The sequence below is a fragment of the Erythrolamprus reginae genome, chromosome 9 (genome assembly GCF_031021105.1).
Source record: "Erythrolamprus reginae isolate rEryReg1 chromosome 9, rEryReg1.hap1, whole genome shotgun sequence".
Lineage (NCBI taxonomy): Eukaryota > Metazoa > Chordata > Lepidosauria > Squamata > Dipsadidae > Erythrolamprus > Erythrolamprus reginae.
Window position 1 is genome coordinate 13,207,888 of NC_091958.1, and position 71,361 is coordinate 13,279,248.

A 71,361-nucleotide genomic window follows, 5' to 3' on the forward strand; every position below is an offset into this window, starting at 1 on the left:
AAAATATAATTTAAACCAGAATTATCCTTATTATATATGGAAAATATAATAAAGGGATAATCTATTTAATGATACATGTTATAACAGCAGCAAGAATTGTCTTTGCCCAAAACTGGAAAAATGAGTAAATCCCACCTGAAGAAGAAGTGATTAAGAAAGTTTTGACATGTGCGTAGATGGATAAATTGACTTTGGAATTGAAAAAGAAGGGAGAAACAGAATATTAGAAGGTATGGAACAAATCTTATCACCCAACTGGTGATGAAATATGAAATCCTGCATATTGATCTCGTTTGCTGTGTTGTATTGTTAATAATGATAATGATGATGATGATGATGATGATGATGATGATGATAATAATAATAATAATGGTGATGATGATGATGATAATAATAATAATAATGGTGATAATAATAATAACAACAACAACAATAATAATAATAATAACCATGCTACACTGCTACCACTTAGGAGACAAACAAATTTCCATTAAATAATAATAATAATAATAATAATAATAATGGTGGTGGTGATAATAATAATAACAACAACAACAATAATAATAACCATGCCACACTGCTACCACTTAGGAGACAAACAAATTTCCATTAAATAATAATAATAATAATAATAATAATAATAATATAATAATAATAATAATAATAATAATAATAATAATAATAACCATGCCGCACTGCTACCACTTAGGAGACAAACAAATTTCCATTAAAGAAAATAATCTTTGTTCTTCCCATCTAGAACTCAAGGGATCGTGGGTCTCACCTGGGCACCAGATCCAGCTGGATCCCGGCAAGTGGCAAAGATCCATTTGGGTGGGCTGTTCTTTCTTGCCAGATGCTGGATCAGCTCCAAGCCAAGTCCACGATTGGAGCCGGTCACCAGAACGCTGCGTGGATTCAGTTGTTCCATCTCTCTCTTGACACCCAAGGCTAAAAGAGAGAGAGAGAGAGAAACTTTTGTGCACTTGCTTTCAGCGTGATCCCAGAATCCTCCAACCAATTATGTAAATGCTCGGCTCCAGTGTGGGAAAGGAAATAGAACTTCTGAAGAGAATATGAAAGAAGAGATTTGGCAACGCATACAATATTTTCTTATTGTTTTTTGCTGGAGGGATTTTACTTTCTAAGCAGCTGCTTCTCTCTTCCTGCTGTTTTTGACGTGAATGTTTTGTTATTTACAGAATATCTCCTGTTGGATCTTTGCAGAAAAATAGACGGAAACATTTAGAATGGTTTATTGATTCAGAGCAATAATGCAACAGCTACTAGAACAGAGTTAACAACAACCTGGGCATTCCTGGCAACTATTTATATACCTGCTGCCAGGCTGGGCCAACCAATCTGGTATGTGTATTTTCCCGCCCAAGGAATAAGGGCCAGGTAACTAAACCAAACTGTCTACTGGACACAACACCCCTCCCCACCTGGTTTGCGCACACAAAATCCTGTAAATATGAGGGAAGCTTGTGAGGTCTTGTAGAACGGCTGACACCTTGGCCTGAGTGGGGAGGATGCCGGCAGCGTCAATGGTATATCCCAGGAAATCAATACAGGGAACCCCTATGGGGCACTTGCTACGTTTTAGTCGAAGGCCTGCCTGTCGAAAGCAGGAAAGAACGCCCCTTACTTGTGTGAGTAGCTGTTACTCAGAGGCTGCAGATACAAAAATGTCATCAAAATAGGGCGTTACACCTGGGAGCCCGTAGAGCAGGCACTCAATGATATTCTGGAAGAGGCCAGGGGCCACGCTTACGCCAAACTGGGTGACAAGAGTTTGGGCTTCCGTGGTGGTGTCGTCCACTGGCAATTGCTGTTATGCCTGCGCCATGTCCAGTTTGGCAAATTTGACCCCTAGCCGAGGGAATGTAACAAGTGCTGCACGACAGGCACCGGGTAAGGGTTTGAGCTGAGGGCGTGATTCAGTGTTGCCTTATAATCTCCACATATGTGGAGAGACCCATCGGGTTTAACGGTGTTTCCCATTTGGAATAGTCAATAGCCTTCAGGACCCCTTGTTCAATGAGCTTGTCCAGCTCTGTGTCTACCTTCTTTCTTAGTGCGAAAGGGACTCGTCTTGGTTTTAATCTAATAGGGGCCACTTTAGGGTCTAGGCTTACAGATATCGGGGTTCCCACATAACAACCCAAGCTATTGCTGAACACATCCGCAAATTCATCGAACAGACATGAGTATACATCAGGGGTCACCAAATGAATTCCCAATACTGACGATCCCAGGTTGGTAAACCAATCCTGCCCCAGAAGGGATGGTAAGGGGTTAGTCACAACTATTAAGGGAAGGATACCAGAAAATGTCCCCTTCTGCACATGAAATTGTCCCTCCCCCTTTGTGAAATTAGGTTTCCCTGGTAGTCCCTTAGTTTTACGCTTGTATGGCGCAATTTGATTTTGGACGGGTCCGATAAGAGTTGCAAAAGCCATTAAGAAAGATAATTACATATAACAACCTGGGCTGCTACAAGGCTGGGCCAACCAATCTGGTATGTGTATTTTCCCGCCCAAAGAATAAGGGGTGGGTAACTAAACCTAACTTTCTACTGGACACAACATCTCCCTTGTCTTCAGCCCTAAATAAAAGCTTCCAAACTGTTTAGCAAATCCAGCCAACCCAAGACAGGTCTAGCCTGAAAATCTCAAAAGTCAATGCTAAGGGAATGTATTATTTATAGAATCTCCTTGGATGGCAACAGGATCAGGTGGTATCTAACGGCTGCATTAAGGTACAGGATGAACCGTACAAACAAAGAAGGAATCAACTCTGTTGCTTTCATGAATGTGAAAATTTTGCAACTCCTGTCCCACCCTAACTGATTAATGATTGTTTTGGAAACTTAATTGATTCACTGCCTACAACTTAAGATAAGAAAATGTAGTCTGTTGAGCTGGTTGCCTTCCATCGTTTCATTCCTTCCAAACTGCAAGAGGCAGTTGGTTGATGTTTCTTCAGATTCCAGACCATTTTAGAGGCAAGTCTTTGGCAGTGTTGTGTTCCTCCAGGAATAGAATAGAATAGAATAATTTATTGGACAAGTGTGACTGGATACACAAGGAATTTGTCTTTGGTGCAGATGCTCTCAGTGTACAGTACATAAAAGGAAAAGAGACATTTGTCAAGAATCATGAAGTACAACACTTAATGACTGTTATGGGGGGTCAAATAAGCAATGAGGAAACAATATTAATAAAAATCTTAAGGATACAAGCAACAAGTTACAGTCAGACAGTCATAAGTGGGAGGAGATGGAGGATAAGAAAGATGGGGGGAAATCTAGTAGAAACAGTAGTGCAGATTTAGTAAATAGTTTGACAGTGTTGAGGGAATTACAGTATTTGTTTAGTAGAGTGATGGCGTTCGGTGAAAAACTGTTCTTGTGTCTAGTTGTCTTAGTGTGCAGTGCTCTGTAGTGACGTTTTGAGGTAGGAGTTGAAACAGTTTATGTCCAGGATGCGAGGGGTCAGTAAATATTTTCACTGCCCTCCTTTCGACTTGTGCAGTATACAGGTCCTCAATGGAAGGCAGGTTGGCAGCAATTGTTTTTTCTGCAGTTCTGATTCTCCTCTGAAGTCTGTGTCAGGCTTGTTGGGTTGTAGAACCAAACCAGACAGTTATAGAAGTGTAGATGATAGACTCAACTATTCTTTTGTAGAACTGGATCAGCAGCTCCTTGGGCAATTTGAGCGGCCTAAGTTAGCGCAAGGTTATCAAACACAAAATTGGGGGTTGGGGGGAGGCGTCATGAGATTACTGAAAGAGTAGTAGATCCTTGGAACAAACTTCCAGCAGACGTGGTAGATAAATCCACAGTAACTGAAGTTAAACATGCCTGGGATAAACATATATTCATCCTAAGATAAAATACAAAAAATAGTATAAGGGCAGACTAGATGGATCATGAGATCGTTTTCTGCCGTCAGTCTTCTATGTTTCTATGTTTCCCAACAGAACATCTTTCTTCAAATAAGGAATCGGTTAAGTAATAAGGTTTTGAATAGATTTTTTAAAAAAAATTGTGCTACGTACATAATATCTAGATAGCAGATACAGGGGATGGATAAAAAATGGAAACACCTTGAAAATCCAGATTTGGAATCTAGATTTGTGAAGCTCCCTTCGAACAGTTTTTGTGGAAACTGGGTTCTGTACGTGTCTATTGAGCTCTGCGGTGATTTTAGGAGCTGTGGTCTTGCAATCCACTCTAACAATTCGCTTTAGAGTCCGACGGTCTCTCTCAGACAACTTCGACTTTCGACCAGACCTGTGCTTGGCTGAGGACGTTTTCCCTTCTCTTTCAAAAGCAGTCATTACTTTTGAGACATTACCTCTTGAAACGCCAAACATTTGGGCACTTTCTGTTACACTAGCGCCTGCCATTCGAGCATCAACAATTTGGCCTCTTTGAAAATCTGAGAGGTCTGCCATTTCTAGAAGTTTATAACCAATTTCCTTAAATTTCTGTAAAAAAAAAAAAGTAATTTAAAAAAATATATCAAATAACAGAATTTAAAAAAAATCATTAAAATATGTCAAGTTTTGATTGATTTGAACATGTTCAAACATTATAATGCCAAAAAGTCAAGTGTTTCCATTTTTCTCTCTACCCACTGTACTTACTGCTTGGTATACTTTATGTATGTAATCACACGTACATGTGTATTTGTTATTCATTGACATATATTCAGATACGATGAAATACTATGTAGTTGCACATTTAGTTTTTTTCTTCTTCTTTCATAAAAAAAAGTATCAGACACAGTAAAGAGCAAGATAAATGATGTAACCTTAGGCAATGCTCATTATGTCAGCCATGCCCTTCCAAATCTGAATACATAATCGGTTTGACATTGTTGGATCTATGCCTGCTCTTAACGCCTAGATATGACCTAGAAGCCGTTTTTTTAAATTTCACTTAATTTACATACAGGTATATGAAGTTGAGCGCACGTATTCACCTCTTGACTAGTAACTTACAGAACATTGAATGCGTTGCTTCCTATGGCCATCTTCAGATCGTGCAGAATGCGGCCGCGAGAGCAATCATGGGCTTTCCCAGATATGCCCATGTCTCGTCAACACTCCACGGCCTGCACTGGTTGATGATCAGTTTCCGGTCACAATTCAAAGTGTTGGTTATGACCTATAAAGCCCTAAATGGCATCAGACCAGAATACCTCCAGGACCGCCTTCTGCCGCACGAATCCCAGCAACCGATTAGGTCCCACAGAGTTGGCCTTCTCCGGGTCCCGTCGACTAAACAATGTCATCTGGCAGGCCCCAGGAGAAGAGCCTTTTCTGTGGCGGCCCCGGCCCTCTGGAATCAACTCCCCCCAGAGATCAGAACTGCCCCCCACCCACCTTGTTTTTCGTAAATTGCTTAAGACCCACCTATACCTCCAGGCATAGGGGAATTGAGACATTTCGCCCAGGCTTATATAGTTTTATGTATGGTATGCTTGTGTTGTATGTTTTTATATAATGGGTTTTTAGATATTTCTTCTTTTAAATATTAGATTTGTTTACTGTACACTGTTTATTATTGCTGTGAGCCGCCCCGAGTCTGCCAAGAGGAGCGGCATACAAATCTAATAAATAATAATAATAATAATTATTATTATTATTATTATTATTATTATTATTATTATTATTATACTCCGGACTGAGTATTGGGGACCCCTATTGTAGATTACCCCAAACTTTAAGGCCCCCACTTGCTGCTTTCTTGTTTGGATCCAAATGAATTGACATACCATTAACAAAAGGGACAGTTTTAATCAATTCTCTTTTATTTCATGCAGTATAATCTTATTTTTTAAAAAAATAGAAGAACATATTGGAAGTGTTAGTACTAGAGCGACAAGAGTGGCAAAAAACACCGTAAAATGAAGCAAAATTCACTTAACAGGTAACAATTAACAACATAAATGTTGGGGTCAATTGTGGTCGTACGTTGAGGACTACCTGTATCTAAAGAGAACATTGGGTCCTCCAACCTGATGAGCAAGATTTTATGGGCACCATATACAGGAGTTGGACAAATAAATGGAAACACCTTGGAAATCCAGATTTGGAATCCAGTTTTTGTGGAAACTGGGTTCTGTACGTGTCTATTGAGCTCTGCAGTGATTTTAGGAGCTGTGGTCTTGCGATCCACTCTAACAATTCGCTTTAGAGTCCGACGGTCTCTCTCAGACAACTTCAACTTTCGACCAGACCTGCGCTTGGCTGATGACGTTTTCCCTTCTCTTTCAAAAGCAGTCATTACTTTTGAGACATGACCTCTTGAAACGCCAAACATTCGTGCACTTTCTGTTACAATAGCGCCTGCCATTCGAGCACCAACAATTTGGCCTGTTTGAAAGTCTGAGAGGTCTACCATTTCTAGAAGGTTACCGTATATAACCAATTTCCTTAAATTTCTGTTTTAAAAAAAGTAATTTTAAAAAACATATCAAATAACAGAATTTAAAAAAACATTAAAATATGTCAAGTTTTGATTGATTTGAACATGTTCAAACATTATGATGCCAAAAAGTCAAGTGTTTCCATTTTTTTGTCCACTGCCTGTAGATCAGCTGAAGCAAGCAAGATTTGGAGCCCCTGCAGAAGAACGCCATGTAGTAAGCATCAATAGAAGATAGGAAGTTGTGTTGCCTTCAATGAGAACATCATCCTACAACACAATGGAGTGGATTCTTGGTTGTCTCACCAGGGAACAGGATCCCCTTCCCAGTTAACAAATGTGCCAGTGTTTTCCTCGGAGAGACGGCCAAGGGTCTCCAGAATGGCTTGCAAACTCTGCTCCATTGTCAGGGGGCCTTTTCCCTGGGGGAGGGGAAAACAGGAAAAGGATGAAGGAAATTCATCGTGGAAAAACAGATTAAAAGTAAGGTAAAGAAAAATACACCAAAATAGATATTAAGGATATATGGAGAAAATTGAAGCCCTTTGGCCTCATTAATTAGAGGTGATTAAGATTAGGAACAGCCTAAAAAGTGTATTAGCTAACAGTTTTTTTAATGTCATATAAGAAATTTGAGTAATTATTTTTTGTCCAGATATTAAATGTTAAGGAGGCAGCACTAGATGGATTATGAATACCGAAATTTAAAAAATGTAATGTAATTCAAGAATGATGGTATTTGATTTTGTATTTGTGATCGGAATGAAAAATAAAAAAAATCTTTGCCGTAAAAAAGAAAGAAAAAGAAAAATAGATTAAAAGGCTAAGTAACATCAACTGAGAATGAGTTTCATAACAACCAGAAACATCAAAACTGGAAAATTTATTCCAATCTCCAGAAGGTGATGGAAATCTGGGATGGATCCGGGAAAATTGAAGCCAATATTATTATTATTATTATTATTATTATTATTATTATTATTATTATTATTAATTAGATTTATATGCCGCCCCTCTCCGTAGACTCGGGGCAGCTTACAGCAATGATAAAAACAATATATAATGACAAATCTAATAGTTAGAATCTAAAATAACAATAATACATTTAAAAAGTCTAAAAAACAAGAAACCCCAATATATAAAAACATACATACAGTAATATCATACACAGAAATAGCAATAGCAACAAGCACTTAGACTTATATAGCACTTCACAGTGCTTTACAGCCCTCTCTAAGTGGTTTACAGAGTCAGTCCATTGCCGCCAACAATTTGGCTCCTCATTTTACCCACCTTGGAAGAATGGGAGGCTGAGTCAACCTTGACCCTGGTGAGATTTGAACTGCCAAATTGCGGGCAGCTGGCAGTCATCGAAGTAGCCTGCAGGACTGCAATCTTAACTGTTGCACTACTGTTGTTCAATAGTTTAGTATGGCATGTGTATGTATGTGCATTTGTGTCAGAGGTGGGTTCCTCTGGGTTCATACTGGTTTGCCTGAACTGGTAGCAAACCGCTTGTGACCAGTCACTGAACTGGTTCCCTCAGTGCAGATCCGTGGACGTCGCCATCTTTTTTAAAAAAATTGTTTGCATTCCCCCCACCAAATTTTTGGGTCTTTTTCTTCTGCACATGCATAGAGGACAAGTTTCTGGCACTGCGCATGTGTCGCCATTTTGTTTTTGTGGTGGTGGTGGATTTCTATTATTTTTTTGGCATGGCGCGTGTTGTGGTTGGCTCTGGGCCAGCTCCTGCCCCAACGACTGTGGGGGTAGATGTGGGTGAATCCTCCCATTGTCAGAGGCCAGTTTTACTGCCGACTGCTTCTGACAGCGAAGCATCTGAAGCAGAGAGTGAATGTGAAATGGGATCCTCAGAGGGGGTCATGGCAGACAGCCCACTAGGGAGTAATTCATCATCATTATCCTCGCTGGATTCGGATGAAGAGACATTCATTGACGTACGCAGCCGCAGTGCAATGACTAGGAAAGAGCAGCTGCGTAAATACTACAGGAGATGAGGGAGTTCACCTGTGGTTGGGTGTGGTTCGACTAATTGGGGCTACTGTTAAATTGGCAGCATTCTGGCCTCTGAGTGTGGGAGTTTATCCATTCGGTGAAAGAGGAAGTGGCTTTCGTCTCAGGATTCTCCAAGGACTCTCTTTGCATTGATTCCAGGACTCTGAAACTAAACCATAGTCAAGTGTGTGAGTTGAAAACGTTTGAAGGAGAGTGGCTGTGACGTCTTCACAGCTGCTTGTTGATTGCTTTGTGTTTGTTTATTTTTCACCACATTCAAGTCTGTTGCTTTGAAGGTGAGCCCTTTGACTACCAAAAGGGTGTTTTGCTTCTGTTTTACTTTCAATTAAAAATGTGTTCTTGACTTTTCAAGTGCGTGGGTCTGAATTCCAATCTTTGCACTTAATTGGGGGCTTGTGTTGTGAAGCCCGGCACAACAGCATAGGAGGAAACGAACCAGCAGTGAGGTAAGTTAGACTCCACCCCGATGTGTCACAAATCTGGTTCTGTCTCTCAGTCCGTGTGTGCCCCCATCTCTTTTTTGGGGAATTTTTTAATTGTTGTTTATATGGCTTTTCATTGTCTTCCTGCTGCCCCCGGGCTAATACCAACCTCTATTTTTTCATCCAAAGCACAACTTTGTTTCAGCCTGAAACCACCTTCTGAGCATGCATGGAAGTGAAATGGAATGAAGGGACTTGTGTGAAAGTCACGATGCGCATCAGTACCGAAGGTAAGCGGAACCCACCCCTGCTGAAATTCACTTACCATTTTATTTCCCATGTCGGTCTGAACCCATCCTGGATGCAACGCAATGCACAAGATCTCATCTTTGGCAAGATGCAAGGACTGGCATTTAGAGAGCATATTCAGAGCAGACTGCGAGGAAGAGAGGGAAGGAGAAGATGGAAGGAATGGTTCACCTGAAGGCTCTAAGATGCCACCTAATTTCAAGGTAGTTTCTCTAGATGAAAAGCTACGTTAGGCAATTTGTTGAACCTCCACTAGGCCTGTGGAAGACCACAAAATCCATGTGTTGTCTTTATTTTTATTTATTTGTTTTGTCAGGTACATATTGGTGGTATACAAAGATATAACAATGTTTATATACATGATACTAGTAAAAGAGAAACATTAGGACAGGGGATGGAAGGCACGCTGGTGCATTGGTCCTTTACTGCCCTCTTAGAAATCAGGAGAGGTCGACAGTGGAGAGTCTAAGGGTAAAGTTTTAGGGGTTATGTGATGATACTACAGAGTCTGGAAGTGAGTTCCATGCATTGACCACTCGGTTACTAAAGTCGTATTTCTTTCAGTTGAGTTTTTTTTCCTCGGGTGCCAAAAGAGTGTGGGCGCAAACTATTGTGAATATGTGAGTGCCCACACCCATAATTCAATGCCTGGGGAGGGCAAAAACAGCTCCCCTTGCCCCCAGAGGCCCTCTGGAGGCTGGAAATACCTTGTTTCCCAATTTATGGTGGGCCCAGTAGGCTCGTGTTTTTCCCTCCCCAGGCTCCAGGGAGAGGGTAAAAATACTCTTCTCATCTCCTCATAAGCACTCTGGAAGCCAAAAATGCCCTCCCAGAGCCTCTGTGTGAGCCTAAAATTGACTGGCCAGCATACACATGCATGTTGGAGCTGAGCTAGGGCAACAGCTCATGTGCCAGCAGATATAGCTCCGTGTGCCACCTGTGGCACCCATGCCATAGGTTTAGACTTTGGCCCTCTCTGCCTGATGATGAACTAAATCAGCAGGTATCCAGAGGCTTGGTTTTTGATAGTTTTTTTCATGGACCTAGTTGGCACTTTAAGGCAGGGCTTTACCAAGTTTAAAATATACTTTACAGTATAGAGTTCAATTCCCACAAATTCCTTCAATTATGGGAGTTGAAGCCCACACATCTTCAAGTTGCCAAGGTTGAGAAACATTGCTCTAAGGGAAAACTCAAAGGGCATGGCATTCAAATTGTTGCATCACTCTAAAACAGAAATCCAGCTGGTTTCCAATGGCTGATGCTAACCATATTCAGCATCAATTAATCAACGGATTAATTCTCGGTAGACGTTTCTCATGAACATAAGAAGAGCCATGCTGAATCAGGCCAAAGCCCATTGAGTCCAGCGTTCTGTGTCACACAGTGACCCACCAATTGTCCATGGGGATCTTGAGCAGAAAGAGAAGGCAAAACCCTCCCTTTCCCTTAATCCCCAACAAATGGGACTCAAGGGAATCCTGCCTGCCTCAACCAACATAGAGACGGCACATGGACATCCATTTCAATAACCACTGATACACTTGGCATCCATGAATCTGTCTAATCCTGCCTTGAAGCTATCCAGGCTGACAGCTGTCATGACCTCTTCTGGAAGTGAATTCCATCAACCAACGACCCTCTGGGTGAAGAAATATCTCCCTTTATTTGTCCTATGAGCATTAGGGAGGGCCTCCTCATCCTAGTATTGTGTGATAGAGAAAATAATTTTTCTCTATCCACCTTTTCTATCCCATGCATGATTTTATACACTTCGGTCAAGTCACCCCTTAAACACCGTCTTTCAAGGCTGAAGAGACCAAGGTGTTGCAACCTGGTTTCATAAGGGAGATGCTCCATTTCCTTGATCATACTTGTTGTCCTTTTTTTGCACCTTTTCCAGTTCCATTATATCCTTTTGATGAAACAACACTGACCAGTTATGGTGTCAATCCAATGAACAAACAAACAAACAAATCTGTACCTTGCTACAACGATAAGCAATGATGTGGGACAGGTGCCATAAAAGGACATTTGTGATGGAACCTGCTTCACTGGAAATGTTGATGATGGCAGCTTTGCTGCAGCTCATGCCTTTCATGGGACTTTCTTGAGCTGCTTTCCTCAGCAAAGGAAGGAAGGCCTAGAGGAGGAAAAAGAACAGATTATTATTAATTTAGCTTCTAGAGTTGTTAACCTGAATTCTAAAGGCTTCTAGAGTTGTTAACCTGATCCTACGCAGCTTCTGCTCCAGCAATCTCACACTACTCACCAGAGCCTACAAAACTTTTGCCAGACCAATCCTTGAATACAGTTCATCTGTCTGGAACCCATACCACATCTCGGACATCAACACCCTAGAAAATGTCCAAAGATACTTCACCAGAAGAGCCCTTAACTCCTCCACTCGAAACAGAATGCCCTACGAAAGTAGACTATCAATCCTTGGTCTAGAAAGCTTAGAACTACGACACCTAAAACACGATCTAAGTATTGCCCACAAAATCATAAGCTGCAACGTCCTGCCTGTCAATGACTACTTCAGCTTCAACCGCAACAACACAAGAGCACGCAACAGATTCAAACTTAATATTAACCGCTCCAAGCTTGACTGTAAAAAATATGACTTTAGCAATCGAGTTGTCGAAGCGTGGAACTCATTACCGGACTCAGTAGTGTCAACCTCTAACCCCCAACATTTCTCCCTTAGACTATCCACGATTGACCTCTCCAGGTTCCTAAGAGGTCAGTAAGGGGCGTACATAAGTGCACTAGTGTCCCTTTCGTCCCCTGTCCAATTGTCTTTCCTTTATCTCATATATCATATATATTTTCTTCCTTTCATATATCTTCTCCTCTACTTTTATATCTTTTCTTTATATATAATACTTCATGTCTATCCTCTTCAATATGTATTGTGTATTGGACAAAATAAATAAATAAAAATAAATAAAATTATTATTATTATTATTTATTAGATTTGTATGCCGCCCCTCTCCGTAGACTCGGGGCGGCTTACAGCAATGATAAAAACAATATATAATGACAAATCTATTAGTTAGTATCTAAAATAACAACAATACATTTAAAAAGTCTAAAAAACAAGAAACCCCAATATATGAAAACATACATACAGTCATATCATACACAAAAAACTACATAGGCAGGGGGAGATGTCAAGCCTTTTTTTTGTAAGGAAGGTTGGAACTTTCCATCCCCAATAAAAAGGCCTTAAGATAAAGAGTTACCAATGGTTCACCAGGAAATGTCAGAATTGTGCTGAAGTCTAATCAGATGGAACCCACTTAACGCATCCCTATTCAAATCAGCATATATTGATAGTCTATCCATAGTCTTCTCATAGTATGTGTGGCTAGCGGGGCAAACTTTTTATTCCGGTCTTCATATCATAGAAACATAGAAGATTGATGGCAGAAAAAGACCTCATGGTCCATCTAGTCTGCCCTTATACTATTTCCTGTATTTTATCTTAGGATGGATCTATGTTTATCCCAGGCATGTTTCAATTCAGTGACTGTGGATTTACCAACCACGTCTGCTGGAAGTTTGTTCCAAGTATCTACTACTTTTTCAGTCAAATAATATCCCAGGAAATGTCAGAATTGTGCTGTAGTCTAATCAGATGGAACCCACTTAGCACATCTCTGTTCAAATCAGCACAATTGTGATCCATAATATATTGATAGTCATAATCATCATAGTCTGTGTGGCTAGCAGGGCAAATTTTTTATTCTGGTCTTGATATCCCACTCTGAAAGAGTTCATGGAGCTTAGGATTCATTCTTAAAACAACAAACATGCGAGGGGATTACTGTGTTTTTGGAGTATAAGACGCACCTTAGTTTGTGGGGAGGAAATACCAGAAAATAAATGCAAAACCAGAAAATAAATGCAAACAAGTCAAAACTTATTGCATGGGATGCTGCCTCTAAACATTCTTTCAACTCAAAGAGGAAAGGACCACAATGTTCCCTTACCTGAGCAACTACCATAGACCCAATCACATTGGTCCTGTAGGTTTCAGCCATGTTCTCTGGTGTTTCAGTCTCTAAGCTGCTCACATTGGCAATCCCAGCGTTATTAACCAAGAGGTTCAATCCAGCCCCTTTTAAGCACTCTGCGACTTTGGCTGTGGCAGCCGTGACGCTGGATGGATCCGCCGTGTCTATGGCAGGAAATAAATGTATGTTATTGCATATCTAGCTTTGCATACCGAACTCTAGTCAAATACATTTACAGTAATCCCTCGCTACTTCGCGGTTCATCTTTTGCGGATTCGCTACTTCACGGGTTTTCAAAGGGGGCTTAAATCCATTGAAAAATGGAGAGGGGCGGCATGCAAATCTAATAAATAATAATAATAATAATAATAATAATAATAATATTTTTATTAATAATAATAATAATAATAATAATAATAATAATAATAATAAATCCATTAAACATTCATAAAAGAAGAGAAGGCTCTTCCCCTGGGTCCCACCAGAAGGCGGTCCCATAAGTATTCTGGTCCAAAGTATGTAGGGCTTGTTTTAGGGCCTGCCCTGGGGCCAGGCGGGTTCCACTTACCGGCCGCTGTCAGTATGCTCTCCAGGATTGTTGCATGCACCCATTGATGTGAAATTTGCAAACCAATCTCTTAGCTCAATTGTTTAATTAAAGTACGGATGGTGGGATAAAGCATTGTGTGAAGCCATGGTGAATTTAAGCTGTATTTGTTCATTTTGGTAAGCGCCTGCTGTTGGCGTTCTTCTGACACAGAATGCTACATATTATACAGCATATATGGCATATTATACTTCCAAAGCATCAGCCAAGCAGATTGTTTCTTTGCCTGGTGTTGGAATTCAAGAACCAAAGAGATTTTCAGGACACATACCCAATGCAATGATGACAATTTGCGGGTGTTCAGCAGCCAAATTCTTCAGGTCCTGAAAGGAGAAAAAGAAAATCCCACAAACTTAGTGCCTTTCACTTTATAGCTAACTGCATCAAATGTGTTTTATATTTTATTTTATTATTTTATTTTATTTTGTTTTGTTTTGTTTTGTTTTGTTTTATTTTATTTTATTTTATTTTATTTTATTTTATTTATTTTATTTTATTTTATTTTATTTTATTTTATTTTATTTTATTTTATTTTATTTTATTTTATTTTATTTTATTTTATTTTATTTTATTTTATTTTATTTTATTTTATTTTATTTTATTTTATTTTATTTTATTTTATTTTATTTTATTTTATTTTATTTTATTTTATTTTATTTTATTTTATTTTATTTTATTTTATTTTATTTTATTTTATTTTATTTTATTTTATTTTATTTTATTTTATTTTATTTTATTTTATTTTATTTTATTTTATTTTATTTTATTTTATTTTATTTTATTTTATTTTATTTTATTTTATTTTATTTTATTTTATTTTATTTTATTTTATTTTATTTTATTTTATTTTATTTTATTTTATTTTATTTTATTTTATTTTATTTTATTTTATTTTATTTTATTTTATTTTATTCATTGGTCAAACATGTATAGGATAATAGTTGGTATAAACATAACATAAGCAAAAAGTAATGATAAAAAGAAGGACAATAGGACAGTAGGATAGGGGTGGTAGGCACGATGGTGCGCTTATGCACGCCCCTTACAGACATCTTAAAAATGGGGAGAGGTCAACTATAGAGAGTCTGAAGTTAAAGTTTTTGGGGTTTGGGGGAAGAAACCACAGAGTCTGGTAGTGCATTCCAGGTACTGATCACTCTGTTGGTGAAGTCTTATTTTCTGAGCATAATATATTGATCTAAAGGTATAATTATTCTATGCTCTTCTATATATATATACCCATTTGTTTTCTGTTTCTTTTTGTTTTATTGTTTAGGTCTATATACAGATAGTAATTGGCATTTACACATTTTATTGTTTCTTGTCCTTGTTCTTTAACCATTCATAAAATCTGTTCCATGTTAAATAATATTTGGATTCTTCTTTATCTTATAATTCTTTAGTCATCTTATCCATCTCTGCACAGCCTAAAATTGTCTTTAGGATTTCCACAACATTTGCTATGTTGTTCTATTTCCATTTTGTTGCATAAGCTATTCTGGACACTGTCACTTTATGTTTTATTAAATAATATATTTCTTTCACATAATTACCCCTTATAATTCCCAATAAATAAATTTCCGGTTTCAAATCTATATGATATTTTAGTATTTTTTCTATTATTTTTGTAATTTGAACATCATCATCATCATCATCATCATCATCATCATCATCATTATTATTATTATTATTATGTCAGTACAACACAGCAAACGAGATCTCTATGCTGGATTTCGTATTTCATCACCAGCACCTAGGACTGCGTGATGTAGCGGCGAATGTTTGCCGATCCCAGTAAAGCGGCCTTTTGCAATTGATAGATGGAGATTTTGTCAATTCCGATGGTTTTCAAATGTCCGCTGAGATCCTTTGGTACTGCGCCCAGCATGCCAAGTACCACTGGGACCACTTTCACTGGCTTATGCCAGAGTCGTTGCAGCTCGATTTTTAGATCTTCGTATTTCACTAATTTCTCTAGCTGCTTCTCCTCAATTCTGCTGTCCCCTGGGATTGCGATGTCGATGATTCAAACTTTCTTTTTCTCCACAATCAGGATGTCTGGTGTGTTATGCTTCAGAATTCGGTCAGTCGGAAGTCGGAAGTCCCACAGTAGTTTTGCTTGCTCATTTTCGACCACTTTTTCTGGCTTATGATCCCACCAGTTCTTTGCCACTGGTAAATGGTAGTTCTGGCTCAAGTTCCAGTGGTTCATCTGTCCCACAACATCATATCTATGCTTGTAGTCAGTCTGTGCGATCTTTTTGCAGCAGCTGAGTATGTGATCAATTGTTTCATCTGTTTCTTTACAGATTCTACACTTTGGATCGTCTGTTGTTTTTCAATTCTGGCTTTGACAGCATTTGTTCTAATGGCCTGTTCTTGTGCCGCCAGTATTAGTCCTTCTGTCTCCTTTTTGAGTGTTCCATTTGTAAGCCATGACCAGGTATTATTATTAGTACTAGTATTAGTATTGTTGTTGTTGTTTTGTTGTTGTTGTTGTTGTTGTTATTATTATTATTATTATTATTATTATTTTGCTTTTTGGCATGTCCACCACATATGAAAATATGTGCCATGTGTGTTCTGACATTTCCAGCAGATGGGTGAAATTTTATTAGACATTTTCGCCAGTCTTATAGATGAGATGCCAACTATAAAACATTTTGCACTGCTTTTCAAAATCTTTGTTCTTTCCACACAAAATCTTTGTTCTTTCTTGGTTCTTTATTTTGAAGACGTTTTGCTTCTCATCCAAGAAAGTTCAGTTGCCTCCTGGAAAAAGCACCTTTGGGACAACCTGGATGTCCGAGAATCTCTACATACTTTCCACACAAAGCTTAAGGTATTCAAGATGATGGCTACTGATTTCAATATTAAACAATTATTTGAGGTTGTGAGTGAACTTCTATCTCGTAACAGACTCCACCCCATGACCTACCTGAGAACGGGGTCCAGCAGGGTCTCTGCAAGTGGCAAAGATCCATTTTGGGGGGTTGCTCTTGTCCACCAGCTGCTTGACCAGCTCCAAGCCCAGTCCCCGATTGGAACCGGTCACTAGAATGCTGTGTGGATTCAGTTGTTCCATCTCTCTTTACTGCCCAAGCTAACCAAGAAACTGTATTAATAAAAAATTCGGGCGTTTCTCAATACCTTCCTTAAATTTTGTCACAAACCACTTCATTCTTAGTCCCTCCTCCCATGTTATGTAAGTTGGTTGGTTTCTGTGTCAGAAAGACAATACAACTTGAAAGAAATAAGAAAAGAATAAAAGGATTTGGCCAACGCCTCAAAGTTCTGTCAGGTCTTGTAGTGCAGATTTTATTTTCTAAGAGCCATATTTTTGGGAGTATAAGACACACCAGAGTATAGTACGCATCTTAGTTTTGGGGGGAGGAAAATATGGGAAAACATCTGCCAACCAGGTCTTCATCTGTCTAGCGATCTTAGTCTCATCAGCTTCAGCACATTATTTTATCCCCTGGTTAGGACTGAAAAAATATTCGAAGGGAGTAGCAATGAAAACAAGCCTGCAAAGACTTAGGGCTTGGAAAACCGATGTAACTGCCATAACATGTTAGGATAGGATTTGATATCTGGACTTCTAACAAAAAATGCCTTATACACTCCGATTCCATTAGCCAGGAACAGGACTGCACGTAGGTCACAAAGTGAGTCTACATTTCTGGTGAAATCTGCTTAGGAAGTGACTGGCCATAAAACGATTCAGTGGCTCTCCTCGAATAACAAGAATGTGTCAACAGGAAAAGAACTGTGTGATCAAAAGACACAATTTACATTCCCTGGGGTAAACAGGACGAAGGCTGCGATAAAAAGACCTTGCTTTGTGGTAAACAGGAGATAGCCGTATTAACAACAAAGGGGCCCAGGAAATTGGCCATGAGAGACATTTGTTCAGTAGAAACTAGTTACGTGCCATATGTAGATAGGAAGGACTCAGAAGTTGTGCCATATCTTAGAGTTACGTTATTGGATGTTTGTATATCACTTGACATGTACGTATAATCACTCCCAATTTGCATATCCCCCCAATAAAAGGGCGTGCACAGCTCAATACTGTGTCACTTCACCCGGAGAGAAATGTGTCCAAGTTTTCTTTCTAGGATTCACGTTCGTGAGTGACCCCACGCGGCTGGGCTGCCCTAAGTCCCTTTGAAGACATCGTTCCCCTCAGGGACTCTGCGGCGCCTCAAACCGACTTGGGAGGGAGTAGGAATTAAAAAATGCTGCAAGCCAGGAAGCACCTTGTTAGGGTTGAAAAAATCCTTCTCAGAGGGAGTAGCGATGAAAACAAGCCTGCAAACACTTAAGGCTGGGGGAGAAAACTACTTCGGAAGAGTAGGAACTTAGGGCTGGAAAAAAACCTTCTTTGGAGGGAGTAGGAAGATTATTAGCACCTCACTAGGGCTGGGGGGGGGAAGCTTCCAAAAAGTGACATTTGGAGTATAAGACGCACCCACATTTTGGAGTATAAGACACACCAGAGTATAGGACGCATCTTAGTTTTGGGGGCAGGAAAATATGGGAAAACATCTACCAAGCAGGTCTTCATCTGGCTAGCGATCTTAGTCTCGTCAGCTTCAGCCCATTATTTTATCCCCTGGTTAGGACTGAAAAAATCTTCGAAGGGAGTAGCAATGAAAGCAAGCCTGCAAAGACTTAGGGCTTGGAAAACTGACTTGGGAGGGAGTAGGAATTTAAAAATGCTGCAAGCCAGGAAGCACCTCGTTAGGGTTGAAAAAAATCCTTCTCAGAGGGAGTAGCGATGAAAACAAGCCTGCAAAGACTTAGGGCTTAGAAAACTGACTTGGGAGGGAGTAGGAATTAATAAATGCTGCAAGCCAGGAAGCACCTCGTTAGGGTTGAAAAAATCCTTCTCAGAGGGAGTACGGATGAAAACAAGCCTGCAAAGACTTAAGGCTGGGGAAAAAAAACTTCTTTGGAAGAGTAGGAAGTTAGGGCTGGAAAAAAACCTTATTTGAAGGGCGTAGGAATATTATTAGCGCCCAATTTTGCAGCCTCTTTTAGCGAGGAAAAAGGTGCATCTTATGCAGTACTCTGAAAAATATGGTAGGTAGGTTGAGAAGGTATCTGAAAACGCCTAATTCCGACCCCTGTCCTATTGTCTCTCCTATATCCCATATATCTTCTCTTCTATTCCTTTATCTTTCTTCTATTCTCTCTTTGGTTTACCTTATCCTATACTCTCTCTTCTATTCCTTCTCTAATTTTCTTTTCTTTTTTTCTCTTGAAGGTGTGCTCTACTACCTTCATTGTGTATTATTGTGTATTGCTGTGTTTCCCAACCTTGGCAACTTGAAGATATTTGGACTTCAAGTCCCAGAATTCCCCAGCCAGCATTCTCTGGCTGGAGAATTCTGGGAGTTGAAGTCCAAATATCTTCAAGTTGCCAAGGTTGGGAAACACTGGTGTATTGGACATAAATGAATGAATGAATTAATTAATGAATAAATGAATGAATGAATGAATGAATAAATAAATAAATAAATAATTTGGGGGGGGGGATGGACATGCCAGGCTGGTGCCGGGATGGGTTCTGGCTTACCTCACTGCTGATTCGCTTCCTCACACACCCCGTGTGTGTACACCTATGCACAGTGCTCAAACCCAGTTCTGCGCATGTGCAGAAGCTACACACACACACACAAAAAAAAGCTAGGGAAAATTTCACATTTCACTCCTGGAATGGAACATTCTGAAAAAATTAGAGTGATCTAGAACTCTAGAACTTGGGTTGAAACATGTGGAGGGCACACTCCACCACAAAATGGTCTGGTGAAATTGAGCCGCTTGGATTCTGTAAATGGCAATCGGTTCTTTTACTATTTGTTTGTTTGTTTGTTTGTTTATTTAGTTATTTATTTAGTTATTTAGTTACTTAGTTACTTAGTTACTTAGTTACTTAGTTACTTAGTTACTTAGTTACTTAGTTACTTAGTTACTTAGTTACTTAGTTACTTAGTTACTTAGTTACTTAGTTACTTAGTTACTTAGTTACTTAGTTACTTAGTTACTTAGTTACTTAGTTACTTAGTTACTTAGTTATTTAGTTATTTAGTTATTTAGTATGCCGCCCTTCTCCGTAGACTCGAGGCGGCTCACAACAGTAATAGAAAAAACAATGTAGAATACAAATCTAATAATTAAAACTAAAAACCCATAATTAAAAAAAATATGCATACAACATACCATACATAAACAATATAGGCCTGGGGAAGTTATATCAGTTCCCCCATGCCTGACGACAGAGGTGGGTTTTAAGGAGTTTACAAAAGGCAAGGAGGGTGGGGGCAGTTCTAATCTCAGGGGGGAGCTGGTTCCAGAGGGTCGGGGCCGCCACAGGGAAGGCTCTTCCCCTGGGACCCGCCAAACGACATTGTTTAGTCGACGGGACCCGGAGAAGGCCAACTCTCTGGGACCTAATCGGTCACTGGGATTCGTGCGGCAGAAGGCGGTCCCGGAGATATTCTGGTCCGATGCCATGAAGGACTTTATAGGTCATAACCAACACTGTGGGAAATTCCCTAAAATTGGACTAATTGGGCCAACACTAGTTCCGGGGATGGCATCTTTTAAAGAAGATGACGAATAACCATTTGTCTCAAGTAGTGTAGGGTTTCCTGCCTAAGCAGGGGGTTGGACTAGAAGACCTCCAAGGTCCCTTCCAACTCTTGTTGTTGTGGTGGTGGTGGTGGTGGTGATGATGTAAACATTGTTCTGGTGGTCACCTCAGAACTTAAGGAGCTAAACTTTCTGTTTTTAAAACAAAAAAATAACAGAAAGTCCAGTTGCCTCTTGGAAAAACACATAACCCTGGTTGACTGAAAATTTCCAAGGACATTACATTGATGTTACCTTACATTGTATACCTTTTTCACAAGGAGCTTTATTTATTCCTTGTCAATTCTTTGCCTAGAGATAACCCACACTATATTTTACAGAATAACAGTGTTGAAAAGGACCTTGGAGGTTTTCTAGAATAGAATAGAATAGAATACAATACAATACAATAGAATACAATACAATACAATACAAACATAGAAACATAGAAGTCTGACGGCAGAAAAAGACCTCATGGTCCATCTAGTCTGCCCTTATACTATTTTCTGTATTTTATCTTAGGATGGATATATGTTTATCCCAGGCATGTTTAAATTCAGTTACTATGGATTTATCTAGAATAGAATAGAATAAAATAGAATAGAATAGAATAGAATTCTTTATTGGCCAAGTGTGATTGGACACACAAGGAATTTGCTCTCAGTGTACATAAAAGAAAAGATACACATGTCAAGAATCATGAGATACAAAACTTAATGATTGTCATGAGGGTCAAATAAGCAATCAGGAAAAAATCAATATTAATAAAAAATATTTTAAGGATACAAGCAAGTAGTTATAGTCATACAGGCATAAATAGGAGGAGGTGGGTGATAGGAATGATGAGATTTACTAGTAGTAATAGTAATGCAGGCTTAGTAAATAGTTTGACAGTGTTGTGGGAATTATTTGTTTAGCAGAATGATGGCGTTTCGGGAAAAACTGTCCTTGTGTCTCGTTGTCTTGGTGTGGGGTGCTCTATAGCCACGTTTTGAAGGTAGGAGTTGAAACAGGTTATGTCCAGTAAATATTTTCACAGCCTTCTTTTTTCCTCAAAATTGATTGTCAGCCAGTAACCAGTTAATCAACCTACAGCAGCTTTCTTCTTCTGCCTTAGGAAAGTTCTGAAAAGTTGTTCAGAAGCTCATGTACCTTTACCTAGGATGATTGATGATGATAGAATTGAGAAGATACTCTGTGTACAAAGTGCCTGAGACTGTTTTTTTAAAAGTACGTATCTTAAGTTCTCCTTGGCTGCAAGTGATTCTTCATTCACCTCTTTCCATCTCTGTTTCTAAAAGCTCAAGGGAGGGAAGATCAGCTCAAACATGTCTATGTATTCAGAGCAGGCACAGACACATACAGTTGACTTAAAGCAACTACGTGTTCAAATTTGGCAGGACATTGTCTGATATTGTTAGTACCATATAAGCTTACTGAATGAATGATGGATGAATGGGTTTTTTAATATTGGGGTTTTAATTATTATATACTATTGTTCTATTGCTGTAAGCTGCCCAAACTCCATTAGGAGTTGGGCGGCCAATCAAGTTAAGTTAAGTTAAGTTAAGTAAGTTAACAAATTAAATTAAATTAAAATTAAATTAAATTAAGTTAAGTTAAGTTAAGTTAAGTTAAGTTAAACTAAACTAAACTAAACTAAACTAAACTAAATTAAATTAAATTAAATTAAATTAAATTAAATTATGCCAACAGTTTATGAAGTTGAACATTCAATGGTCAGTGATCACGTTCCTCTTTACGATGTCTGATATTCTTTTTTTATGAAAGAACCAAAAAAGGTTACTCTGTGAAAGTTCATGCAACCTGCAAGAGTAAATAAAAACACATCTGTGTAATTAACATTATGGAAATTTACCAAGTATGTAAAGAAAAGAAATACAGTATTATCAAGATGTTCTCTTGAACATTCTCTATTTTTCTGGTTTAGCCTCTTTTATCTGAAAGGTGAAGGGGATGTGGTGGCTCAGTGGCTAAGAAAGGTTGGCAGCTTGGCAGTTCGAATCCCTAGCGCTACGTAATGGAGTGAGCTTCCATTACTGGTCACAGCTTCTGCCAACCGAGCAGTTTGAGAGCATGTTAAAATATGCAAGTAGTAACATAGGGACAGGGGTGGGCTACTGCCCAGATGGGGAGGAATGAGGCATGAATGCTGCTGCATCTGGTTATGACCTATAAAGCCCTTCATGGCATCGGACCAGAATATCTCAGGGACCGCCTTCTGCCGCACGAATCCCAGCGACCAGTTAGGTCCCACAGAGTGGGCCTTCTCCGGGTCCCGTCGACTAAACAATGTCATTTGGCGGGACCCAGGGGAAGAGCCTTCCTTGTGGCGGCCCCGACCCTCTGGAACCTACTCCCCCCAGATATCAGAGTTGCCCCCACCCTCCTCGCCTTTCGTAAGCTCCTTAAAACCCACCTCTGTCGTCAGGCATGGGGGAACTGAGATATTTCCTTCCCTCTAGGCTTATAAAATGTATGCATGGTATGTCTGTATGTATGATTGGTTTCTTAAATTGGGGTTTTTTACATTACTTTTAATATTAGATTTGTTCATATTGTCTTTTTACTGTTGTTAGCCGCCCCGAGTCTGCGGAGAGGGGCAGCATACAAATCTAATAAATAAATGAATGAATGAATGAATGAGTGAATGAGTGAATGAATGAATGAATGAATGAACGAACGAACAAACAAACAAACAAACAAACAAATAAATAAATAAATAAATAAATAAATAAATAAATCAGATTCCAGTCCAATTCTCTCAGCCAAGGTTCGATTTATTATCAGAGCCATGTTGGTCACATTGTTGCCACTCCAACACTAACTTCCTTCCAGTTCCCAACCCAGGTTGAGGTTCTTCCCACATCCCGAAACCCACAAGTTCATCACGAAGATCAGTCCGAGTGTAGGGATTTCACTGACTTCCTCTTGCTTCAGTTGATGCAGAACAAAAGATGACCTTGGACTCCAAGAAAGAAATTTGTTGTGACTAATAACTTTTTCCTTCTCATGCAGCTACCCCTCCCAGTTCCCCTAATATTATTCTCCTGTCAGTGACACCTAGAAGTATTTATATATATCATTGGGACTTGCAGTTTGACAAAGCCTAGTTGAGCAGCATTTTATGCACACCAGATTACCCAAAGCAAGGAAGAGTTGGCGCACAGAAAGCAGTGTGGGATATAATGAGCACTGAAGATAAAAAGCTGCATTGCCTTTGACGAGAACGTGGCCTTTCAGTGCAGAAAAGTGACATCTTGGTTGGGTCACAAGGGTACAGGATCCCCTTCCCAGTTAATAAATGTGCCAGTATCTTTCTCAGAGAGATGGCCAAGGGTTCTCACAGTAGCTCGCAAACTCTGCTCCATTGTCAGTGGGGGTGTTCCCTGTGGGGGGGAAAATAGACAAAGGATAAAAGAAGTTCAAAAGAACGCCTTAAAGCCTAGGTAACATCAAATGACAGTGAATTCCTTAACAGCCAATGGAATCAAAACAGAAACTCCTGAACTCATCATGCCTCCTGGAACTAAATAAGGATGAGTACCGAGGCATTGTAGTTGGATCGCAGCCAGATCCTCTGACCATAGTTCCCTCTAAACTGAGCAGTGAGCAATCGCTCACTTAAAAATCATCATCAACTCAGAGTTTTCCAAACCTGCCCAGAAGCCGAGAGGGAAAGAGTGAGAGGGAAGGAGAGAGAGAGGAAGAGAGAGAAACAGATAGAAAAAAGAGAGGAAGGAAAAGAGAAAGAAAAAGAATGGGAGTAAGGAAAAGAGAAAGAAAATCAAAGTCTAGCTTGAAACTAGCTCAACTATTTAAGTGGCATTTTGATATTGATAGAGTTGCCCTATTATGAGCTCACTGTTATAGACACACACTACAGTATTTTATTTTGAAATTCTCTGAGGCAAAACAGGGTGGGTTTTTTATTTATTTATTTGTTTGTTTGTTTGTTTGTTTGTTTGTTTAATATTTCTGTGCCGCCCAGTCCCAAAAGGACTGCCGCTCAGACACTATACTTTTCCGCCCCCCCCCAAAAAAAAATTAGAGGGAACACTGCCTCTGACAACAGACTTTGAGCCAAATGAACTGGGTCCATCTGGGCATGATAGACCTGTGTGGTTGTCAGAGGAGTCAGACAGTGAGGAGAAGGGAGAAATAGGGGGTTAGGATCCTGGAGAGGCTATAAAACCCCCCAACTGGGGCTTTGCCTGGGTCGGTGGAGGAAGAGGAGATGAGGGATCCTATCTTGGATGCCAGTGTGAGAAGGATGTGGGGGAGGCAAGAGCAATTATGCAGATTCAGAAGGAGGACTTGAGCACAGCTGTGTGCAGTCTGTACTCCCAGGGTGTATATAAGGGGGAAGGAGTTGGGAGGTTCCCTTTGCAGAAAACCAACATTTCATCCTTCGAAGGAAGAGAGCATATGAAGAGTTTTGGCCTGTTGTTCAAACAAACCTTGCTGCGGTTCTGGACAATTATAGGGTGAAAGCAGTGAAGGGCTACCAAAAAATTTTACTACCACACTACCACATCTTTCAGTGCAAATTGGGTGCTCTGGGGTGGAGCTCCATTTTCTCTATCCCACTGTATTCCCCCCTGTCCAGGCAGTAGCCCACCCCTGGGTTAAAGAATCTTGTGAGTAATTCTTGGCTTTGAAACCATTTGTTTGGGAATCTATCTTATCAACTCTGCCTCCTGCCTGAACTTTGGCAGTTGAAAGACATTCTTTGGTTCTAATTTGTGCTTCACAGCAAACCTTATTGTAAATAGATCATTTCATTTCAAAACCTTGTTTCTGAGCATTAATTGGAGATTAATTACTGGTCCATTGCCACGTGAGAAACAAGAATGAGGTACCACTGTAATTAAAAAAAAACCTTTTTTCCGTGATGGCCACAAGTAGCACACAGAGCCATATTGGAAAGCACATGAAGCATTGCTCTATGTCAGCTCCAGAGTGCATGTGCATAATGAGCTGATTTTCACCCTTGAAGAAGGCCATTTTCACCCTCTGGAGTCTTGAGGAGGCTTCCCTGAAGCCTCTGGAGAATGAAAAACGGCCCAACGGGCCATCAGAACTTTGGAAAGTTTTTTACCACCACCACCCCAGTCTTCAGGAACATGGAGGGCTTGTGCATGCATGTGTGTGGGAAGGGAGGGCATTGCATTATGGGTGTGGACACACATTTGCCCTTTTGGCCCCCAAGCAAAAAAATGTTCGCTATTGTTCTGCCGGGCTCTCTGATAGGAGTCTCCCAAAAATTCAACGGTACAAATTTCAGACACACACACGTTTGAAAATTCAAAACAATGTTCTTTATCACAAAATTCAAAAGAAATAAAGCACCCTTTTTGTATTGCAAAGAGCACTCATCCCAAAACAACCTTGTAGGCTGTACAATCCCCTTAATCAATCCTTAAGTACTTAGCTAGCAGCTGTGAAGGAACGTCACAGCCCTCCTTCTTCCAACGAAGTGAGACACACACACTTTGCTCTGCTTTGGTTTCAAAGGCGTGAAAAATCAACAAAGTCCAGAAAACAGCAAAACATGGTCCTGAAGAACTGCGATCAGATAATCTTCCACAACGGCCAAACCAACACGCTGCTATTTATATCAGCAGCGCTAATTACTAGAGCCCCTCCCAAACACAGGTGGCCTCTCTTATCTCCTGTAATATTTCCTCAATTGGTCTCTTCTACGCATAACTCTCCGCCTGCATGGGTCTAAGACTTCCGCCTCCGAATCGACCGAAGATAATGGAGATTGGCTTCCTGGGCTGTGTGCCAAGCCCCCCTCTTCCAAGTCACCCCCACCTTTTTCTTCATCTGAGGAAACTGCACTACCTGCCTCTGTCGGCAATAAAACAGGGCTATGACATGTTGATGTTTCCCCTGCATCCACCTCCACATTCCTTGGGGCAGGAGCTGGGCCAGAGCCAAGCACAATAGCTATCACCGCCCTATCCCCATAGCAGCTAACATAAATTCTCTGATAGTAATGGAGAAATGTTAAATCCCAAAATATAATATTCTGGTGATCACAGATATGTTCAGATTCCTTCAGGACCATCTTGAACCTCATCTGAAACCACAGGATTCCAGGGGCACATCTGGCTGTTTCTAGAATTCGAATCTATCATAGTATTTGGTACATATTATTTCAGACACTGCCTGATTTAAGATGAAACTCTCTCAAGAAAAATCCAAGTGTTATTTCCTGAAATTGTTGAGAAAATAATAATAATAATAATAATAATAATAATAATAATAATAATAATAATAATAATAAATTTATTGTCATTGTCAAAGCAACGAATTGTCATTGGCAACGAAAGTCGTGTAACACCCAGAGACCAGTCCCACTATACATAAAATCAGAATAGGTAAATTTAAAAATAGAATAAAATGTCTTACCCACTACAAAATTCCCCACCCTGAACCACTCAACCATCTACATGACAAACTGAGTAATATTGTCCAACAGTTCACTGATGGTGACCCTGCTGGACCATCCCTAGAATGGCAAGAGTATTTTTATTTTTATTTTTTGGAACCTTCCATTTCTAGTAGAGATAATTTGGTCCATATTTGTTTTCACTGTATAAAATTCAGGGGATCCAATTTGCTTACCATCATATTCCCCATGTCAGTCTGTACCCATCCAGGATGCAACGCAATACACAAGATGTCATCTTTGGCAAGATACAAGGACTGGCATTTGGAGAGCATATTCAGGGCACTCTATGAGGAAGAGGAGGGAAAGGAAGATAAATGAATGCTTCATCTAACTTCTCAAGGATGGCAGACCATTCAAATGTGCTCTTCCCTGCTTGGGATAACAACATTTCGGACATAAATACATTTATTTATTTATTTTATTTATTTATTTATTTATTTTGTCCAATACACAATGAGTGTTTCAGTGGGTATACACATAGGAAAATACATAATGAAGGTTATAGAGGATATAATCATAGTAAAATATATCTAAGAAAGAATAGAAGAGAAGATATAGGAATAAAACATATCAATGAAAGAATAGAAGAAGAGATATAGGAATAGAAGAAAGGTATAGGAGATATAGGAGAGCAATAGGACAGGGGACGGAAGGCACTCTAGTGCACTTGTATTTGCCCCTTACTGACCTCTTAGGAATCTGGATAGGTCAACCATGGATAATCTAAGGGGGTTTGGGGATGTCCAGAGATACTTTACGAGAAGAGCTCTCCATTCTTCTACTTGTAAAATAATATCTTACGCAACCAGACTTGAAATCCTAGGCTTAGAACTATGTTGCTTTAAACACGACCTAAGCATAGCCCATAAAATCATCTGCTACAACATCCTTCCTGCCAACGACTACTTCAGCTTCGATCACAACAATACATGAGCACATAACAGATACAAACTCAAAGTAAACCGCTCCAAACTCGACTGTAGGAAATACGACTTTAGCAACTGAGTAGTTAATGCATGGAACTCACTACCTGACTCTGTAGTATCATCACCTAACCCCCAAAACTTTACCCTTCGACTTTCCACCGTTGACCTCTCCCAATTCCTAAGAGGTCAGTAAGGGGCGTGCATAAAAGCCCCAGCGTGCCTACCTTCCCCTGTCCTAATGTTTCTCTATTATTAGCACCAATATCATGTATATAAATATTGTTATATCTTTGTATACCACCAATACGTACTTGACAAAAATAAGTAAATAAATAACAGAATTGACCTTTACATTCTCAGATCATGGGTTCATCTGTACCTTACTACAGCGATAAGCAATGATGTGGCCCCGCTGCCATTCAAGGACGTTTGTGATGGAACCTGCTTCACTGGAAAAGTTGATGATGGCAGCTTTGCTGCAGCTCATGCCTTTCAGGGGACTTTGTTTAGCCGCCTTCCTCAGCAGAGGAATAAACACCTGGAGGATGAACAGAAGAAATGAAGGACAGTCAAACTTTCTGTAAGAAAATTAGAATAGAGCATAGCGTGACAGAGCACAACAGAACAGAGGGACCTAGGAAGTAGTAGTAGTAGTAGTAGTAGTAGTAGTAGTAGTAGTAGTAGTAGTAATAACAACAACAACAACAAACAACAATACTAGTACTTGTTCTGTCTGGGTTCCCCCAGACCTCAACACCAACTGGAAAAAACAGCCAGACACTCTGGTAAAAGCCAAAAGTAGTTTATAACTGGAAAAAATAAGCACAGAGGAAAACCTGTTCTTCCCAACAGACAGGATATAATACGGTACAGCAGGGTCCTGATGTCCAGACAATACAGCAAGCTTCTTGCTGGCACCCCCCCCCCCCCCAAGGTTTCAATAGGCAAAGGCACAAACCAGGATTCCAAGACGCCAAAGTTCACAGTCAGGTCCCACGACTCTCAAAGATAAAACTCCACAAGCCAGGAAGGGTGGGTCTGCCTTTTAGCCTTTCCCAAGAGCACCACACCCAAACCCAGCTGCTGCCACTTTAATGCTGAAAGTATTTAGCCAATTGACTCCGTCTCTGATTAGCTCTTCGTTGTCGCAGATCAATTATGGCTTGTGCACTTTCCTCTAAGGAATCCAGGCTGCTTGCTGAGGAGAGCTCCCCCTGGTGGGACTCTGGCTGTCCTCCCTCTTCTTCAGCCTGGGATTCCTCCTCGTCTGTCTGCACCTCCTGTTCCTCAGCCTCTCCCTCTGAGCTGGAAACCGACAGAAGGTCAGCCGTTCCCGGAGGGGCCTCAGACGGAACCACAACAAGTACTAATATTAAAATATTAAAATATTAAAATATTAAAATATTAAAATATTAAAATATTTATTAAAATATTAAAATATTAAAATATTAAAATATTAAAATATTAAAATATTAAAATATTAAAATATTAAAATATTAAAATATTAAAATATTAAAATATTAAAATATTAAAATATTAAAATATTAAAATATTTATTAAAATATTAAAATATTAAAATATTAAAATATTAAAATATTAAAATATTAAAATATTAAAATATTAAAATATTAAAATATTAAAATATTAAAATATTAAAATATTAAAATATTAAAATATTAAAATATTAAAATATTAAAATATTAAAATATTAAAATATTAAAATATTAAAATATTAAAATATTAAAATATTAAAATATTAAAATATTAAAATATTAAAATATTAAAATATTAAAATATTAAAATATTAAAATATTAAAATATTAAAATATTAAAATTAATATGAAAACAAATACTAATATTACTACTACTAATAATAATAATAACAACAACAACAAAACAACAATACGAATATGAATACTAATATTACTACTACTACTACTAATAATAATAATAATAATAACAACAACAACAAAACAACAATACTAGTACTAATATTTACTTCCTTCCTTCCTTCCTTCCTTCCTTCCTTTCTTTCATTCTTTCTTTCTTTTTAGGAAACAGTTTTATTGAAATTATATACAATTAAAAAGACGGTACATAATCTGTGGTATCCATTTCGTATTTCTATAAACTGATCTTGTATTGTACAATTGTCTTGAAACAAACAAGGACCTGACACAAAAGGGAGAAAAAAAGAAAGAAAGAATAGAAAGAAAATGAAAAACACATAAGAACGTGTAACAAACACGCCCCCTGCTGTCTATTTGGACAGCTAATCCATTTATCATTTGTATTATTTTACAACACTCAATACCAACCGTTTTCATTTAGCTTTATCTAAAGCCTCTCCCCCTATATTTATATACATATTCTCATTCATAATTTCTACAATAGCCATTTTGTATTTTTATAACTGTTTAACATAATACTCCTTTATACAGCTTTATTCTGCTTCTGTTTTTCTACCCAATTATAAAATTCCGTCCATACTTCATAATACAGTGTTCCCTCAATTTTCGCGGGTTCAAACTTCGCGAATCGCCTATACCACGGTTTTTAAAAAAATATTAATTAAAAAATACTTCACGTTTTTCCCCCTATACCACGGTTTTTCCCACCCGATGACATCATATGTCATCGCCAAAGTAATAATTTTTGCAAATAAATAACAAAAAAAATAATTATTGTTAATAAATAATTATATTTATAAATATCAGGATCACTAAGTGTCTTATTCAATGGTGAGTACCAGTAATAATGGTGAGTAAATGGTTGTTAAGGGAATGGGAAATGGTAATTTAAGGGTTTAAAGTGTTAAGGGATGGCTTGTGATACTGTCCATAGCCAAAAATGGTGTATTTACTTCCGCATCTCTACTTCGCGGAAATTCGACTTTCGCGGGCGGTCTCAGAACGCATCCCCCGCGGAAATCGAGGGAACACTGTATTTTGAATCATCCTTCTCTTTCAGTTCTTGCATCATGTCATCTAGCTCTGCACAGTCAAATATTTTTTTTAAAATAATAATTATCTTGTCCTTTAATCTAACCAAATGGAACCCCCAGCGTCCCTCTTTCTATCAATGCAATTCTTCCATCTTCTAACTGTAGTCTATCACAGTCTGAGCAGCTACTGGGTAGCATTTCTAATCAGATCCTGATATCCTATTCTTCAAGGAGTTCAGAGAGCTCAGGGTCCATATTTTTAAAACCATGAATCAGGGGAGGCGGGGTGGTTGAGCGGAGTGTGAGAAAGTGGACCAGAGTTCTTCAGGGAATTTCCTGGACAAAGTTCAGCCTTACCCTGGAATTCCTTAATCCGGGTGGAGTTGGGGGGAGGACCCAGACAAGTCAAAACATGTTGTATGGAATGCCTGCATCTTAATTTTCTATCGAGTCCAAGGGGCTTGAAAGTTTCCTTACCTGGACAACAGTCATGGGCCCAATCACATTGGTTCTGTAGATCTCAGCCATGCTCTCTGGTGTTTCCGTCTCCATGCTGCTGATATTTATAATCCCTGCATTATTAATCAGGAGGTTCAATCCAGCCCCTTTTAGGCATTTGGTGACTTTGGCAGCAGCTGCCTTGATGCTGGATGGATCGGTTGTGTCTTACGTGGAGGGGAAAATAAAGGTAGATTACTCCATCTCCAACTTTGCATACTGCACTGTGATCCAATAAATATAATAATAATAATAACAACAACAACAACAGAGTTGGAAGGGACCTTGGAGGTCTTCTAGTCCAACCCCCTGCTTAGGCAGGAAACCCTACTCTACTTCAGACAGATGGTTATCCAACATCTTAAAAACTTCCAGTGTTGGAGCATTCACAATTTCTGGAGGCAAGCTGTTTCACGGATTTATTTATTTTATTTTATTTATTTTATTTATTTTATTTATTTTATTTATTTTATTTATTTTATTTATTTTATTTATTTTATTTATTTTATTTATTTTATTTATTTTATTTATTTTATTTATTTTATTTATTTTATTTATTTTATTTATTTTATTTATTTTATTTATTTTATTTATTTTATTTATTTTATTTATTTTACTTATTTTACTTATTTTACTTATTTTATTTATTTTATTTATTTATTTTGTCCAATACAAATTGAAAGTTAAGGAGAATAAAAATGTGTAGTAGTAAATATCAGGGAAGGGATAGAAGAAGAGATATGGATTAATTGTTCTAACTGTCAGGAAATTTCTCCTTAGTTCTAAGTTGCTTCTCTCCTTGTTCAGCGTCCACCCATTGCTTCTTGTTCTACCCTCAGGTGCTTTGGAAAATAGCTTGACTCCTTCTTCTTTGTGGCAACCCCTGAGATATTGGAAGACTGCTATCATGTCTCCCCTGGTCCCTCTCTTCATCAAACTAGCCATGACCAGTTCTTGCAACTGTTCTTCATATGTTTTAGCCTCTAGACCCCTAATCATCTTTGTCACCCTTCTCTGCACTTTTTCTAGAGTCTCAACATCCTTTTTGAATCGTGGTGACCAAAACTGAATGCAGTATTCCAAGCGTGGCCTTACCAAGGCCTTATAAAGTGGTATTAACACTTCATGTGATCTTGATTCTATCCCTTTGTTAATGCAGCCTAGAACTGCGTTGGCTTTTTTGGCAGCTGCTGTACACGGCTGGCTCATATTTAAATGGTTGTCCACTATGACTCCAAGATCCCTCTCACAGTTACTACAGTTGAGCAATGTACCACATATACGGTACCTGTACATTTTGCTTTTCTTCCCTAAATGTAGAATCTTACTTTTTTCACCATTGAATTTCATTTGGTTAGATAGCGCCCATTGTTCAAGTTTGTCACAATCCTTCTGTATTTTGCACCTATCTTCTGGAGTGTTGGCTATTCCTGCCAGTTTGGTGTCATCTACAAATTTGATAAATTCCCAATCTATCCCCTTGTCCAAGTCATTGATGAAGATGTCGAAGAGTACTGGGCCTAAAATAGAGTCTTGGGGTGCTCCACTGGTTACATCCCTCCATGTAGATGTAGTTCCATTGAGCACTGGGTGTTGAGTGTGATTGGTTAGCTAGTTTTGAATCTATTGGGTGGTGTAGCTGTCCATCCCACATTCTTCTACTTTGTTTAGTAAAGGGTTATGGTCTACTTTGTCAAAAGCTTTGGTCTCCTTTGTCAAAAACATACTTGCATTTTGTTGAGCCTGCTCTTTCTATTTTCTCAGCTGCCTTTTGATAAAATGACATTCCTGTAGAAACATGTGAGAGTAATCTCAAGATTGCAGAGACTTGTCATCTACTTATGCTTTTGATGTTCTTCTCTAAGCCAATAAAGATAAGACAGTATCTGAGTTCATATCTTTTATTAAACCATGGACAGGGTAAAGCTTTGACCCGAAGCCATAATTTATTGAAATCTTCCTCCTCCCACTCTGAAATGGAATGTATGAAAGCAGCATGATTGACAGGTTTCTGTGTTGTGGTCGTGAATTTAATTAATGTTTGTAACCAGGGGTGGGTTCCTCCCAGCTTGCATGTGGCGAAGCAAAAAAACCTTGCCAAAACATGTGCATCCCTGTGCGCAATTTTGCTACCTGAACAGGTGCAGGAAGCATAGTTGTGCTCGACCCCGCACTCGTGTTCCAGACCCATGGAGCTGCGCACAATTAGGCATTCTGCCAGCAGCTCACCACTGATCGTCACTCTTATCAGATATTGAAACTACTAAACTCACCGCCAAGTTTTGGGTGAGAATCCCTCCCAATAATACCACCAAATTTGCTGCCAATACCACCTATCAGTTTGACAGAAATAGAAGAGAAAGTAGAAAATGTCTTAAGTTATCACCTGGATACTGATCTTCCAATGCACATTCCCAGCAAAATGCTTCTTTCTTTGCTGGTAGCAAATCAAGTTTGAGGACTTGTATACTGCACGAGTCAAAACGAGGGCTGTGAAAATACCTACAGACCCTTCACATCCTGGACATAAATTGTTTCAACGCCTTCCCTCAAAACGTCACTGTAGAGCACTAAACACCAAGACAACACAAGAACATTTTTTTCCCCAACACCGTCACTCTGCTAAACAAATAATCCCCTCAACACTGGCAAACTATTTACTAAGTCTGCACTACTATTAGTTCTAGTTTTTTCTCATCGTTCCTATCACCCATCTCCTCCCACTTAGACTATATAACTGTAACTTGTTGCTAGTATCCTTAAGATTTCTATTAATATTGATCGTTTCCTGATTGCTTATTTGACCCCTATGACATGGGGTCATAATTCTTGACAAATGTATATTTTCTTTTATGTACACTGAGAGCATATGCACCAAAGACAAATTCCTTGTGTTTGTAATCACACTTGGCCAATAAAGAATTCTATTCTATTCTATTCTATTCTATTCTACTCTACTCTACTCTACTCTACTCTACTCTACTCTATTCCATTCCATTCCATTCCATTCCATTCTATTCTGGAATCCATTTTGGGAATTCTGCCTAAAATGTATAAACCCATGATCGGTTGTGTCTCTGCATTTCAGTTATTTTCCCTCTCAGCTAAAGACAAACCAAAGGGATTTTCAGAATACATACCCAATGCCATGATGACAATTTGTGGGTGTTCAGCAGCCAAATTCTTCAGGTCCTGAAAGGGAAAAAAATTTAACAAACTTAGTGCCTTTTCTTTCATAATTCCACCTCTTACTATACTAGACGACAGAGAATCAACAGTAGAGACCTTCAAATTTCTAGGTTCTACTATAATCACAAGATCTAAAATGGACACCTAACATCAACAATATCATCAAGAAAGCACAACAAGGAAGGTTCTTTCTGCACCAACTCAGAAAGCTGATACAGTTTGCAGAGGAATGATTGAGTCGGTCATCTTGCCCTCTGTAACCGTCTGACTTGGTTCTGCAATCCAACAAGATGGACATGGACTTCAGAGGATAATGAGAATTACAGAAAAAATAATTGCTACCAACCTGTCTTCCATTGAGGACCGGTATACTGCACAAGTCTACCGCAACAGGTTCAAACTTAATATCAACCGCTCCAAACTTGACTGTAAAAAATATGACTTTAGCAATCGAGTTGTTGAAGCGTGGAACTCATTACCATAAGTGCACTAGTGTGCCTTCCGTCCCCTGTCCAATTGTCTCTCCTATATTTTATATATCTTTTCTCCCATCCATATATCCTTCCTCTACTCTTCATTGATGTATTCTATTCTCATATCTCTTCTTCTATCCCTTCCCTGATATTTGCTACTACACGTGTTTATTCTCCTTAACTTTCAATTTGTATTGGACAAAATAAATAAATAAAATAAATCAAAACGAGGGCTGTGAAAATATCTACAGACCCTTCACATCCTGGACATCAACTGTTTCATTTCCTACCCTCAAAACGTCGCTACAGAGCACTGCACACCAAGACAACGAGATACAAGAACAGGTTTTTCCCCGAACATCACCACTCTGCTAAACAAATAATTCCCTCAACACTATCAAACTATTTACTAAGTCTGCATTACTATTAATCTTCTCATTGTTCCCATCACCCATCTCCTCCCAAAAGTGACTCTATGATTGTTGCTTGTATCCGTACAATTTACATTGACTGGTTCCTAATATGTTTTAATTGCTTATTCGGGCCCGGAGTCCCGGACTATCATTAAGTGTTGTACCTTATGATGATCTACTGACCAATGGCACTGCTCATTCTCTCCCTCTGGCTTCCTGTTACATGATAGTAAAAGCAACTTCCCCTTGAGAGCTACAGTATATGCCTTGTAACCTTACTTTCCAGATAACTCTAATATATATAGATGCATATCTGTCTCTATCTCTATCTCTAATCTCTCACTATAGCTATAGCTATAGCTATATCATCTATCTCTATCTCATCTATATCTATCTATATCTATATTATTATTATTTATTAGATTTGTATGCCGCCCCTTTCCGCAGACTCGGGGTGGCTAACAACAGTAAAAAGACAACGTAAACAAATCTAATATTAAAAAATTCTAAAAACCCCAATTTAAGAGATCAGTCATACATACAGTCATACCATACATAAATTTTAAAAGCCTAGGGGAAGGAAATATTTCAATTCCCCCATGCCTGACGACAGAGGTGGGTTTTTAAGAGCTTACGAAAGGCAAGGAGGGTGGGGGTGACTCTGATATCTGGGGGGAGTTGATTCCATAGGGTCGGGGCCGCCACAGAGAAGGCTCTTCCCCTGGGTCCAGCCAAACAACATTGTTTAGTCGATGGGACCCAGAGAAGGCCAACTCTGTGGGACCTAACTGGTCGCTGGGATTCGTGCAGCAGAAGGCGGTCCCGGAGATATATCTATATCTATCTATATCTATATCAGTGTTTCCCAGCCTTGGCAATTTGAACATATTTGGACTTCAACTCCCAGAATTCTGGGAGTTGAAGTACAGATATCTTCAAGTTGCCAAGGTTGGAAAACACTGATCTATATCATCTATATCATCTATATCTATATTTATATCTGTAGACTAGATATAGACGTGGACATAGATGTATACCTATATCTACACCTACACCTATACCTATACCTATAATTACATACACATGCACATGCGTGCACACTCACACACATATATATACACATATATACATGATGGAGAAATAGATAGATAGATAGATAGATAGATAGATAGATAGATAGATAGATAGATAGATGATAGATAGATAGATAGATAGATAGATTGATAGATGATAGATAGATAGATGATAGATAGATGATAGATAGATAGATAGATAGATAGATGATAGATAGATAGATAGAAGATAGATAGAAGATAGATAGATAGATAGATAGATAGATAGATAGATAGATAGATAGATAGATAGATAGATAGATAGATAGATAGATAGATAGAAGATAGAAGATAGATAGATAGATAGATAGAGAGAGAGAGAGAGAGAGAGATGATAGATAGATAGATAGATAGATGATAGATAGATAGAAGATAGAAGATAGAAGATAGATAGATAGAGAGAGAGAGATAGATAGATGATAGATAGATAGATAGATGATAGATGATAGATAGATAGATAGATAGATAGATAGATAGATAGATAGATAGATAGATAGATAGATCCATCATGTCTAACCCAACCATGCCTGCACTATCACTACCTAGGAGATAAGCAAATTTCCATTACATAAAAACAAAATGTTCTTCCCACATAAAGTCAAAGCCACCCCAATTCTCACCTGAGCTCGGGGTCCAGCCGGGTCCCGGCAGGTGGCAAAGATCCATTTCGGGGGGTTGCTTTTCTTTACCAGCTGCCTGACCAGCTCCAATCCAAGTCCACGGTTAGAACCGGTCACCAGAACACTCTGCGGATTCAGTTGTTCCATCTCTCTCTTGCCAGACCAGGCTAACTAAGGAATGGCTTTGTGCCTGCCCTTAAGTAGTGCCGTAACTTAATTTGTTGCAATGCTTCCACCTATAGTATAACTCTTGCAGCAATACACCTGAAGATAAGTAAGAAGGAGGGATTTGGCAAACACCGCCAGGGTTTTACCCAATCTTGCATAGATTTTACTTCTTTTTTTCTTTCTTGATTTCTTTTTTCACATTTTGTGCAGCTGTTTCTTTTTTTGCTATGCTCAGTGTAGCAGTGGAAATAATGGGTTGGTGCCTGGAGGCTGTTGGGGTCTGGATGGGTGTTAACAGGCTCAGACTAAACCCCAACAAGACGGAGTGGCTGTGGGTTCTGCCTCCCAAGGACAGTTCCATCTGTCCGTCCATCACTTTGGGGGAGGAAACTTTTGACCCCCCTTCACAACTTGGTGTCTTCCTCAATCCACAGCTGACTTTAGAAAGTCATCTAAATCTGTGATTTTCCATCTTTTTTGAGCCGCGGCACATTTTTTACATTTACAAAATCCTGGGGCACGCCACCAACCAAAATGACCCAAAATTATTGTTGTGTATTGGAATAAATGAATAAATAAATAAACAAACAAACAAACAAACAAATAAATAAATGCATACATACATACATACATACATACATACATTCATACATACATACATACATACATACATACATACATACATACATTTATTGGATTTGTATGCTGCCCCTCTCCGGAGACTCTGGGCGGCCAACAGCGACAATAAAACAGTGTACAATAGTAATTTGGTAGTAGAAATGATTAAGAATCCATTAATATAAAAAACCAAACATACATACATACATACCATGCATAGAATTGTAAAGGCCTAGGGGGAAAGAGGATCTCAATTCCTCCATGCCTGGCGGCAGAGGTGGGTTTTAAGTTGTTTACGAAAGGCAAGGAGGGTGGGGGCAGTTCTAATCTCTTGGGGGAGTTGGTTCCAGAGGGCTGGGGCCGCCACAGAGAAGGGTCTTCCCCTGGGTCCCGCCAGGCGACATTGCTTAGTTGACGGGACCCGGAGAAGATCCACTCTGTGGGACCTAACTGGTCGCTGGGATTCGTGCAGCAGAAGGCGCTCCCTGAGGTAATCTGGTCCGGTGCCATTCCTGAGCAGGCAGACAGACAGACAGACAGACAGACAGACAGACAGACAGTCATAAATAAATAAATAAAAAATTTAAATGACACTCTAACACAGTACATATCATATATATAGTTAATAATCTATATACACCATCAGGATAGACATAACCAGCTGAGGCTGAGGCTTCATCTAGTGGTGGCAACATTTACCTCCAGTCCTGACTAGGATTAGAAATCGGGACCATGGGGAGGAGTAGCAGTTTCAACTCCTCGGCGCGGCCACACAATGACAAGTGTGCGGCAGTCCGAGTGGGGACCTTCCTGGGTGTGGATGAGAGGCGGCCTGCTATTGGTTCATCGCTAGTGGTCGGGATGAATCCTAGAAGGTGATTGGTCAGTGAGTGTTCCCTGTGCCTCTACTCTTCCTGTCGCTGATAGCTGGAGGGATTGTGAGGGGAATGTTTAAGTTCGGATGGAGGTGGCTGGCGGCAGGCCACATACATTTATTTATTTATTCATTCATTCATTTGTCCAATACACAAATACATAGGAAGAAAAATAGACATGTAATAATATAAATGAGGGTGAAAGTGAACTTAGAGGAGAGGATATATGAAAGGAAGAGAATATATAAGATAGGTGAAAGAAAGGAAAGACAATTGGACAGGGGACGAAAGGCACACCAGTGCACTTATGTACGCCCCTTACTAGCCTCTTAGGAACCTGGAGAGGTCAATCGTGGAGAGTCTAAGGGAGAAGTGTTGGGGGTTAGGGGTTGACACAATTGAGTCCGGTAATGAGTTCCACGCTTCGATAACTCGATTGTTGAAATCATATTTTTTACAGTCACGTTTGGAGCGGTTCATATTAAGTTTGAATCTGTTGCATGCTCTTGTGTTATTGCAGTTGAAGCTGAAGTAGTCATTGACTGGTAGGACGTTGCAGCATATGATCTTGTGGGCAATACTCAAATCGTGTTTTAGGCGCCGTAGTTCTAGGCTTTCTAGGCCCAGGATTGTTAGTCTATTTTCGTAGGATATTCTGTTTGAGTGGAGGAGTGAAGGGCTCTTCTGGTGAAATATCTTTGGACATTTTCGAGGGCGTTGATGTCTGAGATGTGGTATGGGTTCCAGATAGATGAGCAGTAGTCTAGTATGGGTCTGGCAAAAGTTTTGTAGGCTCTTGTGAGTAGTGTGAGATTGCCTGAGCAGAAGCTGCGTAGGATCAGGTTAACAACTCTAGAAGCTTTTTTGGCGATATTGTTGCAGTGGGCTTTAGCACTTAGGTCATTCGATATTAGTATTCCAAGGTCTTTTACAGAATGTGGGTTAGCAGTGAGAGATTGTTTACTCAGTTCGTATGTGCGGTTTGGATTATTTTTGCCGATGTGGAGGGTAGAGCATTTGTTGGTTGATATTTGAAGTTGCCAGATGTTAGACCAGTCTGAGACAAAGTCCAGGTCTTTTTGGAGAGTGAGTGTGTTATCAGTGGTGTTTATTTATTTATTTTATTTTATTTTATTTATTATTTAGATTTGTATGTCGCCCCTCTCCGCGGACTCGGGGTGGCTGACAACAAGGCCTAAACAAATCGTAACAAATCCAAATAATTTTAAATATTTAAAAAAGTTTAAAAAGAACCCCAATATACTAACAAGCACACACACACACAAACATACCATACATAAATTGTACATGCCCGGGGGAGATGTTTCAGTTCCCCCATGCCTGATGACAGAGGTGGGTTTTAAGAACTTTACGGAAGGCAGGGAGAGTAGGGGCAGTTCTAATCTCCGGGGGGAGTTGGTTCCAGAGAGTCGGGGCCGCCACAGAGAAGGCTCTTCCCCTGGGGCCTGCCAACCGACATTGTTTAGTTGACAGGACCCGGAGAAGGCCCACTCTGTGGGACCTAATCGGTCGCTGGGATTCGTGCGGCAGGAGGCGGTCTCGGAGGTATTCTGGTCCAATGCCATGAAGGGTTTTAAAGGTCATAACCAACACTTTGAATTGTGACCGGAAATTGATCGGCAACCAATGCAGACTGCGGAGTGATGGCGAAACATGGGCATACCTAGGTAAGCCCATGACTGCTCTCGCAGCTGCATTCTGCACGATCTGAAGTTTCCAAACACTTTTCAAAGGTAGCCCCATGTAGAGAGCGTTACAGTAGTCGAACCTCGAGGTGATGAGGGCATGAGTGACTGTGAGCAATGAGTCCCGGTCCAGATAGGGCCGCAACTGGTGCACCAGAAGAACCTGGGCAAACGCCCCCCTCGCCACAGCTGAAAGATGGTTCTCTAATGTTAGCTGTGGATCGAGGAGGATGCCCAAGTTGCGGACCCTCTCCGAGGGGGTCAATAATTTCCCCCCCCAGGGTAATGGACGGACAGATAGAATTGTCCTTGGAAGCCAGGACCCACAGCCACTCCGTCTTATCCGGGTTGAGTTTGAGTCTGTTGACACCCATCCAGGCCCCAACAGCCTCCAGACACCGGCACATCACTTCCGCTGCTTCGTTGACTGGACATGGTGTTGAAAAGTTTCACATCGTCGGCAAAAAGAATACAGTTGCTTTCGATATAGTCACAGAGGTCATTGATGTAGACAATGAAGAGAGTAGGACCTAGTAGGCTTCCCTGGGGAATGCCGCTTATGACAGGGGCGGGGGTGGAGATGGCGCAACCAATTTTGACAATTTGTAGCCTGTTTGACAGGAATGCAGTAATCCAGTTGTGGAGGAGTTCTGAGATGCCATAGGATTTGAGTTTTAGGAGTAGTTTGTCGTGGACCACTGAGTCGAAGGCTTTGCAAAAGTCTATATAAATTGCATCAATGGATTTTCCTTGGTCGAGGAGAGTAGTCCAAATGTTTTTGCAGTGAAGTAGTTGTAGGTTGCAGGATAATTTCTTTCTGAATCCAAATTGTTTGTTTGAGAGTAGGTTATTAGATTCTAAGTAGAGGGTGATTGATCGATTTATAATTGATTCCATGATTTTACAAGGGACGCAACAGAGAGATATTCATCTGTATTTGTCCACTAGTGAAGGGTCTCCTTTTTTGAAAATGGGGGTGACTATTGCTTTTGACCACAGCTTGGGGATCGTGCTGGTCCTGAAGGATTTTTGGAAGATAATTAATGGTCATAGTTTGGGAACCCATGTTTAATTTCCCCACAGCATACCTAACCATGTCTCACGGCACACTAGTGTGCCACGGCACATTGGTTGAAAAACACTGATCTAAGTAATAAGGTTCAGGAGGGAAGTGTTTTTAATAGGAAAGTGAACCCAAGAACAAGGGGGCACAATCCGAGGTTAGTTGGGGGAAAAATTAGAAGTAATGTGAGAAAATATTATTTGACTCAAAGAGTAGTAGATGCTTGGAACAAACTTCCAGCAGACATGGTTGGTAAATCCACAGTAACTGAATTTAAACATGCCTGGGATAAACATATATCCATTGTTAGATAAAATACAGGAAACAGTATAAGGGCAGACTAGATGGACCAGGAGGTCTTTTTCTGCCGTCAATCTTCTATGTTTCTATGTTTCTGTCTTCCGACTGTGATGAGGGGGGGCATTCACTGGTGTGCCAGTTGTGGCCCTTTTGGGACAGGGAGTCTCTCCTCACAGTCACTCATGCCCTTATCACCTCGAGGTTCGACTACTGTAATGCTCTCTACATGGGGCTGCCTTTGAAGAGCGTTCGGAAACTACAGATCCTGCAGAATGCGGCCGCGCTAGCAGTCATGGGCCTCCCAAAACATGCTCATGTTTCCCCAGCACTCCACAGACTGCATTGGCTGGCAATTGGTTTCTGGATGCAATTCAAAGTGTGGGCTATGACCTATAAAGCCCTACATGGTATCGGGCCAGATTACTTGCAGGACTGGCTCCTGTGCATGAGTCCCAGTGATTGGTTAGGTCCCACGGAGTCGGCCTTCTCCAGGTCCCGTCAACTAGACATTGTCGCTTGGTGGGGCCTGTTCTGGTTGGCACTGGTCCAGCTCCTGCCCCAGGGAATGTGGAGGTGGATGCAGGGGAAACTTCAACATGTCATAAGCCTGTGTTATTGCTGACAGAATCAGTTCAGAGTTTAGTTTCCTCGGACGAAGAAGAAGGTGGGAGTGACTCGGCAGAGGAGGGCTTGGCACACAGCCTAGGCAGTCAATCTCCCTTATCTTCCATTGATTCGGATGATGACATTTTGGACCCACGCAAGCGCAGAATTATGCGTAGAAAAGACCAAGGAAGAACATATTACAGGAAATAAGGGAGGCCACCTGTGTTTGGGTGGGGCGCCAGTAATTAGGGCTGCTGCTATAAATAGCAGCATGTGGGTTTGGCCATTGTGGAAGAATATCCGTTCGCAGTTCGTCAGGGATCTTGTGTGCTGGACTTTGTTGCTTTTTCACGCCTTTGAAACCAAAGCAGAGCAACGTGTGTGTGTGTGTGTCTCACTTCCTTGGAAGAAGAAGAGATGTGAACTTTCTCCACAGCTGCTGGCTAAGTACTTAATGACTGCTTAAGGGAAATTATACAGACTACCCGGTTGTTTTGGGAAGAGTGCTCTTTGCAATACAAAAAGAATGCTTTTGACTTTTATGATAAAGAACATTGTTTTGAATTTTCAAATGGATGGATGGATGGATGGATGGATGGATGGATGGATGGATGGATGGATGGATGGATAGGTAGGTGGATGGACGGACGGACGGACGGACGGACGGACGGACAGACAGACAGACAGACAGACAGACAGACAGACAGACAGATAGATAGATAGATAGATAGATAGATAGATGATAGATGCTTCTATCCTTGGCCAATGCTCCTGATGAATTGACAATGTATCATTAACAAAACAGATTTTTAATCAGTTTTATTTCAGGTGTAACAATCTTTTAAAAAATAGATTAACATCTTGGAAGTACAAAATGTTCCAGATGGCCTTTTTGCAAGAGACGCACAGCCCACATCTCAATTTGCTTCCCCAGATGTGGAATTGGGAGGAAAGGTTTCTTCTTGAATGGATGCATCTCTTATGTATGCTTTACATTCTAGACATCTGGAAAGAAAATTCTGTACTACGCAGTGGCTGCTTAGCAACCGCTGCCAGTAACACCTGGAAGTATTTAGACATATGATTGGGGCATGCAGTTTGAAAACGCCTGGTTGAACAGCATTTGACGGGCACCAGACAGATTGCCCGTAGCAAGGGAGAGTTGAAGCACAGAAAGCAGTGTGGGATATAATGAGCACTGAAGATAAAAAGCTGCTTTGCCTTTGATGAGAACGTTGCCTTTCAGCGCAAAAAAGCGACATCTTGGTTGGGTCACAAGGGCACGGGATCCCCTTCCCAGTTAATAAATGTGCCAGTATCTTTCTCAGAGAGACGGCCAAGGGTTCTCAGAACAGCTCGCAAACTCTGTTCCATTGTCAGTGGGGGTGTTCCCTGTGGGGGAAAAAATAGACAAAGGATAAAAGAAGTTATTATTATTATTATTATTATTATTATTATTATTATTATTATTTATTGGATTTGTATGCCGCCCTTCTCCGCAAACTCGGGGCGGCTAACAACAATGACAAAAACAACATGTAACAATCCAATTAATAAAAGAACTAAAAACCCTTATTATAAAAACCAAACATACATACAAACATACCATGCATAACTTGTAATGGCCTAGGGGGAAGGAATATCTTAACTCCCCCATGCCTGGCGATAAAGGTGGGTCTTGAGTAATTTGCGAAAGACAAGGAGGGTGGGGGCTGTTCTAATCTCTGGGGGGAGTTGATTCCAGAGGGCCGGGGCTGCCACAGAGAAGGCTCTTCCCCTGGGGCCCACCAAACGACATTGTTTGGTCGACGGGAGCCGGAGAAGGCCAACTCTGTGGGACCTTATCGGCCGCTGGGATTCGTGCGGTAGAAGGCGGTTCCGGGTGTATTCTGGCCCAATGCCATGTAGGGCTTTAAAGGTCATTACCAACAGGCCACGGAGTGTTGCAGAGACATGGGCAAATCTAGGGAGCCCCACGATGGCTCTCGCGGCCGCATTCTGCACGATCTGAAGTTTCCAAACACTTTTCAAAGGTAGCCCCATGTAGAGAGCGTTGCAGTAATCGAACCTCGGGGTGATGAGGGCATGAGTGACTGTGAGCAATGACTCCCTGTCCAAATAGGGCCGCAGTTCATATGGGGGGGGGGGGAAAGAATGCCTTAAAGCCTAGCAGAATGGCCTAAAACCTGGCAACTTCAAATCTCCACCACTAAATGCTCTGTCTTACACATTGGTAAAAAGAATCAGAATACTAAATATAAACTTGGAGGAATTGAACTTATTGATAACCCTCAATCTGTCCAAGACCTTGGAGTACTCATATCCAATGACCTAAGTCCTAGAGTCCACTGCAACAACATTGCCAAAAAGGCTTTAAGAGTTGTTAACCTAATCCTTCGCAGCTTCTTCTCTGGTAATTTTGAACTGCTAACAAGAGCTTACAAAACATTTGTCAGACCAATCCTAGAATACAGCTTGCCTGTATGGAACCCACATTGCATATCTGACATCAACACAATTGAGAGAGTCCAGAAATATTTCACAAGAAGAGTCCTTCATTCCTCTTCTCACAACAAAATACCTTACTCCACCAGACTTGAAATTCTTTGTTTACACAACTTACAACTCTGTCGTCTCCGTTCCGACTTAATTATAGTTCATAAAATCATATACCAAAATGTCCTGTTAACGACTACTTCACCTTCAACCGCAAAAAACACAAGCACGAAATCGATTTAAACTAAATGTCAACCGCTCCAAACTTGACTGCAAAAAATACGACTTCAGCAACAGAGTAATCAATGCCTGGAATGCACTACCTGATTCTGTGGTTTCTACTCCTAATCCCAAAACCTTTAACCTTAGACTATCTACAATTGATCTCTCCTCCTTTCTAAGAGGTCTGTAAGGGGCGTGCATAAGCGCACCATTGTGCCTACCGTTCCTGTCCTATTGTCTACTTTTTATCATTACTTATCTAATGTTTTATATGTACAATTTATCACCCTATAATTGTTTGACAAATAAATAAATAAATAAATAAATAAAATGAAAAACCATCAAGTGACAGTGAATTCCTTAACAGCCAATGATGTCAAAACAGAAACTCCTGAACTCATCATGCCTCCTGGAACAGAACCAATTAGAGATATAATTTAATTTAATTTAGTTTAATTTATTTGACTTCTATGCTGCCCAATCCCATAGAACTCAGGGCGGCTTACAACAATAAAACAATACAGTACAATAATAAAAATAAAAGGATAAAAAATAAAAACCATATTGAACCTCTTCTGGGACCACAGGATTCCAGGGGCGTATCTGGCTGTTTCTAGAATTCAGATCTCTCATGCTATTTGGTACATATCGTTTTAGACAAAGCCTGATTTAAGATGAAACTCTCTCAAAAAAACCCCAATTTCCTGAAATTGTTTAGAAAACCTGCTGGACCATCCCTGGAATGGCAAGAGTATTATTATTATTATTATTATTATTATTATTATTATTATTATTATTATTATTATTTTGGAACATTCCATTTCTAGTACAAATAATTTAAAGCCCTTCATGGCATTGGACCAGAATACCTCCGGAACCGCCTTCTACCGCACAAATCCCAGCGGCCGATAAGGTCTCACAGAGTTGGCCTTCTCCGGCTCCCGTCGACCAAACAATGTCGTTTGGTGGACCCCAGGGGAAGAGCCTTCTCTGTGGCGGCCCCGGCCCTCTGGAACCAACTCTCCCTAGAGATTAGAATGGACCCCATCCTCCTTGTCTTTCGCAAGTTACTCAAGACCCACCTATATCGCCAGGCATGGGGGAATTAAGACATCTCCCCCAGGCTTTCTTATATTTTATGTTTGGTATGTATGTGTTGTCTGGTTTTTAAATTGTTGGGGTTTTTAAATATAATTTTGTTATTAGATTTGTTCCATTGTTATATTGTTTTTATTATTGTTGTGAGCCGCCCCGAGTCTTCGGAGAGGGGCGGCATGCAAATCTAATAAATTGAATTGAATTGAATTTGGTCCATATTTGTTTTCACTGCATATAATTCAGGGGATCTTGTTTCTCCCTTCCAATTTGCTTACCATCGTATTCCCCATGTCAGTCTGTACCCATCCAGGATGCAACGCAACACACAAGATGTCATCTTTGGCAAGATGCAAGGACTGGCATTTGGAGAGCATATTCAGAGCACACTATGAGGAAGAGGGGGAAAATAAAATAAATGAGTGCTTCCTCTACTCTATTTTTGGCCTATAAGACGCACTTTTTTCCTCCCTAAAAGAGGCTGAAAATTAGGGTGTGTCTTATACTCTGAATGTAGCTTTTTTGAAGCTTTTTTTCCAGCCCTAACTAGCTGCTAATGATCTTCCTAGCTCTTTCCTTGCAGGCTCTTTCATTGTTTCTCTCTGTGAAGAATGTTTTCCAAGCCCTAAGTCTTTGCAGGCTTTTTTTCAGTGCTCTACTTGCTCCAAATGTTTCTTTCCGGCCCTAACGAGGTGCTAACAATGTTCCCAACTCTTAGTGACTTGCAAGTTCTTTCATTGTTACTCTCTGCAAAGAATGTTTTCCAAGCCCTAAGACTTTGCAGGGGGTTTTTCAGTGCTCTACTTGCTCCAAATGTTTCTTTCCGGCCCTAACCAGGTGCTGGATGATGTTCCCAGCTCTTAGCAGCTTGCAAGCTCTTTCATTGTTACTCTCTGCAAAGAATGTTTTCCAAGCCCTAAGACTTTGCAGGCTTTTTTTCAGTGCTCTACTTGCTCAGAATGTTTCTTTCCAGCCCTAATGAGGTGCTAACAATGTTCCCAGCTCTTAGCAGCTTGCAAGCTCTTTCATTGTTACTCTCTGCAAAGAATGTTTTTCAAGCCCTAAGTCTCTGCAGGGTTTTTTTTTCATTGCTCTACTTTCTCAGAATGTTTCTTTCCAGCCCTAATGAGGTGCTAACAATGTTCCCATCTCTTAGTGGCTTGCAAGTTATTTCATTGTTACTCTCTGCAAAGAATGTTTTCCAAGCCCTAAGTCTTTGCAGGTTTTTTTTCATTGCTCTACTTGCTCCAAATGTTTCTTTCCAGCCCTAACGAGCTGCTGGATGATGTTCCCAGCTCTTATCAGCTTGCAAGTTCTTTCATTGTTACTCTCTGCAAAGAATGTTTTCCAAGCCCCAAGACTTTGCAGGCTTTTTTTCAGTGCTCTACTTGCTCAGAATGTTTCTTTCGAGCCCTAACAAGGTGCTAACAATGTTCCCAACTCTTAGCGGCTTGCAAGCTCTTTCATTGTTACTCTCTGCAAAGAATGTTTTTCAAGCCCTAAGTCTCTGCAGGTTTTTTTTTCATTGCTCTACTTGCTCCAAATGTTTCTTTCCAGCCAGATGCTAGACGATGTTCCCAGCTCTTATCAGCTTGCAAGCTCTTTCATTGTTACTCTCTCTGAATAAGGTTTTTAAAGCCCTCACCAGAGGATACAATAATGTGCTGAATCTGACCAGACGAAGCCAGATGAATATCTGATAGGCAGATATTTTTCTCTATTTTCCTCCCCAAAAACTAAGGTGCGCCTTATACTTCAGTGCGCCTTATACGCCGAAAAATACAGTAACTTCTCAAGGATGCCAGACCATTCAAATGTGTTATTCCCTACTCGGGATAACAACAGAATTGACCCTGGTGTTCTCAGATCATGAGTTCATCTGTACCTTACTACAGCGATAAGCGATGACATGGCCCATCTCCCACACGAGGACATTTGTGATGGAACCTGCTTCACTGGAAATGTTGATGATGGCAGCTTTGCTGCAGCTCATGCCTTTCAGGGGACTTTGTTTAGCCGCCTTCCTCAGCAGAGAAATAAACACCTGGAGGATGAACGGAAGAAGTGAAGGGCAGTCAAACCTTCCATAAAGAAATTAGAATAGAGCAGAACAGAACAGAGCTGAAAGGGACCTTGGAGGTCATCTCGTCCAGTCCCCTCCTGAAGCAAGAAAACCTATACAATCTCAAACATGTGACTGTCCTGTCTCTTCTTTAAAAAGTGCCCACGATTGGTGGCAATACAGTGATCCCTCTATTATCGCGAGGGTTCCGTTCCAAGACCCCTCGCGATAATCGATTTTTCGCGATGTAGGGTTGCGGAAGTAAAAACACCATCTGCGCATGCGCGCCCTTTTTTTTCTATGGCCACGCATGCGTAGATGGTGGAGTTTGCGTTCCCCGCCGCCCACGCAAAGGGGAAACCCCGATTCGGCTCCTCGCTGCTGCTGCGCTACCGAGCAGATCAGCTGCTGGGCGGCCGAAGGAACCTTCCCTGGGTCTTCCCCCTCTTGCTGGCGGGCGGGTGGGCGAGCGGCGGGCATCAGCGAGGAGCCGGGGTTTCCCCTTTGCGTGGGCGGCCGGGAAGACCCAGGTTGGGGGTTCGGGGGGGTGCTGGGAAGCCCCCCAGGCCGGCTGCGACCTTTTAAAACAGCCGCGCCGCTTCCCAGCTGAGTCCTGAAGCCAAACGCGGAAGTTCGCCTTTGGCGTTTGGCTTCAGGACTCAGCTGGGAAGCAGCGCGGCTGTTTTAAAAGGTCGCAGCCGGCCTGGGGGGCTTACCAGCACCCCCCCGAACCCAGGTTGGCTGCGACCTTTTAAAACAGCCGCGCCGCTTCCTAGCTGACTCCCGAAGCCAAACGCGGAAGTGGGGTTTTTTTAATTAATATTTTTTTAAAAATCGCGATATAGCGTTTCGCGAAGATCGAGATCGCGAAACTCGAGGGATCACTGTATATACAGATTCAATCTAGATTTCAAAGAGATAGTAAGATATATGTTTTTAGTAAGAGTAAAAATTTTAGGTAATTTATTAATTACAAACCAGACCAAATTAATAGGAAAAGCATATAAATGTATGATTGGATACAAAAATATAGACTTGACTTTAAAGGACAATATGATAAGTTGGTGCAAAAATATAGGTAGAGAAATTGATATAGAGACATGGGGAAATGTCTGGATTTCAAACTGGAAAATGACAAAGTCAGTTTCATTAAAAGAAAATCAAATTAAGATCTCCCACCAAGTAGAATCGCAAAAATGTTCCCAAATATGTCCCCATTATGTTGGAAATGTAAGAAAGAAATAGGTTCATACTATCATCAATGGTGGACTTGTAGCAAGGTTAAATTATATTGGAAAATGATAGAAAGAATGATTAAAGAAATAGTAATGCAAGAGATAGAAAAAAACCCAGAATTTTATTTACTGGGCATAACTAAACAGAAAGAAAGATATCTTTCATTTAGTTATACATATTTTGACAGCGGCCAGGATAGTATATGCGCAAAATTGGAAAGGGGAAAATATTCCCAAAGAGGAAGAGGTAATTAAGAAAATATTAGATTGCGCTGAAATGGATATGATGACAAGATGGTTAAACAACCAAGAGGAATCAGAATTTTATGAGATTTGGAATAAAGTGTATATATGGATAAATAATAATAAGAAGTAAATATATCTGAGAATTATAGTGGTAGTGTTATGGATTAAATTTTATGTGTGTCATCTTGTTTTTTATATGAAGGTATTTTTTATATAAGGTTAAATAAATTAAATTAATAAGCTGACTTAAGGTATTAATACTGTATTTTTCTTTCTGTATGGAAAAGTGACTTTTATGATAAGAGGGGGAATTGCAACCCCAATTATAAGTTAAATGTGTGTTTGTATGTTAGTTTTTAATAGTTGGAAAGGAGGAGAGAGACGGAGATAATGAGACAAACATAAGTCTCCCAAAAGCTAAGACGAGGAAATATGATGAAGCGTATGTAGTGCTTGGCTTCACTGTGACTATACTGGGAGACGAGGAAAGACCGGTATGTTTACTGTGTCGAAAAATGTTGGCAGTGGATAGAATGAAGCCAAATAAATTAAGGCGTCATTTAAACACATTACACCCCAATCACGCTGCTAAGCCTCTTGAGTTTTTTCAGCAAAAACTTGCTGAATATTGCAAACAATTGTCCAGGCGGAGAGTTGGGGGGGACGTGATATGTTTACTTCTTCCTGGGTGGGGGATAATAGAAAATAATTGAGAAACTCTACCCTAGCTACAGCTATCGGGTGTTGATCTAATCTTAGCTGTACGTCTTGAGCATGGATAGTCAAACTTGGCTCTTCTATGACATGTGGACTTCAACTCCCAGAATTCCTGAGCTACCATAATTGGCTCAGGAATTCTGGGAGTTGAAGTCCACAAGTCATAGAGGAGCCAACTTTGTCTACCTCTGGTCTAGAGGACACCCAAGTTGCAAACTGATGCTGAGGAGGTTAATTTCTCTCCCACCAGAACAAAGGAAGGACAGTCGACATAGTTCTTCGGAGGCAGTATCCACAGCCGTCAAGGGTTTGGGTTTGGGTTAGGGTGCCTGGCCTCTCTTTGCCTCAAAGAGATACAATTTCCCTATTTATTTACTATTACTGAACATCCAAAATATACTATTTAATTTTATGTACCGTATATATGCCATATGTGTACATACTACCTTTGAAGAGTGTTCAGAAACTTCAGATCGTGAAAAATTCAGCTGCGAGAGCAATCATAGGCTTCCCTAGGTATGCCCATGTCACACCAACACTCTGCAGTCTGCATTGGTTGCCGATCAATTTCCGGCCACAATTCAAAGTGTTGGTTATGACCTATAAAGCCCTTCATGGCATCGGACCAGAATACCTCCGGGACTGCCTTCTGCTGCATAAATCCCAGCGACCAGTTAAGTCCCACAGAGTTGGCCTTCTCCGGGTCCCGTCGACTAAACAATGTCGTCTGGCGGGACCCAGGGGAAGAGCCTTCTCTGTGGTGGCTCCGACCCTCTGAAACCAGCTCCCCCCAGAGATTAGGATTGCCCCCACCCTCCTTGCCTTTCAAAAGCTTCTGAAGACCCACCGCTGCTGCCAGGCATGGGGGAATTGAGACATCTCCCCCTGGCCTATATAATTTATGCATGGTATGTTTGTGTGTGTGTGTGGCTATTTAAATAAAGGGTTTTTAGAGAATTTTTAATATTAGATTTGTGATACATTGTTTTTTATTATTGTTGTGAGCTGCCCCGAGTCTACAGAGAGGGGCGGCATACAAATCTAATGAATGAATGAATGAATGATTGAATAAATAAATAAATAAATAAGTAAGTAAGTAAGTAAGTAAGTAAGTAAGTAAGTAAGTAAGTAAGTAAGTAAATAACAAATAAATAATAAATAAATAAATAAATAAATACATATTACACACAGCCACGCAAAAATATATATTATCTATTATATAAACTGTATGTGTACATGCACGCACAACTGGTTTTGCTTATGTAACCAAAATTCCCTGAACAAAGTTCAACCTCAGCTTGGAATTCCTTAATCCAGGTGGGGTGGGGAAGCAGACCCAAACAAGCCAAAACCTCTTGCATGCAATGCCTGCATCTAAATATTCTTTCTACTCCAAACGGCCAGCAAGTTTCCTTACCTGGACAACCATCATGGGCCCAATCACATTGGTCCTGTAGGTCTCAGCCATGTTCTCTGGTGTTTCCGTCTCCAGGCTGCTTATTTTTACAATCCCTGCATTATTAATCAGGAGGTTCAATCCAGCCCCTTTTAGACAATCAGTGACTTTGGCAGCGGCTGCCTTGATGCTGGTCGGATCATCCGTGTCTACGGGGAAAAGAAGTGTAGGTTAGCATTCATTTCATTTCATTTAGTGTCCAGTTGATGTGTGGTAGGTTGAGGTCACCTAGGAAGATAAAGGGATGGGGGCAGGACGATGCCCATGTTAGTAGGGAGGTTAATTTTGATGCATGGGTAGTGTCATAGTTTGGAGCTCTGTAGCACAGTAAAAAGCGGAGAGTAGTGTTGAGGGAAAGATCGCAGATTAAGGTTTCAGGAAGGAATAAAACATGTGCAACTTGAATGTTTTTTAGATTGAGTGAGCTTTTATAGAATATGGCTACACCACCTCCTCTGCGGGGTTCACGGTCGGACCGGAAAACCGGGTAGTTATTTTGTGTGATGATGGAGTCAGGATAGGAACAATTCAGCCATGTTTCACAAACAAAGATTATGTCAAATAAGTTGGTGTCGAGTAGAAGGAGGAATTCTGATAACTTGTTGATTAAACTTCTTGCATTGATTAGTTTACATTTGAGATTGAATTTGTGTACAGGAAGGGGACTGGATTGGGTTGAGTTGAAGTAGGATTGAGGCGAGGTAGTAAGGGGCACGTTTTCCTATTCATTGCTGGAGGTGCTGGGGAGGTCCAATTGTTGATGAGGGATGGTTACTCCATCTCCAACTTTGCACAGCTAGAGGTATAACCAGCAGGAAGAGGGAGATTGTGATCCCGCTGTATAACCACATTTGGAATACTGTGTCCAGTTCTGGAGACCTCACCTACAAAAAGATACGGATAAAATTGAACGGTCCAAAGACGGGCTACAAGAATGGTGGAAGGTCTTAAGCATAAAACTTATCAGGAAAGACTTAATGAACTCAATCTGTATAGTCTGGAGGACAGAAGGGAAAGGGGGGGACAGGATTGAAACATTTAAATATGTTAGAGGGTTAAATAAGGTTCAGGAGGGAAGTGTTTTCTTTTTAAAAAAAATATTTTTTATTAAATTGCAAAGACAGACAAAACATACATTACATATAACATTTAGTGGAGCAACAATAGCTCCTCTCAAAGTAGAAGTCATCTTTATATTTCTAATAAGTAAAAAAAGAAAAAAAAACTAACTCTATCATTGTTTATAAAGTACTTAGATATATCAATTGTAAGATAATAAGTAAAAACACATCTAAAACATTTAAAAATATATAGAAATTTTAAGATTATAACTTAAGATGAACTATGAAGAAAAAAAAAGAGAAATGGTAGAAGAGGAAAGAAGGAGTTTATCTTTATATTGTAAATAATCACTGTCTAATACAATATAACTACTAGGTACAAATATATTTAAAATAGTGTAAAAATAAGGTTATCTCTGTTTCTTTGTATCCCACCAGATATACCTTTTGCCAAACCTCATAAAATTCTGATTCTTCTTGATTTTTCAAGGGAGGGAAGTGTTTTCAATAGGAAAGTGAACACAAGAACAAGGGGGCCCAATATGAGGTTAGTCGGGGAAAAGATCAGAAGCAATGTGAGAAAATATAATTTTACTGAAAGAGTAGTAGATGCTTGGAACAAACTTCCAGCAGACGTGGTTGGTAAACCCACAGCAACTGAATTTAAACATGCCTGGGACAAACATATATCCATCCTAAGATAAAATACAGGAAATAGTCTAAGGGCAGACTAGATGGACCATCAGGTTTTTTCTGCCATCAATCTTCTATGTTTCTATGTTTCTGTGCATACCACACTATGATCCAGTAAATATACTGTACTTGCATTTTGTTGAGCCTGCTCTTTCTAATTTTATTGTCTGCCATTTAACAAAATGACATTCCTGTAGAAACATGTGAGAGTAATCTCAAGATTGCAGAGATCTGTCATCTACCTACGCTTTTGAAACACGTCGGTGTTCTTCTCTAACTCAATAAAGATGAGTATCTGAGTTCATATATTTTATTAAATATATGGATGGTGTAAATCTTTGACTTGAAGCCATAATTGACCAAAATTTGAAAAGTGTTCGGAAACTTCAGATCGTGCAGAATGCAGCTGCGAGAGCAATTATGGGCTTCTCTAAGTATGCCCATATTACTCCAACACTCCGCAGTCTGCATTGGTTGCCGATCAGTTTCCGGTCACAATTCAAAGTGTTGGTTATGACCTATAAAGCCCTTCATGGCACCGGACCAGAATATCTTCGGGACCGCCTCCTGCCACACGAATCCCAGCGACCAGTTAGGTCCCACAGAGTGGGCCTTCTTCGGGTCCCGTCGACTAAACAATGTCGTCTGGCAGGACCTAGGGGAAGAGCCTTCTCTATGGGGGCCCCGACCCTCTGGAACCAGCTCCCCCCAGAGATCAGGATGGCCCCCACCCTCCCTGCCTTTCGTAAACTCCTTAAGACCCACCTCTGCCGTCAGGCATGGGGGAACTAAAACACCTCCCCCTTGCCCATGTTGTTTTGCCGTTGATTGATTGACGGTGTGCCTGTTTTTGTTTCTTTTGTTTTTTATATATATTGGGATTGTTTTATGAAATTACTAATTTTAAATTGTAATTAGATTGGTGGGCATTGGATTTGTTATTATGTACTGTTTTTTTATTATTGTTGTGAGCCGCCGCGAGTTTGCGGAGAGGAGCGGCATATAAATCCAATAAATCTAATCTAATCTAAATCTAAAATCATGCCCCTCCAACTCTGAAATAGAGGTAAGAACCCTTGTTTCTAATTCTCATTAACAGCTTGGCATGTCATAAAATCTATTAAATTGCAATTCACCTAAATATGTGATATAGAAATGTTGTTCGGCCAGGTTATGTGACTCAGATGGGACTGAATGGCTGAAAAACAACAGGTCCAATCTTGGATTAGTGAAATGTAGTGCATAATATCCTCTCTCAGCCAAAGGTTGAATGGTGCAGATAGGTGGATCATCACCCTTATTAGAAATACGAACTACTAAACTCACTGCTAAGCTTTGGATGAGAGTTCCTCCCGCTAATACCACCAAATTTGCTGCCAATACCATGTACATAAGATTAGATTAGATTAGATTTAAATAGATAGGTCCCACAGAGTTGGCCTTCTCCGGGTCCCGTCGACTAAACAATGTCGTTTGGCGGGCCCCAGGGGAAGAGCCTTCTCTGTGGCGGCCCCGGCCCTCTGGAACCAACTCCCCCCCCCCCGGAGATTAGAACTGCCCCCACCCCACTCTCCCTGTCTTTCGTAAACTACTCAAGACTCATTTATACCGCCAGGCATGGGGGAATTGAGATAGCTCTTCCCCCTAGGCCATTACAAGTTATGCATGGTATGTTTGTGTGTATGTTTGGTTTTATAATAGGGGTTTTTAGTTGTTTTTTATTATTGGATTGTACATGTTGTGTTTATTATTGTTGTTAGCCGCCCCGAGTCTGCGGAGAGGGGCGGCATACAAATCCAATAAATTATTATTATTATTATTATTTATATGCCGCGCCTCTCTGCAGACTCGGGGCGGCTCACAACAATGGTGAAGAACAGTACATAGTAACAAATCTAATATTTAAAAAGCTAGATTACAGTTTTAGATTAAAAAGTCCAAAAAAGGAACCCCAATATATAAAAAACAACACACAATCGAATCATACACAAAAACTACATGGGCAAGGGGGAGATGTTTCAATTCCCCCATGCCTGATGGCAGAGGTGGGTTTTAAGAAGTTTACAAAAGGCAGGGAGGGTGGGGACCATCCTGATCTATGGGGGGAGCTGGTTCCAGAGGGTCGGGCCCCCCACAGAGAAGGCTCTTCCCCTGGGTCCCGCCAGACGACATTGTTTAGTCAACGGGACCCGGAGAAGGCCCACTCTGTGGGACCTAACCTGCCGCTGGGATTCGTGCGGCAGAAGGCGGTCTTGCAGATATCCTGGTCCGATGCCATGAAGGGCTTTATAGGTCATAACCAACACTTTGAATTGTGACCGGAAACTGATCAGCAGCCAATGCAGACTGCGGAGAGTTGGAGTAACATGGGCATACTTAGGGAAGCCCATGATTGCTCTCGCAGCTGCATTCTGCACGATCTGAAGTTTCCGAACACTCTTCAAAGGTAGCCCCATGTAGAGAGCATTACAGTAGTCGAGCCTCGAGGTGATGAGGGCGTGAGTGACTGTGAGCTTGACAGAAATAGAAGAGAATGTACAAAAAGTCTTAAGTTACTGCTTGGATACGTATCTTCCAATGCATACGCCCAAAAAAATGCTTATTTCTTTGTTTGGTAGCAAATCAAGTTGTTTCTGGAATCCATCTTTGGAATTCTGCCTAAAATGTATAAACTACCAATTGTAATGCAAGGCAATCTTTATCTGCCCTGAGGTTGGTGTATGGAACTAGTGCTTACTTGGCATGATCTATTGTGTTGCTGCATTACAGTTATTTTCCCTCTCAGCTAAAGACGAACCGAAGGGATTTTCAGGACACGTACCCAATGCCATGATGACAATTTGTGGGTGTTCAGCAGCCAAATTCTTCAGGTCCTGAAAGGAAAAAAAAAATCAACAAAATTAGTGCCCTTTCCTTTATAATCCCACCTCTTGCAATGCTGAATACTTCCACCCCTTACGATATTAGACGGCACAGTATCAACAGTAGAGACTTAAAATTTCTAGGTTCTTCTATCATCACAGGATCTAAAATGGACCTGACATCAAAAACGTCATCAAAAAAGCACAACAAAAAATGTTCTTTCTGCACCAACTCAGAAAGCTGATACAGTTCTACAGAGGAATCATTGAGTCTGTCATCTGCACCTCTGTAACTGTCTGGTTTGGTTCTGCAACCCAATAAGACGGACACAGATTTCAAAGTATAATCAGAACTTTAAAAAGAAAAATTGCTACCAACTTGCCTTCCATTGAGAACCTGTATACTGCACAAGTCAAAACAAGGGCTGTGAAAATATCTACAGATGCCCTCACATCCTGGACATAAATTGTTTCAACTTCTGCCCTCAAAACTATGCTAAAAGGCACTGCCCACCAGAACAACTGGACTCAAGAACAAACCCCATCACTCTGCTAAATAAATAATTTCCTCAACAGTATCAAACTACTGTATTTACTAAGTCTACACTACTATTAATCTTATCATCATTCCTATCACCCATCTCCTCCCACAAATGACTGTATGACTGTAACTTTGTTGCTTGTATCCGTACAATTTATATTGACTGGTTCCTACTATGTTTTAATTGCTTGTTTGGATCTGGATTATTAAGTGTTCTACCTTATGATTCTTGATGTACATTTTATTTTATTTATTTATTTATTTATTTATTTATTTATTGATTGATTGATTGATTGATTGATTGGATTTGTATGCCGCCCCTCTCCGTAGACTCGGGGCGGCTAACAGCAATAATAAAACAGTGTACAATAATAATCCAATACTAAAAACAATTAAAAACCCATTAATATAAAAACCAAACATACATACAGACATACTATGCATAAAATTGTAAAGGCCTAGGGGGAAAGAGTATCTCAATTCTCCCATGCCTGATGGCAGAGGTGGGTTTTAAGTAGCTTACAAAAGGCAAGGAGGGTTGGGGCAATTCTAATTTCTGGGGGGAGTTGGTTTTATTTATTTATTTATTTATTACTTAGATTTGTATGCCGCCCCTCTCCGAAGACTCGTGGTGGTTCCAGAGGGCCGGGGCCGCCACAGAGAAGGCTCTTCCCCTGGGTCCCGCCAAGGGCATTGTTTAGTTCACGGGACCCGGAGAAGACCCACTCTGTGGGACCTAACTGGTCACTGGGATTCGTGCAGCAGAAGGCGGTCCCTGAGATAATCTGGTCCGGTGCCATGAAGGGCTTTAAAGGTCATAACCAACACTTTGAATTGTGACCGGAAACTGATTGGCAACCAATGCAGACTGCGGAGTGTTGGTGTAACATGGGCATATTTGGGAAAGCCATATACACTGAGTGCACATGAACCAAAGACAAATTCCTTGTGTGTCCAATCACACTTGGCCAATAAAATTCTATTCTTTTCTTTTCTGTTCTGTTCTATAGCTAATCTTGGAAAATATGTTTCCACTACCTTCCACTACATCTCTCCCACCACAACCCATATTTTAATAGATCTTTCCCATGAGCAAAATCTACAGGGAAATCATTGAGAAGAGAGGAAATCATTTGGAAACAAGTACTAGAGGTGAGCAATCAGGCAGCAACTTTCATATCAGAATAGTTTTCTATCTACATGAAACCACTGGGTGAGATCATCCGAGGGCACAGGGTGAGGTGCCAGCAATATGCTGATGATACCCAGCCGTACATAACTATGTCATAGTTGATCTTATATAATTCTATAACTGTGTTTTCAATGGGGATTTTAATACTCTGACAAAGTTAGTAGAGGACTAAGGAAAGCTAAGTAATTTTAGTAGTTTTAAATAAATTTTAAACGTTCCAGAGATCGCGATGGCTGTTGCCTCTTCATTTATAAATATACCTGGAGCTTTCATTTTTAGGACAATTCTTTATACATACATACATACATACATATATACATACATACCCATCATGTCTAACCCAACCATGCCTGCACTATCACTAACTACAGCCTAATCGCTAACTAATCACAGCCCTTCACTCCTCCACTCGAAACAGAATATCCTACGAAAATAGACTAACAATCCTGGGCCTAGAAAGCCTAGAACTACAGCGCCTAAAACACGATTTGAGTATTGCCCACAAGATAATGTGGCTGCAACGTCCTACCGGTCAATGACTACTTCAGCTTCAACTGCAACAACACAAGAGCACACAACATATTCAAACTTAATACGAACCACTCCAAACTTGACTGTAAAAAATATGATTTCAACAATCGAGTTATCGAAGCGTGGAACTCATTACCGGACTCAATTGTGTCAACCCCTAAGCCCCAACATTTCTCCCTTAGACTCTCCACGATTGACCTCTCCAGGTTCCTAAGAGGCCAGTAAGGGGCGTACATAAGTGCACTGGTGTGCCTTTCGTCCCCTGTCCAATTATCTTTCCTTTCTCTCACCTTTCTCTCAGCCGCCCCGAGTCTGCGGAGAGGGGCGGCATATAAATCTGATTAAACTTAAACTTAAACTTATCATATATATTTTCTGTCTTTCATATATCCTCTCCTCTAAGTTCATTTTTACCCTTATATATATTACTACATGTCTATTTTTCTTCCTATGTATTTGTGTATTGGACAAATGAATGAATGAATAAATAAATAAATAAATAAGTAAGTAAGTAAGTAAGTAAGTAAGTAAGTAAGTAAGTAAGTAAGTAAGTAAGTAAATAAATAAATAAATAAATAAATAAATAAATAAATGAACGAATGAATGAAGTAAATTTCTATTACATAAAAACAAAATGTTCTTCCCACATAAAATTGAAGGCACCCCAGGTCTCACCTGAGCTCGGGGTCCAGCCGGGTCTCGGCATGTGGCAAAGATCCATTTCGGGGGGTTGCTTTTCTTTACCAGCTGCCTGACCAGCTCCAATCCAAGTCCACGGTTAGAACCAGTCACCAGAACGCTCTGCGGATTCAATTGTTCCATCTCTCTCTTGCCAGCCCAGACTAACTAAGAAATTGCTTTCTGCACTTCCTTAAGTGTTGCTGCTATGAATCCATTGCCAGCGCTCCCACCCATGTGGAAGTTATATAACTGGCAAACAATGCATGTGAAGAAAAGCAAGAAGGAGGGATTTGGCAAACACCGCCAGGGTTTTGCCCAATCTTGCAGGAGGTTTTTTCCCCTTCTTTTTTATTTTTTCCCCATTCTGTGCAGCTGTTTCTTTTTTGCTATGTTCAGTGGACAAGTTTTTATTTAAAGAATTTTTTTTGGTGTTTTCTGCCCTGAAATAAAAAGCATTTAAAGCAATGAAACTCTATCTGATACTCATCTTTATGAATGAGTAAAAGGTTGCAACTTCATAGAATCTGCATGAATGCAAATGAATAAGGAATGCAAATGAATACGAATACCCATGTTAATTAAAACCGTATTTGTGGTCCAGATGTTCTCCTTGAGTGCATACAAAGCGGGGATGAATTCATTGCAAGAAAGCTACATAGCCCAAAATATATGTTTTTGCTCTAAGCTTGTTGTGGTTAGCTCTGGCCCAGCTCCTGCCCCAAGGACTGTGGATGTGGGGGAGACATCCACATGCTGCAGGCCTGTTTTGCCCCCGGTGGAATCTGCTGATGAAGGCTCCTCTGACCAAGAAGACATGAGTGACAGGGAGGAGGAGAGTGGGGCAGACAGCTCAGAAGGAGATCAATTATCTAGCTCCTCCTTGGATTCAGAACAAGAGTTAATGATACAGCCACGCATGCGGAGAGCGATGCATAGGCAACAACAACTGAGAGATTATTATCAAAGAAAATGAGGCCACCTGTGGTTGGGTGGGGCTGTGGTAATTAGTGAGGCTGCTATAAAGAGCAGCCTGTGGGTTTGGCCATTGTGGAGGATTATCTGATCGTTGTGTTTCATGACTGCGTTACTGACTTTGCCTTTTTGTGTGCTGATTTTTCCCTGCTTTGACACTAAACCAGAGCAAAGTGTGTTTCACTTTGTGAAAGAAGAAGGACTGTGAATTGCCTCACAGCTGCAAGCTAAGTATCACAGAACTGATAAGGGACTTGTGCAAATTACTAGTTTGTTTGGAGATGAGTGCTCTTTGCTATACCAAAAGAGGGCTTAGTTTAAGTGAATTTTCATTATAAAGAACATTGTTTTGAATTTTCAAACGTGTGTGTGTCTAAAATATGTACCTGTGAATTTTTGGTAGGATTCTACCCGAGAGCCCGACAGAACAAAGCTAAAGTGATTTTTTTGCAGAAAGAAAATGCATTTGTCACCAGAGTATTAGATGGCATTTCTGTACACTCCCCACCCAAAAAAATATTTAAGAACTAATCACTTAAAGGTTACATTAAAGGTTTATTATATTGCATTGAAAATTGATACAAAAATTTGTGGTGTTGATACATGTTTTTTTGAACATATATATAGCTTTTGCTTCTTCATTTAATAGACCAGACCAACATGGCAGCAAAAATGGATTTTGGATAAAGTCAAATTTAAATCTATCTTGAGGTTGTAACTTCAACAGCTCACTCCAACCAATTCTCTGCCTTAAGACTTCCATTTGCCATGTGTATTCTTTCCAAAGCATTATTCCCAATTGCAATGAAGTCAGGAATTTCCCGTCAGTGTGGTTTAGATTCCAGAAGTCTTTGGCAGGGTAGGAATTATCTTTCGCTTGCCAGACAGAATTGGATGCCTTTGCAGCCTTCTGCAGTGACACCTAGAAGACCAGATTGGATCAAACAGGGCTGGAAAAACCTGCATGAACAAGATTTTATGGGCACCAGACAGAGGAACTAAAGAAAGGGAGAATTGGAGCATATAGACGAGAACAGGATACATGAAGCTGCGTTGCCTTTGATGAGAACGTTATTCTGGAGTACGGTGCAGTAGATTCTTGGTTGTCTCACCAGGGAATCAGCTTCCCTTCCCAATTAATGAATGTGCCATGATCTTTCTCAGAGACATGGCCAAGGGTGTTCAGAATAGCTCGCAAACTCTGCTCCATTGTCAGTGGGGGTATTCCCTGGAGGAAAAAACATAGACAAAGGATGAAAGAAGTTCATAGTCAGAAAAAAAGAACATCTAAAAGCCTAGGGAACATCAAGGGACAGTGAATTCCTTAACAGTAATGAAGTCAAAGCAAAAACTCAGACATAATAATAATAATAATAATAATAATAATAATAATAATAATGCCCGAAAAAGTGGTCGAAAATGAGCAAGCAAAACTACTGTGGGACTTCCGACTTCAGACTGACCGAATTCTGAAGCATAACACACCAGACATTGTGCTCGTGGAGAAAAAGAAAGTATGGATCATCGACATCGCAATCCCAGGAGACAGCAGAATTGAGGAGAAGCAGCTAGAGAAATTAGTGAAATACGAAGATCTAAAAATCGAGCTGCAACGACTCTGGCATAAGCCCGTGAAAGTGGTCCCAGTGGTACTTGGCACGCTAGGTGCAGTGCCAAAGGATCTCAGCGGACATTTGAAAACCATCGGAATTGACAAAATCTCCGTCTGTCAATTGCAAAAGGCCGCTTTACTGGGATTGGCAAACATAATTCGCCGCTACATCAGGCAGTCCTAGGTGCTTGGGAAGCGCCCGACTGGTAATGAAATATGAAATCCAGCATAGTGATCTCGTTTGCTGTGTTGTACTGACATAATAATAATAATAATAATTGGAAGGGACCTTAGAGGTCTTCTAGTCCAACCCCCTGCTTAGGCAGGAAACCATACATTACTTCAGACAGATAGTTATCCAACATCTTCTCAAAAACGTCCAGTGTTGGAGCATTCACAACTTCTGGAGGAAAGCTGTTCTACTGATTCATTGTTCTAACTGTTAGGAAAGTTCTCCTTACTTCTGAGTTACTTCTCTCCTTGTTTAGCTTCCACCCATTGATTTTTGTTCTACCCTCAGGTGCTTTGGAGAATGGATTGACTCCTTCTTCTTTGTGGCAACCCCTGAGATATTGGAACACTGCTATCATGTCTCCCCTGGTCCTTCTTTTCTTTAAACTAGCCATGCCCAGTTCCTGCAACTGTTATTCGTATGTTTTAGCCTCCAATCCCCAAATCATCTTTGTCGCTCTTCTCTGCACTCTTTCTAGAGTCTCAACATCCTTTTTGCATCGTGGCGACCAAAACTGAACGCAGCATTCCAGGTGTGGCCTTACCAAGGCCTTATAAAGTGGTATTAACACTTCATGTGATCTTGATTCCATCCCTCTGTTAATGCAGCCTAGAACTGTGTTGGCTTTTTTGGCATCTGTGCTCACTTCTGGCTCAATAAATGAGATTCTATCTGAATTCCATTCTCCAGATGTTTTAAAATTTTAAAAAATATTTTAAAAGCAGTGGGGGGGGGACTTAAGGAGAGAGAATGGCAACTGGAAAACAAACCCATCTGCATTTTCCATTCAAATTCTTTATGGCAACTGCAATAAAATATTTGGCTAGAAGCAGATTTAGTTTTCAGGATGTTCTTCAATATTCAATATCCAGGACCGCCTTCTGCCGCACGAATCCCAGCGGCCGATTAGGTCCCACAGAGTTGGCCTTCTCCGGGTCCGGTCGACTAAACAATGTCAGCTGGCAGGGCCCAAGGGAAGAGCCTTCTCTGTGGTGGCCCTGGCCCTGTGGAATCAACTCTCTCCAGAGATTCGAACAGCCCCCACCCTCCTCGCCTTCTGTAAAATGCTGAAGACCCACCTTTGTCGCCAAGTGTGGGGATAATTACCCCCCCCCCCCCCCGTTATGTTTTCGACCTCTATTGTATGTTGTATGATGGACTGGGTTGAATGTGTATGATTGTGTAGTTGGGGATTTTTTTAATAATACTGGTTGTATTATTAATGTTTTTAATTGGTTTTAAATTTTTACTATTGGATTTGTAATGCATTGTGTTATTGTTCCTAAACTTCAAATAGTTCAGGATGTTTCATGCACACTGTTCCAATAAAACAGATTACTTTGTGATCTCTGGAAACATAGAGACAAAGAAACATAGAAGTCTGACGGCAGAAAAAGACCTCATGGTCCATCTAGTCTGCCCTTATATTATTTTCTGTATTTTATCTTAGGATGGATATATGTTTATCCCAGGCATGTTTAAATTCAGTTACTGTGGATTTATCTACCACGTCTGCTGGAAGTTTGTTCCAAGGATCTACTACTCTTTCAGTAAAATAATATTTTCTCATGTTGCTTTTGATCTTTCCCCCAACTAACTTCAGATTGTGTCCTCTTGTTCTTGTGTTCACTTTCCTATTAGTGAAACCTTGGGAATGCTTCCAGCTCAAAGATTTTTTTACCCAAACCTATTAAATAATCCCCAGGAGGAACAGCAGGTATAGCATGATCCAGCAAGAACAAAGCATTTCTGAAGTCTTCAGAAGATTCCACTCCTAACCCGATTAATCTTGCCCACACTTGTTTTCTGATTGTTGCATGGAGTTGGTTCGTTTCTCCAGTTCACTTACCAATTCGTTTCCCATGTCAGTCTGCACCCACCCAGGGTGCAACGTGATGCACAGGATCTCATCTTTGGCAAAGTGCATGGACTGGCATCGCGTGAGCATGTTCAGGGCGGACTGAGAAGGAGACAAAGGGAGAGAAAATAAATGAGCGGGTCATCCGAGCATTCAGGGTCACCACCAGCCCCTTCGCAGGTATCATCTGCAGCTGAAGGTCTGGCTTGGGCAATAGGTTGAACGCCCGAGAAAGACCTGCAGAAGATAAGAACATTAATGTATCGGTAAAGATAGGCTATCACATCTTTACCCAGGTATGTTTTTCCCAGGTATGAGTCACGTCTTCCCCTCCCTCAATCCTTTTGGCAGTGTTTCCATATTGATTGACAGAAGGAGCAGAATCAGCACATTGATGGGTTTCTACAGATATGGTCAGGTACACAGAACCAGTAGAAACTTTTTGGTCTGGTACGCAGAACCGGGAGGGAGGGAGGGAGGGAGGGAAAGAAAGAGGAATAGGAAGAAGAAGGAAGGAGGGAGGGAGAGAAGGAAGGAAGGAAGGAAAAGAAAGAGGAATAGAAAGAAGAAGGGAGGAGGGAGGGAGAGAAGGAAGGAAGGAAAGAAGGAAGGAAGGAAGGAATAGAAAGAAGAAGGGAGGAGGGAGGGAGAGAAGGAAGGAAAGAAGGAAGGAAGGAATAGAAAGAAGAAGAGGGGAGGGAGGGAGAGAAGGAAGGAAGGAAGGAATAGAAAGAAGAGAGGAGGGAGGGAAAGAAGGATGGAAGAAAGGAAGGAATAAAAAGAAGGGAGGAGGAAGGGAGAGAAGGAAGGAAAGAAGGAAGGAAGGAAGGAATAGAAAGAAGAAGGGAGGAGGGAGGGAGAGAAGGAAGGAAAGAAGGAAGGAAGGAAGGAATAGAAAGAAGAAGGGAGGAGGGAGGGAGAGAAGAAAGGAAAGAAGGAAGGAAGGAATAGAAAGAAGAAGGGAGGAGGGAGGGAGATAAGGAAGGAAGGGAAAGAAAGAAGAATAGGAAGAAGAAGGAAGGAGGGAGGGAGGGAGAGAAGGAAGGAAAGAAGGAAGGAAGGAATAGAAAGAAGAAGGGAGGAGGGAGGGAGAGAAAGAAGGAAAGAAGGAAGGAAGGAATAGAAAGAAGAAGGGAGGAAGGAGGGAGAGAAGGAAGAAAAGAAGGAAGGAAGGAAGGAATAGAAAGAAGAAGGGAGGAGGGAGGGAGAGAAGGAAGGAAAGAAGGAAGGAATAGAAAGAAGGGAGGAGGGAGGGAGGGAGAGAAGGAAGGAAGGAAGGAAGGAAGGAAGGAAAGAAGGAAGAATTTTCACACCTGTAAGCTATGACAATTTATAGAAAATTTCCAATATTTTGCTTTGATCTTGACAGCTTAAGAAAACATTCCCACTATCTACTAATACCAGCAACAGCAATAGCACTTAAGACTTACATACTGCTCCTTAGTGTTTCAAAACCCCTCACTGTATACACTGTAAGCCTATTGCCCCAGCAATCTGTGCTCTCGTTTTAATGTGTTTGTTACAGTGCTTTACAAATAGTTAAGTGTGCCAGGTTTAAAGCACTCGTTGCTCTAATTGTTACGCTATTTTCTCAATTCTTAAGAAGGGAAAGCGTGCAAACTGTAATTGTGTTTCACTGTGTCTTTTTGTTTTCTGCTTTGGGACGTGGCATCTTAGAAAGGTCTTCGTGTGGGCCGTGAACTCTCCTTTCAGGACACGCCAGTGGAAACAACAAACGGGATATTGTTTGTTTCTTGCTGAAGACATGTAGTTGAATGGCATCCAGTCTTCCGCCCACATGCACTGACAGAAGGCAAAACTCTCTTCAGTTGCTCGTGTGAGTTTTCCTTCGTATCCCGTGGAATGTTCAGTCATCAAAACAATACAACTATAGGCAGAGTGGTGAAAGAGAGGCGCTGAAGGCACAGGGTGTGGGTGTTGATGGAAGAGAGAAAAGTAGCAGAGTTGAAGATCTGAAGGAGAGGCCACATGGGCACGGAATGGGCAAAACTGAACCGAACATATTTTTCAGAGTATAAGACACACCTTACCACCCATCCCCAAAAGAGGCTGAAAATTTGGGTGTGTCTTATACTCCTGTTCTGTCGGGCTCTCTGGTAGAATCCTCCCAAAAATTCACAGGTACAAATTTCAGACACACACACGTTCGAAAATGCAAAACAATGTTCTTTATAATGAAAATTCACTTAAACCAAGCCCTCTTTTGGTACAGCAAAGAGCACTCGTCTCCAAACAAACTGGTAATTTGTATAAGTCCCTTATCAGTTCTGTGATACTTAGCAATTCACAGTCCTTCTTCTTTCACAAAGTGAAACACACTTTGCTCTGGTTTAGTTTCAAAGCGGGGGGAAATCAGCACACAAAAGGTCAAAGTCAGTAAAGCAGTCACGAAACACAACGATCAGATAATCCTCCACAATGGCCAAACCCACAGGCTGCTATTTATAGCAGCCTCACTAATTACCACAGCCCCACCCAACCACAGGTGGCCTCATTTTCTTTGATAATAATCTCTCAGTTGTTGTTGCCTGTGCATCGCTCTCCACATGCTTGGCTGTATCATTAACTCTTGTTCTGAATCCAAGGAGGAGCTAGATAATTGATCTCCTTCTGAGCTGTCTGCCACACTCTCCTCCTCCCTGTCACTCATGTCTTCTTGGTGAGAGGAGCCTTCATCATCAGATTCCACCGGGGGCAAAACAGGCCTGCAGCATGTGGATGTCTCCCCCACATCCACAGTCTTTGGGGCAGGAGCTGGGCCAGAGCTAACCACAACATACTCCAAAGCAATAATAATAATAATAATTTATTAGATTTGTATGCCGCCCCTCTCCGAGGACTCGGGGCGGCTCACAACAATAACAATACAGTAAACAGTAATACAAATCCAATATTAATAAAAACTAGAATTAAAACCCATTAATATAAAAAAAACAATCAGTACTATACAGTCATACCACTCTCAAAAGCGGGGAGGGGGGAAGGAAATTAGTGCCCCCATGCCTGGCGACATAAATGGGTCTTCAACATCTTGCGGAAGGCGAGGAGAGTGGGAGCAATTCGAATCTCCGGGGTGAGTTGATTCCAGAGGGCCGGGGCTGCCACAGAGAAGGCTCTTCCCCTAGGTCCCACCAGACGACATTGTTTAGTCAACGGGACCAAGAGAAGGCCAACTCTCTGTGGGACCTAATCGGCCACTGGGATTCGTGCAAAGTAGCTTTTACTAAGCTTTTATTTTCAGCCCTAGTGAGGTGCTAACACGATTGTTTATGTTAGGACCATTTTTCACATGGCCATTACAGCATACCTGTGGTCATATGTTCAAAATCATCTGCTACAACGTCCTTCCAGTCAACGACTACTTCAGCTTCAATCACAACAATACACGATCACACAACAGATACAAACTTAAACTAAACCCCTCCAAACTTGACTGTAGAAAATATGACTTCAGCAACCGGAATTGTTAATGCCTGGAACCCACTACCGGACACTTTAATATTATCACCTAACCCCCAAACCTTTACCCTTAGACTATCCAATGTTGACCTCACCCAATTCCTAAGAGGTCAGTAAGGGGCATGCATAAGTGCACCAGCGTGCCTACTGTCCCTGTCCTAATCTATTTATTTTTATTTATTTATTAGATTTGTATGCCGCCCCTCTTCGCAATGTTTTTCTCTTATTAGTACCCATATACAAATAGTGTTATTTCTTTGTATACTACTTGACTAGATAGATAGATAGATAGATGGATGGATGGATGGATGGATGGATGGAGGGAGGGAGGGAGGGAGGGATAAGTTGGGGGAACCTGTATTTAGATTCCATAGAATCAGGGAACCTGTATTTAGATTCATTCCCACCTGCTTAGCCATGGAGCTTTGCCTGGAGAGCCCACACACCCTTCCGTGTGAAAAATCTTTGCACCAGTTCTGGACTTGCCTAACCCCTTGATTGAGCTGAGTCAGTTGCCTACCGGTTGCTTATCGGGTATTTGGGAGTGGAAAAGATATTGGCATGGGAGTGCCTACCATTGCTCATAGGCCACATATTGATAACTCTATGGAACCAACTGCTTTACATGCACGCTATATGCAGAGTATTTTTGATGACATGCAGGCTGTTGGGCAGAGCTAACAGTTCACCTGAACCGGTGCAAACCAGAAGCAACCCACCACTAACACTAATCGTAACCAATGCTCTTTCCTTACCTTGCTGCAACGATAAGAGATCAGCTCATTCATATTCCAGCCAAAGAGGTTTGTCATGGAGCCACATTCACTAGTTATGTTGAGGATGGCCGCTTTGCTGCAGCTCATGCCTTTCTGGGGACTTTTTTGGGATGCTTTCCTTAGCAAGGGAAGGAATGCCTGGAGGAGAGAAGGGGGGGGACAACAGACAAATGAAGGGCACTGATAAATATCCTAAGCAATGAAATTTAATGATGCAAAATTACAAAAGAATCCTTCAGCTGCTCCCCAAAGATCAAATAGACCCACCCCACATTCATCTCTCTTCCTACCAACCCAATTGTTCCATCCTCACTACATCTGCAGCAATAGTGGGTTCTAAATCCCTTTCATGTACCTGCTTATGCTCATGCGCAATGCTTCTGTGCATGCACAGAAGAATCCCAGAGGGGTGGGCAGAGCCTCCCATCACCACAACTACTGATTCACCGAACCAGGGGCAACTCACCATTGATATATATATATGAATGAATGAATGAATGAATGAATGAATGAATGAATGAATGAATATATTACCCTTACCTGACTGACGATCATGGGCCCAATGACGTTTGTTTTGTACACCTCCGACATATTTTCGGGTGTTTCTGTCTCTACGGTGCTCAGTTTTAAAATCCCTGCATTATTAACCAGTAGGTTCAGTCCAGCCCCCTTTAGATGTTCGGTGACTTTGGCTGCAGCATTCTTAACGCTGCATGGATCATTTGTGTCTACAGGAGGAAAGATCAATGTGCATTATCCCATATCTGGTTTTGTACACCATACACTGGTTCGATCCTACTGAACTCCTCAGTATTTTGCTGAACTTTTTTAAAAGGGGAGATTAACTTAATTACTTTTTTTATGATAAAATTTATTAATTTTCAGTCTTTTTTTATAAAAACAATAATACAATAAATACAGTAAGTGATTCTGCATTGTTACATCATTGCCTCTTCTTTTTTTGAGCTTCATCACATTTTATATATTTGGACACGCTGTACTAATATTATGTTATTGCAATAGCTAAAATACTTATACTTTTCTATATACATATTTACATGTTATGCTTCTATTTTAGCTCTTTCTTTTTATTTATTTTTGTTTTTCTGTGCTCAATCCAATGGTACCATCTGTTCCGTATTTCAAAATACTCTGAGTCTTTCTGGCCTCACAAATCAATTTGGACATGTATGCTGTCCACGTGTCCTCGTCGGGTTTGAAGAAAGGCAAGGCGTGCGGCATTGCTGAAGCCATCTCTGGAATGTGAAGGCTCGAACCCCTCGTCGCCACTGTTAAATCAGAGGCTGGAGGCCGATGAAAAGGATAACGGCTCTTTATTTAATAATCAGGAACATCTAAAGTGACCAGCTCGCAGGCAGGTAGCGACTTAAAAAACAAGCGGCCAAAACCGCACCATATATACATTGTTTCTAGTGCTGGGATTGGTGACAATGTTTCAAGACTTCGCGCCAGAGCTTCCTATTGGTTGCGCCCGGAGGCTCCTTATTGGTCGCGCCTCGGCTTCCCATTGGTTGTGCTAGCGGGTTTTTTATTGGTCTCCCTGCTCCAATCAGCGATCACATTTATTCTAACAACTTGCAAACATAACAGTTAGCCTGTCCATCTCATCGCTTTCATATATTTTACTAATTATTGTGCTTTCTGCAGGAGAGGGGTGTTCTCGAATCTATAGGTTCACCATCACGGATCTATCAGCTAAAGAACCAAAGGGCTTTTTAAAACACATACCCAACGCGATGATGACAATTTGTGGGTGTTCAGCAGCCAAATTCTTCAGGTCCTGAAAAGAAAAAAAATAAAAATAAAACTCTTGTACTTAGCTGGAGCAGCACATTTTTGCAAATGGCTTATATGAAATGGGATAACGTGTCTATTGAGAGGGACGGCATACAAATTTAATAAATAATAATAATAATAATAATAATAATACAGTACAATAATACGGGCCTATACAGTTTATACATTGTATGTTTGTGTGTATGTTTGCTTTTAATAATGGGGTTTTTAGTGTTTTTTAAATTATTAGATTTGTTCTTACATTGTTTTTGTTATTGTTGTGAGCCGCCCCGAGTCTACGGAGAGGGGCGGCATACAAATGTAATAAATAAATAAAGAAATTAATAATAATAATAATAATAATAATAATAATAATAATAATAAGAAGAAGAAGAAGAAGAAGAAGAAGAAGAAGAAGAAGAAGAAGAAGAAGAATTATTAAAAACACAAGGTGATGGAATCTGACACGGGTTCTTAAAATTTGCAAAGGTGCAGGCATTGTAAGTATCTTCCGACCGATTAATGGGATAAATTAGTCTCATCAGTTTCCTCTCCCAAAATCCTGCAAAGAAAAGCATGCTAAAAACATTTTTAAATATAACCAGTCTTCGTTTAACAAACTCTGGTGTATCTTTGTCTCCAACCTTGCTTGCCTAAAACACGATTTGAGTATTGCCCACAAGATCATATGCTGCAACGTCCTACCGGTCAATGACTACTTCAGCTTCAACTGCAACAACACAAAAGCACGCAACAGATTCAAAGTTAATACGAACCGCTCCAAACTTGACTGTAAAAAATATGATTTCAACAATCGAGTTGTCGAAGCGTGGAACTCATTACCGGACTCAATTGTGTCAACCCCTAACCCCCAACATTTCTCCGTTAGACTCTCTATGATTGACCTCTCCAGGTTCCTAAGAGGCCAGTAAGGGGTGTACATAAGTGCACTGGTGTGCCTTTCGTCCCCTGTCCAATTGTCTTTCCTTTCTCTCACTTATCATATATATTTTCTTTCTTTCATATATCCTCTCCTCTAAGTTCACTTTACCCTTATATATATATTACTACATGT

At 40.5% G+C, this 71,361-nt stretch overlaps 5 protein-coding genes across 6 annotated transcripts in view; all 5 read right to left on the reverse strand.

Annotated features, from left to right (window-relative positions):
- LOC139172513 (C-signal-like) overlaps positions 1 to 1,242 on the reverse strand; it is an 18,508-nt gene extending 17,266 nt beyond the window's left edge. The window contains exons 1-2 of the mRNA XM_070761662.1: positions 1,142 to 1,242; positions 785 to 951 (exon numbers count right to left, since the gene is read on the reverse strand). Coding sequence (XP_070617763.1) covers positions 785 to 931 — 147 coding nt within the window. The 5' untranslated portion in view covers positions 932 to 951; positions 1,142 to 1,242. The remainder of the gene's footprint in view (positions 1 to 784; positions 952 to 1,141) is intronic.
- A 5,499-nt stretch (positions 1,243 to 6,741) lies between these two features.
- LOC139171868 (C-signal-like) lies at positions 6,742 to 16,921 on the reverse strand. The gene is made up of 6 exons (XM_070760340.1): positions 16,775 to 16,921; positions 14,108 to 14,159; positions 13,206 to 13,393; positions 11,192 to 11,350; positions 9,224 to 9,334; positions 6,742 to 6,861 (listed from the first exon to the last, which is right to left on the reverse strand). Exons 1-6 carry the CDS (start codon positions 16,919 to 16,921, stop codon positions 6,742 to 6,744), a joined length of 777 nt encoding a protein of 258 aa, XP_070616441.1.
- Positions 16,922 to 23,473: 6,552 nt separating this feature from the next.
- LOC139171869 (C-signal-like) lies at positions 23,474 to 37,284 on the reverse strand. Its single transcript, XM_070760341.1, has 6 exons — positions 37,135 to 37,284; positions 34,468 to 34,519; positions 31,307 to 31,494; positions 28,265 to 28,423; positions 27,133 to 27,243; positions 23,474 to 23,885 (listed from the first exon to the last, which is right to left on the reverse strand). The coding sequence occupies exons 1-6, from the start codon at positions 37,279 to 37,281 to the stop codon at positions 23,766 to 23,768; spliced, it is 777 nt and encodes a 258-aa protein (XP_070616442.1). The 5' UTR covers positions 37,282 to 37,284; the 3' UTR covers positions 23,474 to 23,765.
- A 5,990-nt stretch (positions 37,285 to 43,274) lies between these two features.
- LOC139171866 (C-signal-like) lies at positions 43,275 to 59,800 on the reverse strand. Its single transcript, XM_070760336.1, has 6 exons — positions 59,554 to 59,800; positions 56,575 to 56,626; positions 51,961 to 52,148; positions 48,169 to 48,327; positions 46,562 to 46,672; positions 43,275 to 43,862 (listed from the first exon to the last, which is right to left on the reverse strand). The coding sequence occupies exons 1-6, from the start codon at positions 59,698 to 59,700 to the stop codon at positions 43,743 to 43,745; spliced, it is 777 nt and encodes a 258-aa protein (XP_070616437.1). The 5' UTR covers positions 59,701 to 59,800; the 3' UTR covers positions 43,275 to 43,742.
- Positions 59,801 to 61,066: 1,266 nt separating this feature from the next.
- Positions 61,067 to 71,361, reverse strand: part of LOC139171867 (C-signal-like) — a 13,656-nt gene continuing 3,361 nt past the window's right edge. For both annotated transcript variants that reach the window (XM_070760338.1, XM_070760337.1), the window contains exons 2-6: positions 70,239 to 70,290; positions 69,030 to 69,217; positions 68,469 to 68,627; positions 64,225 to 64,335; positions 61,067 to 61,759 (exon numbers count right to left, since the gene is read on the reverse strand). In XM_070760338.1, the coding sequence (XP_070616439.1) occupies positions 61,640 to 61,759; positions 64,225 to 64,335; positions 68,469 to 68,627; positions 69,030 to 69,217; positions 70,239 to 70,290 (630 nt within the window). In that variant the 3' untranslated portion in view covers positions 61,067 to 61,639. The remainder of the gene's footprint in view (positions 61,760 to 64,224; positions 64,336 to 68,468; positions 68,628 to 69,029; positions 69,218 to 70,238; positions 70,291 to 71,361) is intronic.

Bases quoted from the DNA above. Each gene is read 5' to 3' on its own strand.
- LOC139171866 (XM_070760336.1), bottom strand. From the start codon at position 59,700: ATGGAACAATTGAATCCGCAGAGCGTTCTGGTGACTGGTTCTAACCGT. The intron at 56,627-59,553 runs GTGAGACCTGGG...TTTTCCTTTCAG, and splicing joins CGGCTGGACCCCGAGCTCAG to GACCTGAAGAATTTGGCTGC. The intron at 52,149-56,574 runs GTACGTGTCCTG...TTTTCCCCGTAG, and splicing joins AATTGTCATCATGGCATTGG to ACACGGATGATCCGACCAGC.
- LOC139171869 (XM_070760341.1), bottom strand. From the start codon at position 37,281: ATGGAACAACTGAATCCGCAGAGTGTTCTGGTGACCGGTTCTAACCGT. The intron at 31,495-34,467 runs GTATGTATTCTG...CCTCCACGTAAG, and splicing joins AATTGTCATCATGGCATTGG to ACACAACCGATCCATCCAGC. The intron at 23,886-27,132 runs GTAAGCAAATTG...TCCCCCCCACAG, and splicing joins CTGACATGGGGAATATGATG to GGAACACCCCCACTGACAAT.
- LOC139171868 (XM_070760340.1), bottom strand. From the start codon at position 16,921: ATGGAACAACTGAATCCACACAGCATTCTAGTGACCGGTTCCAATCGG. The intron at 13,394-14,107 runs GTATGTGTCCTG...TTCCTGCCATAG, and splicing joins AATTGTCATCATTGCATTGG to ACACGGCGGATCCATCCAGC. The intron at 11,351-13,205 runs GTAAGGGAACAT...TTCCTCCTCTAG, and splicing joins GGTCTATGGTAGTTGCTCAG to GCCTTCCTTCCTTTGCTGAG.